At 38.8% G+C, this 72,089-nt stretch overlaps 1 protein-coding gene and 1 non-coding gene across 3 annotated transcripts; both read left to right on the forward strand.

Moving 5' to 3' along the window:
- Nucleotides 1–796: 796 nt before the first annotated feature.
- On the forward strand, nucleotides 797–878 carry TRNAS-CGA (transfer RNA serine (anticodon CGA)). Its single transcript has one exon. It is a non-coding gene; the product is annotated as a tRNA-Ser (tRNA).
- Nucleotides 879–8,853: 7,975 nt separating this feature from the next.
- On the forward strand, nucleotides 8,854–50,184 carry WDR36 (WD repeat domain 36). Of its 2 annotated transcripts, XM_008262002.3 has the most exons (23): nucleotides 8,857–9,148; nucleotides 11,455–11,482; nucleotides 12,838–12,938; nucleotides 14,789–14,906; nucleotides 16,593–16,725; nucleotides 18,600–18,654; nucleotides 19,990–20,122; nucleotides 20,378–20,553; nucleotides 20,889–21,009; nucleotides 21,434–21,499; nucleotides 22,469–22,555; nucleotides 23,686–23,831; nucleotides 28,940–29,054; nucleotides 29,835–30,000; nucleotides 30,210–30,318; nucleotides 33,329–33,408; nucleotides 40,239–40,346; nucleotides 41,162–41,259; nucleotides 41,950–42,095; nucleotides 44,829–44,948; nucleotides 45,102–45,183; nucleotides 48,329–48,516; nucleotides 50,005–50,184. In XM_008262002.3, the coding sequence occupies exons 1-23, from the start codon at nucleotides 8,987–8,989 to the stop codon at nucleotides 50,152–50,154; spliced, it is 2,688 nt and encodes an 895-aa protein (XP_008260224.2). In that variant the 5' UTR covers nucleotides 8,857–8,986; the 3' UTR covers nucleotides 50,155–50,184. The 2 variants fall into 2 exon arrangements, with proteins under 2 accessions (XP_069912631.1, XP_008260224.2); XM_070056530.1 differs by lacking the exon at nucleotides 11,455–11,482 and having other exon boundaries at nucleotides 8,854–9,152; nucleotides 12,810–12,938.
- Nucleotides 50,185–72,089: the final 21,905 nt, after the last annotated feature.

Here is a 72,089-nt window from a genome sequence, read left to right on the forward strand (position 1 = left end):
GATAATGATTAAGTCATGAGCACTCCAACTTGATGAATAGATTAGCCCCATAAAGACTGTTCTTCCTCTCTTCTGCCTTGTGAGAACATAGTGTCCACCCCCTTTTGACCTTTCATCCCCTCAATGGCATCATTTATGAGGAAAGGGGCTGCTCTGAACACTGAATATGCCAGATCCTTAACTTGGACTTTCCAGCCTCTCTGACTATGAGCGATAAATCTGTTTGTAAATTACTCAATCTCGGGTATTTTCTTATGGCAGGATATTTTCTTTCTTTCTTTTTTTAATATTCCTATTTATTTCTTTTTACTTATTTGAGTTACAGAGAGAAAGGGAGAGAGAGAGAAAGAGAGATCTTACACCCACTAGCTGACTTTCCAAATGGTTGAAACAGCCAGGATGGGCCAGGTGGAATCCAGGAACTTGTTTCGAGTCTCCCCCATGGGTGCAGGAGTCTAAGCACTTGTGCCATCTTCTGCTGCTTTTCCCGGACCAGTAGCAAGGAGCTGGATGGGAAGTAAACCAGTCGGGACTTGAACCGGCACCCCTTTTGGATGCCGGCATTACAGGTGGCAATGTTACCTGCTAGGCCACAATACCAGCTCAAGCAGCATATTGCCTTAAAGTATGCACAATCTATTAATGACTCTCACATCAGTAAATTATTGTCTTGGCAATTTGGACTGAGACACTACTTTTCAAAAAAAAAAATTAAAAAAAAAACCTTTCTCTCTGTTTCTCTTTCTCACTATCCACTCTGCCTGTCAAAAAAAAAAAAAATTAAAAAAAGAAAGCAGCTGTGATGGCCGAGTGGTTAAGGCGTTGGACTCGAAATCCAATGGGGTCTCCCCGCGCAGGTTCGAATCCTGCTCACAGCGGTGGTAGATTGGCCGGCGCCACGGCTTACTAGGCTAATCCTCCACCTTGTAGCGCCGGCACACCGGGTTCTAGTCCCGGTCGGGGCGCCGGATTCTGTCCCAGTTGTCCCTCTTCCAGGCCAGCTCTCTGCTGTGGCCAGGGAGTGCAGTGGAGGATGGCCCAAGTGCTTGGGCCCTGCACCCCATGGGAGAACAGGATAAACACCTGGCTCCTGCCTTCAGATCAGCGCGGTGCGCCGGCTGCAGTGCGCCAGCCGTGGCGGCCATTGGAGGGTGAACCAACGGCAAAGGAAGACCTTTCTTTCTCTCTGTCTCTCTCTCTCACTATCCACTCTGCCTGTCAAAAAAAAAAAAAAAAAATCAAGAATGTGCTTATGGGGGCTACTGCTATGGCATAGTGGGCTAAGCCTCCACTTGTGATGCCTGCACCACAGCTGCTCCTGTTCTGTCCAGCTCTCTCTCTGTTATGGCCTGGGAAAGCAGAAGCTGGCCCAAGTGCCATTGGCTAGCAACAGTAGTCCCTTCTCATTTTACGAATTTAGCGAGATGACAAATAACCAACCTCACAACTATAAGTCAGCTCCAGGCTTTTCCCAATACCTTTTTATTCCAAGGCTAGGTGTTTTGTTTTATTTTGTTTTTATAGGATTTATTTATTTATTTGAGAGGCAGAGTTACAAAGAGAGAGGGAGAAAGAGAGAGATAGAGAGAAAGGTTTTCCATCCACTGGTTTATTCCCCAAATGTCGGAACTGGCCAGAGTTGAGCTGATCTGAAGCCAGGAGCCAGGAACTTCTTCCAGTCTCCCACGTAGGTGCAGGGGCCCAAGTATTTGGGCTATCTTCCACTGCTTCTCAGGCCATCAGCAGAATCTGTATCAGAAGGGGAGCAGCCAGGACATAGGGATGCCGGCACCACAGGTGGAGGCTTAGCCTACTAGATCACAGTGCCAGCCCAAAGACCCAGTCTTAAAAAGGTGCTCCTACCTGAGATCTGCCTTTCTCTATGGGAGAGGAAAAAAGCCAGAGTTGATTGAAATATGCAGTGACTCTTCAAGCTCCTGCTGGACCATGCTGGGCATCATGTTTGCTTATGCCCATCAATCAAGGAAGTAAATGCTTTTCACACAACTCGTCACCAAACATTTGCTAACATAACAAAGGACAAGGATAAACATATTACAAAGGGAGCAGGTATATATTGGGGATGCTAAAGGATAGACTCTTTACTCTGGAAGGGAATATGACAATACAAAAAAACAGAGAACGTCCTACATTTTTAGCATTTTGTTTAAATAAGATTGTCTGTTAGATAAATATTTATTTAGCACCTCTTTTGGGTGTTTGTAATGTATCAATGAACAAAACAGGGGGGAAATGTCTCTGCTAAATGGAGGTTACCCATTAAAATAAAATAAACCTAATAAAAATGTTAATAATGCAGTCAAGATGTTCTATTTGAATTTGAATAAATACATATAATCACATCTTAGTCACTTCCAAGACACACCCCAAACATGTCTGAAAATGCACATAGCTACTGAGATACCCAGAGTCAAAATAAAATACAAGTGCAGGGACCAGCACTGTGGCATAGAAGGTAAGGCCGCTGCCTGCAGTGCTGGCATTCCATGTAGGCACCAGTTCAAGTCCTGACTGCTCCTCTTCTGATCCAGCTCTCTGCTAAGGCCTTGGAAAGCAGTAGAAGATGGCCCAAGTCCTTGGGCCCATGAACCTGCATGTGAGACACAGAAGAAACTCCTGGCTCCTGGTTCCTGGCTTCATATTGGTGCAGCTCCAGCCATTGCATCCAATTGGGGGGTGAACCAGTAGATGGAAGATCTCTCCTCTCTCAGTGTAACTCTGAGTTTCAAATAAATAAATAAATCTTAAAAAATAAAAGTGTAACATGATTAGGAGCTAAATGACAAGCTGTCATTCTGTAAACATCTGCTCTTTAATTCTAGGGACATCATATGAGGTCAAGATTCCATTGGGCCAAGTACTATGAAATAAATCAAGATTTTTTCTTTTCTAATTATGTACAAGCCTTATGTTCAAATTAGCTAAAATTCATTCTCATAATAAAGTAGCATTTTAGAAGGGGAAGCAAGCTAAGAAATTGTTGGTTTAGTCCTTTCTATTCACTAGGAGAAATTGGTAAGGATCTTACTCACTGTAAAGTAAAAACATGATCACAGACATTAGTCACTGGATCCAAACTTTATTAAGATGCTAACTTTTTTTCCACATATGAAAAGCATATGACAACAAAGCAATTTGACAAGATATTATCCCACATGTTTAACTTTAGCCTTGGGTTTTAAGGTCATTGCTTTTTTAGTTCACATACATTTACTCTGAAGTTGTTCCCCAAACCCACTTCTTGTTCAGACAGCTGGTTACTGAATGATGGAGGTTCCAATGCCCACCAAACCATAATCAGTCTTCTGCAGCATTCTCAGACACTTCATAGCTCTAATCACCAGCCCAGAGTCCCCTTTTCTTGATGCTGAGCCTCTCTTTAGAGCCTTTACTATCTACTTTTGACAACAGACCTCAAGGAATACTCAATTCAGAAACATAATAACATTGACGTTTGCATTTTATTTGCAGTAGGCACTCACACCAAGTCAATTTGCCCAACTAGCCAGTTTCCTCCAAGAAATCAATTCTCCTCCCCAGGGAGTCCATAAGTGTTCCCTCTTGTCACATCTAAATGTTGCAATGCAACTTTCACTCAGGGCAATCAAACATACCAGCTTCCCCCAGTACTTTACAGCACACACAGGGATTTCTTTTCATTGTAATGATGAAAGCCTCCTCTGAGGATCTCTGTTGTCTTCTGTTGAGTCAGGTCAAGCAGCGACAAGAAATTCAAATCTATATAAGTTAAAGTGATGTTCTGGATCAGCCCTTAACGCATTCAGATCTGGCTAAAAAGCCCTTTTGAGTTTCTCAGGCATGGAAAGTCAAGACACTGTGGCAAAAAAAAAAAAAAAAAAAAAAAAGACTTAAATGAAGGATATCTGTGATTGAGATCCCAGCAGAAAGAACAGACTATCAAAGAAGGAGGTACCTTTCTCTGAAGGGAGGAGAGAACTTCCACTTTGAATATGGCCTTGTATAAATAAGGTCGGAGTTTGTGAACTCAAGAGGCTTCCATAGTCTTGGCAGCTCATGACAAGAGCCTCGGGTGATTACTGATGTCATAAATAAGAATGCCAATTGTTAAATCAACACCGGGAGTCACTGTGCACTTACTCCCCATGTAGGATCCCTGTCAATGTGTTGTACTATGAGAATTAATGGTAAAAACTAGTATTCAAACAGTATTTTATACTTTGTGTGTCCGTGTGAAGAATTTGATGGGAGAGGGAGTAGGAGATGGGATGATTTGTGGGTGGGAGGGTGGTTATGGGGGGAAAACTGCTATAATATAAAAGTTGTACTTTTAAAATTTATATTTATTAAATAAAAGTTTTCTAAAAAAAAAAAGAAAAACAAAGACATGGAAAAAAAAGTGATGTTCTGGGTCAAATGATGCGTAACAGACAATACTTAGTTCAGTGGTCTCTGTGATACAGCACGCTGTGTTCCAGATGCCCAACTTATAAACATCTGTGTTTCTGAAGATTTTCCATATGATTTGAGATGAGGCAAAGCCCATCCATACAGTTGTCCCTGGATGGTCTCGTGAAGAATCATCACTGTTATTAACACCTATGGCACACACTTGGGCTCCACTGATTTGCTGGCATAGCATTTCATGCAGATACAGTCTGCTTTGCTGCCCACTACCAATTTACTTATTTTAGACTAAGGCTGGCAGGTTGCCTGCCAGGAAAAGCCTTCTGTCTCACTCTCAGCCCTTTGAGAAGTCTAGGACCTAATGTGAAGAGCTTTACTCAACCCCTCTTTCATAAAAAGCACAACATGATGTAGTTGTTTACTTTCTTTCCTATTTATTTTTGTCTATTTGAAAGGTAGAAAGGAGAGAGAGAGAGAGAGAGAGAATCTTCCATGCTGATTTACTCTGTAAATGCCCACAACAGCTGGGACTGGGCCAAGCAGAAATTGGGAGATTAGAACATATTCCATGTCTCCCACTTGGATGACAGGGACTCAACTATTTAAGTACTCACCAGTTGTCTTCCAGGGTGCACATTGACAGAAATTTGGACCAGAGGCACAGCTGAGACTCAAACCCAGGCACTCTGATATGCAATGCAGGTGTCCCAAGCAGCATCTTAACTGCTATGCCAAATGCCCACTACTTTCTTATTAATAGGGATATGTGCAAATGCAAGCATAATATAGATTATTTGTACCACCCACATACTATTTCCTATTGAATATGACTAAAGTTTGCTTTTAAGTTAAAAGTTTTAACTTTTAGGTTTGCTTCTAGTCGTTTCCTACATCCACATACTGTGCCACTCAGAAAACTGGAACCATCAATTATACATTCTAGACCAAATAGAAACATATTTGAGTGATTCTGGATACCACATCAACCATTTTCATAGTTCAGAAACAAACTTTAAAATCAAGGCTATTAAATTTTTATATAGTGAAGTAGAACAGAAAGTCTATGGTAATTTGGTGTCTTTCAAGTACACATATTATTGAATAAAAATAATTTTTAAAAGTAAGACTTATAAGCACATTTGTAAATGAAAGAGAAGTGGAAATTGACAGACTAGAATGAAGTTGACTCATAAATTTTTAATATATTTTAAACAATATACAGAAATACATCGATTTTGCTTCTAGATGAGTGTTCTGAAATAGCCAAGCATTCCATGACTCAGAGTTATTTTGTTGCAACATTGTTTTGGGTGATTTTCCCTTCTATTGTCCTTGAGACACTGTTTAAGGTCAGGAAATGTATTTCTAAGCAGGATCAAAAACTTAATGCCCAAAAGAGCAATAAAGATTTATTATGTAGCACAGTTTGAACTCAGGAATTCAGGAGTTTCTCTTTCTTTTTTTTTAATTTGACAGAGTTAGGCAGTGAGAGAAAGAGAGAGAGAAAGGTCTTCCTTTCCTTGGTTCACCCCCCAAATGGCCGCTACGGCAGGCGCTACGCTGATCCGAAGCCAGGAGCCAGGTGCTTCCTCCTGGTCTCCCATGTGGGTACAGGTGCCTAAGTACTTGGGCCATCCTCCACTGCCTTCCTGGGCCACAGCAGAGAGCTGGACTGGAAGAGAAGCAACTATAACCTGGCACCCATATGGGATGCTGGCGCCGCAGGTGGAGGATTAACCTAGCGAGCCACAGCGAAGGCAGGAATTCAGGAGTTTCTCAGTAGTGCGGTTCTGGCTCAGATTTTTTTCATGAAGCTGAAGTCTAGACATCAGCCAAGGCTGCCGTCATAGTAAGTCTTTACTAGAGTTGGAGGATTGGCTTCTAAGGTGGTTTAGTCACATGCTTGGCAATATAGTGCTGATGGTTGGCAGGAAACCCTCCATTCCTTGCTAAGTGAACCACTCCGTAAGACTGCTTGAGCATCCTCACAACAAGGCAGTTGAATTCCCTCATAGCAAACATTCAGAAAGGGAGAGAAAATCAGAAGCTTGAAGCCTTTTGTGACCCATTTTAGTCATATAGGATCAACCCTATTCAATGTGAAAAGGGACTACACAAAGGTGTGAATACCAGGAGGCAAAAATCCACAGGACACTCATGAAGGCTGGCTATGTGAAGTCAGAAACAGTCATATGTAATCAAAATGACAAAATGACAAAGCTATGCTTTTATCTGAATTTTGTGCAACCCCAATTCATTGAATTCAGTTGAAAATGAGAATCCCAGTCCCTAGTACCTCCCTTTTAAAATTCTAATTTGATTAGTGATGTCCTTGCAGGGTATCTGTAGGTGAAAATAGTAACAACTAACTTCTTTCTTCTCACAATACACTCACACACTTTATTGTCAGCTGAATAGTGAGTAACTCAGGGAATTGCTAAAAAGAGGAAGCTTACAGCTTGCTCCAAACTCTCTCCCTTCCAAATATCCTACCTAGCACAACAGCTAACATGCATATTTACTGCTTCCATATGACTACAATTTCTGGTGATTATTCTATTTTTCAACTAATATTTCACTGTTATATATATATTGTTATATATATAATATATATTTATAAAACAAAAGAATGTAGATAACAAAATATATAACCAAAGAATGCACATCTAATTGTCAGACAGATATAAATTCAAATGGTTACACTACATTATTTAAGTGACCCTGGGCAAGTTAGGAACTTCTGGGAACCTCTGGTCCCCTATCTAATGTGAACTCATAGCCATCATATAGCCTGATATTTTGTTAATTGCAGAATGGATATTTCTCACATTCTCTGGCTGTTTTTTTTTTTTTTTTAAGTGACTTCTGCTTTTTCTCTTCCCTTTTGTGATTCTTACGCTGATCAAGGTTTTCACAAGAAATAATTTTGGAACATTGGAAAAAATCACTTGACCTTCACGAACCACTTTTATAATTAATAAAACAGTAACATAACCTTTGCTTTGCATAATTTACAGCCTTATTTTGAAGATTATTTCATGATAATGGGTGTCCCACATGGGAGACCAGGAAGAAGCACCTGGTTCCTGGCTTTGGACCGGCGCAGCCATTTGGGGAGTGAGCCAACGGAAGGAAGACCTTTCTCTTTGTCTCTCTCTCACACTAACTCTATCTGTCAAATAATAATAATAATAAAAAAGATAATGGGTGTCAATGGCTTTGTGGAGTTCTGGCTTGGAAGCTTTATTGATTTTCCCTCCAAACTGTCAATATACTCCAAAGTATTTGTTTCAGATTATAAAAGTTACTTTTGCATTATTTATAATTTAGAAAACTTTTTAAAATATTAACCTCTAGTAATCAGAATCGTTTGTACCTATTTCTGTGATTCAGAAGTAAAAACTGATTAATAATACACTAATATTCCAAACATAGTGTTATAAGCAAACTCAGCAAAAAACGTTTTATTATGAAAGTTTTATGTTATACTAAAGCACAATATACTCTGAATTCTCATACCAATTCCCTAGCTTCAACAATTATCAACCTTGTTCCACCTAAACCTCTACCTTACTTCCAATTAAAAAAATTCTTTATTTGAAAGGTAGAGAGAGAGAGAGAGAGAGAGAGATCGATCTTCCATCTGTTGCTTTATACACCAAATGCCAACAAAAGCCAGGGCTGTGGCAGGCCAAAGCCATTGCCAGAAACTCCATCTGGATCTCCCAGGTGGGTGGCAAGGGCCCAGGTATTTGAGCCCAGCACTCAGAATACATATTAGTAGGAACTTGGATCCAATGGGGAGGAGCCAGACTCCAATCACATTCCACATAGGATGCTGGTGTCCCAAGCAGTGGCTTAATGCCTATCCCATCCTCAACTTTTTTAAGCAAATCTGAAAATACATCATTTTATCTATGTCAGTATTTATTTCCAAAATATATGGCTCATTTAAAATCAACAATAACTTTGGAATAGCATCAAGTGTCTAGTTAGTGTTAAGATAATCTCGTGTTTTTACACATTTTGTAGTCCCACGTCTGACCCATTTTTTTTTTTTTTTCTTTAAGATTTATTTATTTGAAAGGCAGAGTTAGAAACTTCCAACTGCTGGTTCACTCCTCAAACTCATTAGCAAAGCGCTGGATAGGAATCGGAGCAGCCCCAACTGGAACCGGGGCCAAAAGGCACGCTGGCATTGCAAGGGGTCGGCTTTACCGCCCGCACCACAGCACGGGTCCCACCCATTTCATTTTTTTATGTGTGAGGCCCCTCCAGCCTCCAGAGTCGCGGCCCGCCCTCAGGATTCTGCCAGAAACTCGATTCGCCTCTAGCGAATTCTCCAACGCGCGGAGCATGTAGCCCGCGGAACCGAAGTTGCGCCTTCCATGAGCGCTCTGGCGGGAGTACTTTTTCTGTAGCACTGTGGGAAGTCTTCGCGGGAGCGATTAGGGGCTGATACCGGAAGTGCCCTTGAGTCTCTGGTTCCGACCGTGGAGTGTTCCGTGGAGACTGCGGGAGAGGTGGAGCGCAGTTTCCGACCGTAGTGGAGCTGAGAGCAGCCGGGGCCGCTGTGGCGATGGAACGTGGCACGGAGGGCCGCACGGCCAGCGCGCTGTTCGCGGGGTTTCGGGCCCTGGGGCTTTTCAGCAGCGACATTCCGCACGTGGTGCGGTTCAACTCTCTGAAGCGTCGGTTCTATGTGACGACCTGCGTGGGCAAGAGTTTCCACACCTACGACGTGAGTGTCGGCTTCCCTCGCCCCTTCCCGGGAACTTCCCTCCTCCCGGCTCCGGACTGCGCCCTGTAGAAGCCTGGCTGTCCCCTCCCACGCACGGAAGGCTTCCCCTTCTGCCCCTGTCTTTTCACCACGCTAGCTTGTCCCGTTTCGCCATCCCCATCTCATCCACGTGCTCCTTGAGCCCTGCAGGACATCTGCGGGCGAGTTTCGGAGGCATCCTGGCTGAGGGGAAAGTATTGGAGAATTTCACTTACACAACAGTGTATTTGTTCACTAGGTCTTTATTGCACTTCTTTTGGAAGTCAGTATATGTGATGAAGGCGGCTGTTATTCCACATTTTTAATGAGAGAGCCGTGCAATTGATAATTATGCAGTTCTTGAGACAATTTGAGTTAGAAATTTAGACTAAAAATACACTGGTGAAGTGGAGGAGGTGAGATTATGATTTAGGGGATTCTCCACTTTCGATAGTAATCCAATTTTCCTAATCCCTCAAGCACCCGTTTTCTGCCAGAATTGAGTTTTTAGCACAGGGCCACTTTAAGTCTTGCTTTCCAAGGTAGGTGTCATCATTCCATAGCACCCTGTATAAACTAGGAAAGTAAATCTCAGGAAAATTAGTGGCTTGGCCATGCCCTGCTTCTATGTTAGTGATAGCTTTTCTCCTTTACTAGCTCATCAGTGTATTTTTGAAGTCATCTTTTGTTGTCGTTTATTTGTTTCACTTGTCTTCTACAAAAGATTGTAAGCTGTCTGAGAACAGCAAGCTTGCTGATGAGGATGATAGTAACTAGTGTTAGTGAAGCACTTCTTTTCTGGGAAATGTACTATGAGCTTGGCTTCCTCGAAGGATTGTGAAAATGAAACACATTATCAGCAAGAACAGCTGGAAGTTGGGAGCTAATTGACTTAATGGAAGAGGAAAGGGAGGGTCAGTTGCTGTAGAGAGAAATTGGGTTATCTACAAGACTGGGTTGATAATCAAGAAATGATGAGTTAGAATGACGTATTTAATCATGTGGGAGTATTTACTGTTAACCATTCTCCACTCTTGTTCCTAGCTTGCTAACTTAAAGTTTGACTGTTTAAAATTTCTGGCCTAAAATGTAATTTTCTGAATTTCTGAATTAAAGAGCTCTTGCAACCTTATGCTTGAAACCTTATGACACTGTATGTTGGGCACACATACATATACACATATTGTTTCCTGGTTGTACTTGTTAGGAAACCTATGTTTAGTAGAGTAATGCATTTGCACATTTTATAAAAATGTAACATTTTCTTACGTGAATTGAAATTTAGTCATTGTAAAGATTTTTTAAGTCCTCTAATTTGAAAACTGGTATTGAATTTTTAAAATCATACCATCATAGTATATAAATACTTTTTATTCCCAGGATTATGTACACTCCTGAAACCAACTAATGCATTGTGCTGTGACTTCTGAAATTGACACTAATTTGGCATTAAAAACAAAAGGACACTGGTGCACCCTGGTCACTAATTTGGTCTGCAAATGTTCCTGTCTAGAACCATGGCTGTCCTACTGTAACACAGTTAGACTTTCTATAGATTTGCTTTTTCTATGGGAGAATCTAGACAGGGTGTGGTTAGGTTGGTGATGATAACAGCTAACATTCATTGAACATTTACCTTATGGCTGGCCCTGTTTTAACTGTTTGACACATATTTGCCCATTGAATTGTTGTAAACAGTCTCAAAGTAAGCACTTTCAGTTCCTTTTCACAGATGACGAATTGGTGGCATAAGATTAAATAACTTTCTCTATCCAATATGGTTACTGGATTAGTAACCATAGATTGAAGTTAGAAAATTCTGGTGTGTAAGCTAATCCAAGTAACTGTTTTGTATGACCAGGAGTTGTGGATGGTTTTGACATTTTAAATTGTTGGAAAAAATTCCAAAGTATCTGAAAGCTATATGAAAGTCAAATTTTAATATCCATAGATGAAAGGTTATTGGAAATACAGTTGTGCAAATTTGTTTATGTTATGTGGCTGTTTCCACACCATAATGGCAGAGCCAAATACTTGGAGCAGAGACCATGTTGCCCACAAAGCCTAAAATATTTACTCTTTGGCCCATTACTGGAGCTGTTTGACTATCCCTTACATCATCAGTTCTGGTAAAGTAGTTGAAATTATAAACTTTTCTAATAATGAAGGTTAGAATCAGTGAGTATTTTGTAGGATGGACAGCCTGACAAATTTATTTGTGTTCAGGTGTTAGCTTATTGTAACTTTTTGTTAATGAAACTTTATTAATTTGTTCTTTTTGTCAACAGGTTCAAAAACTTAGTCTGGTTGCAGTGAGTAAGTATGGACTTCATTCTGAGTTCATGCATCTTTTTTTTTGTTGACATAAATTCAAGGCTTGCAAAACATAGTAAGTGCAGTGTGAACTACATAGCAACAACACTGCAGCCCAGCACAGGGTCATGTTTTGTTTTCAGTTGTCATAGCTGTCTTCTTTATCTGAAATTTTTCTTCAGGCTTTCTTTACATTCCACAACATCAACCTTGTTGAGGAATACAGAATAGTTCCTTTCTAAAATCTCCTTCAATTTGAATATTTATGTTGTTTCCTTGTGATTAGGTTTATAGCGTGTACTTTTAGGAATAGCAAAGTACAAATTCTCAGTGAATTCTAGCAAAGGCATATTGATCATTTGATTAAGGTGACATCTGTCAGGAGGCTGTATCACAGTTATGTGACCCTTTATAATTCATAAACATCTTGTGATAAGATGCATTGAGACTATGTAAATATCTTATTAGTCTTCAAAGTTTTACCCTCTGCTTTCAGTGTTAACACTTGTCTAAATCAATTAAAAATATGATATTACCAAATAGTGATTTTCTTTTTTCATCATTCCTTGTACTATAAGAAAAACACCTTTTTTTATAGTTCGGCATTTTTTCCCAATGGAATGTGGATGTGTTTGTGTGCTGTTAAAAATATAACCAACTGCGGCCAGCACCGCGGATCAATAGGCTAATCCTCTGCCTTGCGGTGCCGGCACACGGGTTCTAGTCCCGGTCGGGGCGCCGGATTCTGTCCCGGTTGCCCCTCTTCCAGGCCAGCTCTCTGCTGTGGCCAGGGAGTGCAGTGGAGGATGGCCCAAGTGCTTGGGCCCTGCACCCCATGGGAGACCAGGAGAAGCACCTGGCTCCTGCCTTTGGATCAGCGCGGTGCGCTGGCTGCAGGGCGCCGGCCGCGGTGGCCATTGGCCATTGGAGGGTGAACCAACGGCAAAAGGAAGACCTTTCTCTCTGTCTCTCTCTCTCACTGTCCACTCTGCCTGTCAAAAAAAAAAAAAAATATATATATATATATATATATAACCAACTGCAGGCTGAAATAACCCTCACCCCCCAAAAAAAGTGTTGAGCATGTACACACTTTCTTAGTGCAATATACCGTTTATTTACATGGTATTAGGTATTATCAGTAACCTAGTGATGATTTGTTTATACAGGGAGATGTGCATAGGTTGTATGCAAGTCCTACATCATTTTATATAAGAGACTTAAGCATCCTTAATTTTAATAGACTGAGGGAGTAGGGTTCTGGAACTAGTCTGCCACGAATTCTGAGGAATGACTGTAATGGAGGGTTCTGTTTGTTCCAAGATCTTAGAAATCCTTATTTTTCATGCTTTTTCCAGGTAACTCTGTCCCACAGGAAATCTGCTGTATGGCAGCTGATGAGAGGCTAGTTTTTGCGGCCTATGGGAATGTTTTTTCTGCATTTGCGCGTAATAAAGAGGTTTGTACTGTTGAACTATTTTAACTTGTTCTCTGCAGTCAGTGGTTGATTATTAGGATAGTGGAGAGATCTTCAGTATTACCCATCTTTATCTGAGGCACTCTGGTAATGAACAGCAATTTTTTCTTCTACTATTTATTTGGTTTTCTGGAGGAAAAGAAAATGGATTTTTATCAAATTCTCAAAAGATTTGTTTAAAACTGATGCATTACTTTAGTTTTCTTTAACAGGTATGAATGTCAGAATTACATAGGCAGCTTCTTCCAAATTTTTATGTCCTGTCAGATTTCATCTCTGGAACTTTATGCCTTATAGATTTAGTAGGGATTGAACTCTGTATGTTTTGAAAATGTTTTCCCAAAACATTGATGCTCATACCACTATTTGATCTAGATTGACTTCATTATGAATAGCCCAGCCCATAACTTCTTTTCCAAGAACCAGGTGCTTGTTCCCTACATAGAAAAAGCTAGATTCTTTGTTTCCGCTGCTGCTAAGGAATGATTTTTTTTTTTTTTTTCTGGTTGAAATCCACTAGTCATTTATACGTTTGCTTTGGGACCACTAATTTGAGAGGTGATCTTGCTCTAGTGGTCTAGAATGAAAAGGAAAGTGGGAATGGGAGTGCCTAGATAGTCAAATGGTGGCCATCACTGTTTCGCTTGGAGTAAAGGTTGTTCCTACAGTGTTCAGTTATTGCCCGTGGTGGAAGAGAAACCTATTGAACTTGTTCATAAAAGTCTGGATTTTTAGAGGCAGGAAAAATGTTTTCTGATTGTTGTATTGTGGTTTGTAGTTTTGTAGTTTTCCTTAGAAGGTCTATATATGTGTATGTGGGGTAGGGTTGGGGGTGGGGAGTGGTTCAGAAGACACTTTCATGAAGGAACTGTATAGATAAGTGTGGTCAGGGTGAGAGAACAAAGCTAGGGTGAGGAGGCTTCAAACTATCAACTGTGGGGAGCTGCTCCCACCACAAGGACCAAAGAGCCATGGAGAATAAATAGTGTTCCTGGAACCTGGTGAGAACTAAAAACGTGGAAGAGTCTGTAGTCATGAAAGGCTCAGCTTCTGGAGATTATCTTTGTCAAAGCAGAAAGTTATAAGGAAAAATATCCCTCATTCCCCTACCCCATCTCATCTGAAAGCCAGCTAGCGATAGAGTGTGTAGAGATCTGCTTTGTAGAACATACCACTTTTCAAGGATATATGGAGTTGTGGTGGGTGAACTGGATGAGAGGCATGTGTGTGAATGCCTGTTCTGCCTCATTTGTGAGGCAGAAGTCCAGAGAGCTTATTTCTGTCTACATTTTGCTTAGTGAACTGGTTGAGGGAGCAGATGAACCTGTGTGCTTCTTTGCTGTTCATCTCACTTAGATAAAGAAAAGTTGGGGCCAGTGCCGCAGCTCACTAGGCTAATCCTCCACCTTGTGGCGCCGGCACACCGGGTTCTAGTCCCGGTCAGGGCGCCGGATTCTGTCCCAGTTGCCCCTCTTCCAGGCCAGCTCTCTGCTGTGGCCTGGGAGTGCAGTGGAGGATGGCCCAAGTGCTTGGGCTCTGCACCCCATGGGAGACCAGGAAAAGCACCTGGCTCCTGCCATCGGATCAGTGCGGTGCGCTGGCCGCAGCGCGCCGGCCGCGGTGGCCATTGGAGGGTGAACCAACGGCAAAAGGAAGACCTTTTTCTCTGTCTGTCTCTCACTGTCCACTCTGCCTGTCAAAAAAAAAAAAAAAAAGAAAAAAGTTGGACTGCCTTTCCTGTCAGGAGCATCTTCAGGTTTAGAAGGATCTTAGGATGTTGTGAATATGCTACATGATAAATGAGTAATAAGAAATTCTTCTGTACATTGTAGATTGTACACACCTTTAAGGGTCATAAGGCAGAAATCCATCTTTTGCAACCCTTTGGAGATCACATTATCTCTGTTGATGTTGACAGCATTCTTATTATTTGGCACATATATTCAGAAGGTAAGAATTAATTTATTTGCTTTATATTGAGATAATATTATGTAGTTAAAATGAAAAACCTATGTAAACACAACTTTCATATCAGAGATTTTATATGTAAAAATGCCATTTTTATATGTAAAAATGAATCTTTAATACTTACAGAGGATCTCAGAAAGTTGATTGAAATTGTGTACTATGAGTGCATGGATTTCAAAATTTTTTTGCACCAAATAAACTTAGCTTTTAATTCAATTTCTCCATGAACTTTTTGAGGTTCCTTGCATAAGAAAAGTTTTAAGTAAGAAACACAAGCAATTTTAGTCAGCTAAACAAACTTATAGTTTGTTTAATGTACTTATAATGTACTCAACTAATACTTTTCCTTTTAAGCTTTCCAAATTTAGTGATTTGTTATTTTTCTCTGGGGAGTTAATTTTGATATATGTTCAACACAAAGTAATATTTTAATAAGATTATAATATATAGTGGCACTAAGTTATGTTTATGAGACTGTTTCTTTAATCATGAAGAATTTATTACCAAATCATCTCCATTTCCCTCAATAATAGACTGGGTCCACTGTGAATTAAATCTTTTAAGTTCTTTATTTATATATTTAGCTTATATTGCCTCTTAATTGTCTTATTGATGTAGTATGTTTATTTTTACTAGGAAACCTAGCAATTGCTCTCTTGGGACTTTTTCCATATTGTTCAAATTAGTAAGCCTCTTCTTTATTTTGAGTTTGCCCACAGAGAAGGAACAGAATTTCAGAAATATTCCCCATGTACATGTTAAAGACATTTTATAAATTACAGGATCTGATTAGCAGCTTTCCATAAATGGTGATGCCCAAGTTGTTTTTGTTGCTATTAAAGCAGCACAGTGAAGAAAGGTCTTCAGGAAGCTGATTATTGTGAATTTCAGTAAAATGCTTACAATTAGAGGCATGTGCTTTCTAAATTGGGCTGCACACATCTTTGGGAGTATACATCAGTGTGTCAGGTAGTATGTGCAAGTAAAATGCAAACCTTCTATGATATTCAGATTTATTGGAAAATTTAGTGAAAAAGTATTTTAATCTTGTATGAACTGTGAAGTAAAAAAATTCCATCATAGTAATTTTAAGGTTTCAAAGAATGCTTAGATTTTCTGGCTAAACCACCTCCTACACAAGAGCTCTACATTTTTTTTTCCCCTTTCTTCTATTAGAAGTTCTTCTCTGGAAATGTGTGAGAAGCACTGTTCTTGCTTTTGCTGAGGTTTGCCTCTTTACATTTTTTTGGCTGACCCACCAAGCTTTGTGGATATTGGTTCTTTATTCTCTGGAAGAGATCCACTTGGAACATTGATTCCTGTCTCTTGATTAAATTATAAAATGTAAATGATGATCCTTAAGACTTTTTTTAAAAATCTTCATTTTTCTTTTCCGTAAACCAATTCATCAATAAGTAAACTTTTACTAGTATCTATATTAGAACATGTAGAAAAGTTTTGCTGGTCTAAATAACAGGCTGCCCCTCAGCACAGTTGTTCTTCAAGGAATGTTTATATATTATTGTATAAATCTTTGATTTATATTAGCACAATAATCTTTGATAGACTTATTTCAAGATAAATGGTATTGATAAATGGTATATGAAACATTTTAAACTATTTTATAAGGAAAAATTTAATGTTATTTATAACTTTTCACTTTTATAGAAGAATACCTGCAACTGACTTTCGATAAATCGGTATTTAAAATTTCTACTATTTTGCACCCAAGTACTTACTTGAATAAAATACTTCTGGGCAGTGAACAAGGAAGCCTGCAGTTGTGGAATGTAAAATCCAAGTAAGCACTTTATTTAGAAAATAGCTTGGCTATTTTTCACCTTATCCTTATCTACTACTTGCTAATGCGTACCTCTTAAGTCTCTTGTCCTCCCTACTTTGATGCTTACTTGCATAGTTAATAAGTATGAGTGTTTTTGAAGTTGTTGCTATGGCATCACATCTGTAAAAGTTGACATGTAGTCCTGGCGCATGGTAGGCAGCCTCATAAATGCTTATTGAAAAGTATATAGGGCCGGTGCTGTGGCTCAATAGGCTAATCCTCTGCCTGTGGGGCCAGCATACTGGGTTCTAGTCCTGGTTGGGGCACCAGATTCTGTCCTGGTTGCCCCTCTTCCAGTCCAGCTCTCTGCTGTGGCCTGGGAGTGCAGTGGAGGATGGCCCAAGTCCCTGGGCCCTGCACCTGCATGGGAGACCAGGAGAAGCACCTGGCTCCTGGCTTCGGATTAGCACGGTGCGCTGGCCGCAGCGGCCGTTGGAGGGTGAACCAGTGGTAAAGGAAGACCTTTCTCTCTGTCTCTCTCTCTCTCTCACTGTCTAACTCTGCCTGTCAAAAAAAAAAAAAGAAAAAAGAAAAAAGAAAAGTATATAAAATTGAACCTGTAATTGTAAAGAATTTGTATAGCTTTAGAGAAGGCTCCAATGAAGTAATACTGAGATTGTCGTTAGGAAGCAACTATTTTCTATAAACTTTAGAGAGTTAAGAGAAGGTAAAGCAAATCAGTGTTAATTTAGTGCTAGCATGTAGAAATAATTTTCCTGGTAAAAGCACTTTCATCATCAACCATGAAGGTGAATATCTAGTCTAATATTATTTTTATAGCTGGAGAGCTTGATGAATAATTTTGTGAACTTGTATATATTGATCCAGAGAGGTAGCAACTTGGACTTCTGTGTAGCATTAAAAAAAAAAAAAAGCAAAAAGCATATTTTGCAATCCAAATCTTCCTTTTCAAAGCTCTCATAAATTTGAAAGGGAATATAAGAATATTAAAGGTTTAACGTTTATCCTAGTTCTTAGTTTTAAATTGGTGTTTCAGTTCAACAAACACCATTGGCTGCTTACTGGGTGCTAGGTTCAAGGATAATGATGCTTCCTGCTAAAGTGCATCCTAGGAGGCCGTAAGTGATAGATCCTTGCTACCTGTATGAGAGACCCCAGTTGAGATCCAGGTTTCTGGCTTTTGTGTGGCCCAGTCCTGGCTGTTGTGGGTATAGGAAATGAACCAACAAATGGAAAATTTCTGCCTCTCTCTCTCTCTACCTTTCAAAAATAAATAAATAAGCTAATTTTATGATTTAATACTTTATATTATTTTTATAATATCAGATATCTCTGCTGCATAGACATTCATCATTCATGCTTCAGTCTGAAATTGAGAGTAGCATACTGTTATCTTACAGCAGTCAAATAATATGCTACAAGAACTGTGTGTTAAAATCTAGTGTACTCCCTTTAGTAATGATGTTTCTAGAAACATTGCAGAGAAAAATGAGATCTGCTGATAGTCTAAGTTTTGTTTTTAATTGTAATCTAGTATAAAATAGTTGTTATTCATGTATTTTTTTCTACTTAGCTGTTTAATTTCTTACAGAGGTGGCTTGGAATCTAGAGTTTGTCTGGATTCTATTACTTGCTAAACATGTAACTGTAACTTAATTATTTAACATAGTTTTCTCAGGTTTTTTAAACTGGAAAATAATTTCCTGATGGGACTATTTTGATATTAAGTAAGTTAATATATATCCATAGAATAGTGTGTGGCAGACTTAGAAGTGAATAAATATAACTTGTTATTTCACTTTTTAAAATAAACTTGATTTTGTTTTCCTCAAAAAAAAGTAAAATAGCTTTCAACTTTTTTTTTCTTGTAGTAAACTTCTGTATACCTTTCCGGGGTGGAAAGTTGGAGTGACAGCTCTTCAGCAGGTTAGTATTTTTTCTGTTTTTTTTCAAAGAAGAAACAAAAATACTTCAGTTTCGGGGATCAACTATTTTTATTCTAGAATATGTAGCCTAGTTTAGCTCTTGCCTATTACCCTGAGGAAATAATATTTGGAAATATGATTGAAAACAAGTGATACCAGCTTTGTGTATACCTGGAGTTCTGCTCTAAAACTGTGGTTGCTGTGGAACCTTGTTAACTAATCATCCTTGCAGCATGTAGTCCAGTGCCTTATGCAGAATAAAAGTGAACTGTTCGTTGATGCAAAGGAAATTATAGTCCATATAGAGAAATTTGTCAGGATATTGAAATTTGCAGTTTGAGATAATTGGAGCCACATTTCCAGTATTTAATTCAGCAATGACTGCTACAGAATTAGATACTTTTTATGAGTCAGCAAAGCAGTATGAATGAATGAATGTACTTCTGCAGAGAATCTGGTATGGCTGTTGGTTACTTTAATAGCCAGTGACTATTTCTGAATATCCATGGCCTATAGCTGCGCCTTCTGTCATCCTCTTATACTACCATCGGCTTTGCCTTGCTTTTCCTGTCTCTTGAGGATAAGAGAACCTATTTGTTTTACTGTCTTCAGTTTCTACACAGTACCTTATGATGGCGTACTCATGAAATGTTTAGTCTGATTCCATTCTGTAATGATAATGAATGTTGATCTGTTTTAAAATGTAGAAACTCAGAGCCTGTATGTAAAACCATTTATATTATAGACCATTTTAATTATAAGAGAATTATAATCTTAGACTATTAGAGCCAGAACAATTTGTAAAACTTTGTTCTTTTAGCCTATTGTACTATTTTTGTTGTTGTTTTACTATTTTTCTTTGAATAAATTAATTAATAAATTAATTATTCGTTTCCTTTATACTTGACCTCTTACGTTGTCAGGCGTATGTCAAGCCTTTGTATGTGTTATAGTAGTTGTCTCTTCTTTTCTTTTTCCATGCAGTCAGTGATTTGTAGTGATTTGTAGTGATTTCCCACATAAGCTTCCTTTTATGTTTGGCTTTTTTATCAAGTCAGCAATGTTTCAGGAGTTAGGTGATGCTGACTGACAGAAGTGAAGCTGTGAAGTACTTTGGAAAAAACAGTTGTAAATATTTTAGTTCTCAATAGCATTTCAGGTATGCCAGAATGGTAATGCCTGCCTTTTTTGTTTTATTTATTTATTTTACTTTTTTTGCGACCTTTAGTAAAACATTGTTATGTCTTTTGCCAATTACTAAGTAATAATACATATCATCAGGATTATTGAAGTTATTTGTTGAAAAAAATTACAAGTAGGGTAATTTTATTTTCAGGCACCAGCTGTGGATGTTATTGCTGTTGGTCTTATGTCGGGTCAGGTTATCATTCACAACATTAAGTTTGATGAAACGTTAATGAAATTTTGTCAAGACTGGGGACCCATCACTTCAGTTTCATTTCGCACAGGTAATTTTTAATTTACTTACTGTTGAAAGCTAAGAATACTTAAAAAGTATTACTTTGAAGGTGGTGGAAATTTTCTTAAATGGTTTTTGTAGAATGATAGAAACAAAATGAGATGCTAGCACAGAAGAAGGCTGAAGAACATGGATGGCTTATAGTATAGTAATTCATAATTTTATATTTATGAATTAAAAGATTAGAATAATTGTTTAGTTCTAAAATGTGTGCTTTTCTTAATATGTCTCATTTTAATAACAGATGGTCATCCAGTTATGGCAGCTGGAAGTCCATGTGGCCATATTGGACTGTGGGATCTAGAAGACAAAAAATTAATCAATCAAATGAGAAATGCACATTCTACAGCAATTGCTGGACTGACGTTTCTCCATAGAGAACCACTACTGGTCACAAATGGTGCTGACAATGCTCTCAGGGTATTGTGATTATTATTCTTGTCATCTTCCTGCATCTTCTGACCCATGCTTTGAGTTATTACAGGCTTACTTTAATATGTCAACCCTGAACCTAGAAAATGAAAGGGATGTGAGATGAGGTATTGGGATCTTGAAAAAAAAGTACAGCAAGTGACAGCATTGCAATGAAGTGAGAAAAAACTGTAATTTATTTTTTGCCCAACCCCCACTCCCATCTTCAAGAGCTCCAATGTCAGTTAATTTCAGTCACTATCCATTGCCAGGTGCTCTGACTGCTTTTAGATTAGGTAGCAAAACACATTGCAGAAGAACTTTACCTTTATGTTTCTTGGCAGATATGGATATTTGATGGTCCCACAGGTGAGGGCCGACTTTTGAAATTCAGAATGGGACACAGTGCTCCTCTTACCAAGATCAGATATTATGGACAGAATGGACAACAAATTCTAAGTGCAAGTGAGTTTGTTTATTTCATCAAGTATTGCGAGCTGGGTGCTCAGTATTTATTAGTTTTCATTTTTACACATAAATTTGAATGTGTCTTTGAATGACTTGGAATTTTGTTTAACACTAAGATGGTTCTTTTTGGCTACTTTAGGAAGCACTGTAGGTGCTATTTTCACTTGGTATGTCCAGTTTACTAATGTTTAGAGACAGAATGATCAAATTCTGAAAATGTAGCATTATTTATTCTGTTTCTCTACAGAAGAGTATTAATACTTCATCTGCATTTGGCCTTTGTTCTTATTATATGGCATTCTGTGTACAGTGTCCCAAATTATAACTTCAGCCTTTTTATAGAATATGGTTTTGTAGGGTCTGTGATTCACATAGTCCATTGTTTTGTAGCCTGATTAGAATTTTCTACATATACCAACAGGTCAAGATGGAACTCTTCAGTCATTTTCCACGGTACATGAAAAATTTAACAAGAGCTTGGGACATGGTAGGTTATTTACAAGATAGAAAATTAGCTGCTGGTCACAAAAGAAACATTTCAAAATTCTGTGAGACAGTTACAAGAAATATCATTAATATGTATCAATATTTTTGTATGAATAAAAAATGTATTGGGAGGAGGTACCATTGGGATTCCTAAGTCAAAAGAAAGTTGCTATAGATATTGAGGTGCTGCTACAAGGTTATTTTTGAAGTAACATTCTGCCATGCAAAAGGTGCTGGCTAGCTTGAGACATCTATAGAATGCAGAGTTTTAAAGATGGCAGCTAACTTAGAGAAAATGCAGAATACCATCTTTTTGCTATGAGAAATGTTCCTGAGTGAAGTTTTTAAAGTTTTCCTTCTATTCTTTCTTTCTTTTTTTTTTTTTTGACAAGCAGAGTGGATGGTGAGAGAGAGAGACAGAGAGAAAGGTCTTCCTTTGCCGTTGGTTCACCCTCCAATGGCCGTCGCGGCCAGCGCACCGCGCTGATCCGATGGCAGGAGCCAGGTACTTCTCCTGGTCTCCCATGGGGTACAGGGCCCAAGTACTTGGGCCATCCTCCACTGCACTCCCTGGCCACAGCAGAGAGCTGGCCTGGAAGAGAGGCAACCGGGCAACCGGGACAGAATCCGGCTCCCCGACCGGGACTAGAACCTGGTGTGCCGGCGCCGCAAGGTGGAGGATTAGCCTAGTGAGCCGCGGCGCTGGCCTCCTTCTATTCTTATACATATATAAGATTATATTCAGTGACATTTTATATATTTTTTTTGATTAATTATACCTCATGTCTATTATCTAGTTACATAGGCTAAGAACTTTAGAAAGAAATAATAGTGGTCATACCATCTTTATTTTCTTCCTGTCTTAAATGGGAGTATCTTAAACTTTAAGGTTATGTGTCAATGAATAGTGTTTCTTTTATTTACATTTTTCATTGAGAAGGATATTGTGTTTCCTTGTCACCAACCCCAGGATTAATAAATAAGAAGAGGGTCAAACGTAAAGGACTTCAGAATACCATGTCAGTGAGACTTCCACCCATCACAAAGTTTGCTGCTGGTAAAGAACTTCTCTTTTGTCATTCTGTACATTTTTATTTCCTCCATTTAAAGAAATGTGTTTGCAGATACTAATGTTCAGAAAGTAACCTTAAATACATGCCTATCTTTTGTAAAGATCATACAAGAGAGAATGTCTGTTAGTTTCAGGCTTTGCTCTTCTGTGTAACAGCTAGTAATAAATAATATGATCTCATAGCCTTTGTTTTTATTCTGTTTGTGCTTGGTGTATTGAAGGTTAAGTAATGTAAAAAATAAGCACTGAGCCAGCATCAGATGGGGACATTAGAGCTTTGATTAGTCAAGATCTAAGTACACTGAGGTCTGAGTCCACTGTGTCACTGGAGCAGTACTTCATTCAAAGAAGTGAGCTTAAGAAAAGTGTGCGTATGATGAGACTATTGAGTGAGCTATCATAGGCAATAATTGTGTGAGCACCATTTCTTTTTCAGGGTTGGTTTTTATAACAACTTAATCATTGTGTTTTGATTATTAACTACCTCCCTGTCTGTTTTCATATAGCCTGAGTGATCTTTCTGAAAAATCCAGGTTTATCTGAATCATCTCATTCATCTGCTTTTTGCGATTCCTTGTTAGAGTGGAAACTTGTCTCCTTAATGTGGCTTTTCAAACCCTTTCTAACTCTCCCAAGAAAACACTTGAAGTACTCAATTATGTTCACATACTCTTGGGCTTACTATGTCAGGTTCCTTGCTAATTGTACTTGTTTTTACCACTCTTCCCAGGAAATCATTTATTATTAGTCTCCCAAAATCTTTTAGTAAAACTGTTCCTAAGTGTTCTAATAAGACATTATCATACCGTCATACTTTATTATAACTTCTAATCTGAATCTCCTATTAGATGTGTTACTTAGCTTGATTTGGCCATTCCACAGTGTATACATATATGAAAACATTATGCCAGTGACCATAAATATATATAAGTATATGTATTTTAATTGTAAATTAAAAAAAAATCTCAGGAATTCACTGATACCAAGGATTACCTGTATATTTTACCATTTATATCTGGTGCTTGATGACATTAAGGAATATTTGAAGGTCAATAAATAATAGATGAATGAGAGGATAGAAAGCAATTTTATTTGTTATTTTAATTATATTTTAGAGGAAGCCCGTGAAAGTGACTGGGATGGTATCATTGCTTGCCATCAAGGAAAGCTATCTTGCTCAACTTGGAATTATCAAAGATCTACAATAGGTGCTTACTTTCTCAAGCCCAAAGAGTTGAAGACAGATGACATAACTGCAACAGTAAGTAATCCTGTTATAAGGATATTTTCCCTTTTAAAACTGTTCTATGATAATCTTGTTACACCCAAGTTTACTAATGGTAATACTGATTGAGAGAGCATGCTTTTTGAAGTTACTCTGTAATAGAGGTAAGTTATTTACCTTGTAGAGATTTAACTCTTTGAGGTTGAGTATGAAGTAGTATTTCAATCTGATTTTGAATTGCATCAGCTCAGTGACTTAGGATATTGGACATCTTTTCATGTGGTTATGGGCCATTTGTAAATCTACTTTGAAGAAATATCTGTTCACTTCCTTGGGCCACTTGTAATGAAATTACTTTTTTTTTTTGTTGAGTTGTAGAAGTGTTCTCTATATTTTAGATCCATGTCCCTTATGAGATGTATGATTTATGACTTTTCTTATTGATATCATTTTTTTTTTTTTTTAATTTGAGAGGCAGAGTTAGAGGCAGAGAGAGAGGTCTTTGATCCTCTGGTTCACTCTTCAAGTGGCCTCAATGGCCAGATCTGGGCTGATCCAAAGCCAGGAGCCAGGAGCTTCTTCCGGGTCTCCCATGTGTGTACAGGGACCCATGCACTTAGGCCCTTTTCCACTGCTTTCCCAGGTGCATTAACAGGGAACTGGATCAGAAGCAGAGTAGCATGGACTCTTAACTGGCACACATACGGGATACTGGCACACATATGGGATACTGGCACCACAGGCGGAGGCTTAACCAACTGATGCCACTGCACTGGCCCCGTTTTTTTATTTTCATGAAATCTTTTATTTTCATGAAATCTAAATTATCCATTTTCCTCTTAATATTACCTGTGCTTGCTTTGTTTAAGATTAATTTATAAAACAGAGAGAGTGAGACACAGAGACAGATGTGCCATCACCTTGTTCACTCACCAAATGACTACAACAGCCAGTTCTGGACCAGAATGAAGCCAGGAGCCAAGATTTCCGTCCTGGTTTCCCACATAGCCGGCAGGGGCCCAAGTGCTCTTTGTTGTCTTCCTAAGACATCTAGCAGGAAAGTGAATGGGAAGCTGAGTAGTCAGGACTGGATTGGGATGCTGGCATTGCAAGCAGTGGCTTACCCTGCTATACCACGATACCAGCCCCTGCTTGTGCTGCTTGCTTTGAAACCACTGCATGACCAAAAGCCATGAAGACTTAACTGTTGTGATTTCTTCTAGGAGTTGTCTTAGCACCATTTGCTCAAAGACTATTCTTTTTCTCTTAAATGGTTTGCTACTTTTAGCAAAAATCACTGGACCATGACTATAAAGATTTGTTTCTGGACTCTTCAGTTCCCTTGCCATTGTACTATCTATATGTCTGCCCTCAAAACAGTACTATACTACCTTGTAAATTTGTCTTAAGTTTTGAAATCAGGAAATGTGATGTCTTTAAGTTTGTTGCTTTTTTAGTATTGTTGTGGCTCTGGTCCCTTGTATTTCCATATAAATTTTAGGATCAACTTGTCAATTTCTGCAAAAAGGCAGCTAGGATTTTGATGTGAATCCCTTTGATTCTATAGATCAATTTGATTCTTTGCATCTCTGATCCATAGACATGAAATGTTTATTTAGAACTACTACTTTTTTTTTGGAAAGATTTATTTATTTATTTGAAAGAGAGAGATCTTTGATCCACCGGCCATAACAGTCAGGGCTGGTCCAGGGCAAAGCCAGTAGCAGTGGCCCAAGTACTTAGGTTAGTGTCTGCTGCTTCCCCAGGCGCACTAGCAGGAAGCTGGATTGAAGCAGAACAGCTGGGACTCAACCTGGCACTCTAATATGGGATGCTGGCATTGCATGAGTCAGCTAAACCCACTATACCACAGTGCTAGTCCCATTTTAGAACTTCTTAATTTAACATTGTTTTTGTAGCTGTCAATGTCATACTTTGGTTAAATTTTTTCTAATATTTTATTCTTTTAAATGCGACTGTAAGTGGAATTTTCATAGTTTTGTCTTAGAATCTTTATTGCTAGTGTAATTGACTTACATTTTGAATGTATCTCTTGGCAATTTCACTGAATTTGTTCATTAACTGATAGTTTGTTAGTGGATGCCTGTATTTTGAAAATGATTATTGAAAGTAAATCTCAAATATTTAACCCTCTTTGTACAAATTACTTGGTATGTATGACCTATGCTTTGTAGCAAAAACATCCAATGTTAAACACTTACATATTTTCTAAACCATATAGATTCTATCTTAAAGCTTCCTTAGGAAGTTAACCTGGATGATTTTGAGGAGCAGCTGTAGTAAGACTGTTAAGAATAATTACACTGAACATTTTTTATGTGCTTTGCTGTAGGCTCTCTGCCTGCCATGTATTATTTTATATTGTTCTTACAGTCATAAGATAAGGTCTGTTTTCACCTCTGTTTTTAGAGAATCAAACAAGCTTACTGTCATTAGTAACAAAAAGCTAGGCAGGAGCAGAGCTAGTATTTGGATCTAAGAAAACTGATTCTGGAACCTACAATTCTTAACTCACAGCCTATAGTAATTGTTCATAGAACATTTAGTGTAGGCTATTTATAGCAGTACTCGTGCCAAGTCATTTGTCTGATGACCTTGCTACCTGGACCAAATCCAGTAACTAATAAATAATAAATAAAGTAATTTTAGAGAGGTGTACCCTCTAAAGTACAAATTGTTACTGAAAGATGACCTTCACAGCTTACTTATTTTCTTAGATAATATATTCGGATTAATAAATTAGAAGACAACATTGCAAGAAGCAGGTGCATTAATAGTAAGAATCCTAATAAACTTTAGTTATTAAAAATATAGGAGGACCGTCAGAGTCCTTTATAACTTGTAGAGAATAGCCATTAGTTCCCGAGGATAAAATTATACAACATAGCATGAGTATTTTTGAGTCATTCAAATTAGATATTTTTATGTTTCATTTAGGAAGATAAAATGCTGGGTTTTTTTTTTTTGTTTTGTTTTGTTTTTTAAGATGATTTATCTATCTATTTGAAAAGTGGAGTGACAGAGTGAGAGAAAGAACTTTGAGCTGCTGGTTCACTGACCAAATGGCTGCAGTGGTCTGGGCCAGGCCAAAGCCAAGAGCTAGGAACTCCCTCCTAGTCTCCCACATCAGAGACCCACTACCTTCCCAAGCACATTAAAAACTGGATCAAACATGGGAAGTGAGATACTCAGCAGACTCATAGAATGGCGGATGTCCTAAATAGCACTCTGGCCTCAGAATCAGCCCTAAAGGCACTCGGATCTGGCTGAAAAGCCCATGAGAGTATTTCAGGCATGGAAAGCCAAGACACTCTGGAAAAAGATCTCTGTGAGTGAGATCCCAGTGGAAAGAACAGGTCTTCAAAGAGGGAGGTGCCTTTCTCTGAAGGGAGTAGAGAACCTCCACTTTGACTATGACCGTGTCTAAACAAGATAAGAGTCGGAGAACTCAAGGGGCTTCCATAGCCTTGGAAACTCATGACTGGTGCATAGGGAGATTACTGATGCCATAAACAGGAGTGTCAATTTGTAAAGTCAACAACAGGAGTCACTGTGCACTTACTCCTCATGTAGGATCTCGGTCCTTAATGTGCTGTACACTGAGGCTTAATGCTATAACGAGTACTCAAACAGTATATTTCACTTTGTGTTTCTATGGGGGTGCAAACGACTGAAATCTTTACTTAATGTACACTAAACTGATCTTCTGTAAAAAAAAAAAAAAAAAAAAAAGAAATTATCAATTCCCAACTTGACTCTCACTGGGATTAAACATGACAATAGGTCTGATCTGATTTCATCATCATTTAAAAAAAATCATCTATTATTTTTCACTTTATGTTTCTGTGTGGGAGCAAACTGTTGAAATCCTTACTTAAGGTATACTAAGCTGATCTTCTGTATATTAAGATAATCGAAAATGAATCTTGATGTGAATGGAAGGGGAGAGGGAGTGGGAAAGGGGAGGGTTGTGGGTGGGAGGGACGGTATGGGGGGGGAAGCCATTGTAACCCATGAGTCGTACTTTGGAAATTTATATTCATTAAATAAAAGATAAAAAAAAAAAACTGGATCAGAAAGCAGGGTAGCTGGGACTTGAACTGGGATTCTTCTAGAGGATACTGGCATTGTAAGTACTATCATAACCTGCTATGCCACAACACTGGCCCCCCAAAAATTCTTTTAAATATAGGACATAAATTCTTACCAAAATTTTTATTAAAGGAATAAGCTTTAGTTATTGAAGAAAATGTATTCATATGAAATATACTTTTGTAATGCTACGTGAATATTTCTTGACTTGATAATGATGTCACAACTTTGTTACTTTGCACAATTGAGTACACCTCAATTAAATATTTTCTATTTAGGTCTCAGAAGTCATCCATTTATTTAGAAACAAGTTCAGCAGTCTTATGAGTTGTCTCTTTTGTGGGTAGCATCTGACTGACCCAAGGTGGTGGTTAACCATTTCTCTGGCCATGATCTAATGTTATATAACCGGTCTCATGTTTTAACATAGGAAATAGAAAGACATCTTTTTGTTACAGCATTGATATTTTAAGTATTAAAAATGATTTGTTGGGGCCAGCGCTGTGGTGTAGCAGGTAAACCTGCTACCTGCAGTGCCGGCATCCCATATGGGCGCAGGTTCAAGTCCTGGCTGCTCCACTTCTGATCTACCTCTCTGCTATGGCCTGGGAAAGCAGTAGAAGATGGCCCTTGTCCCTGGTCCCCTGCACCCGCATGAGAGACCTGGAAGAAGCTCCTGGCTCCTGGGTTCGAATTGGCGCAGCTCTGGCCATTGTGGCCAATTAGGGAGTGAACCAGTGGGTGGAAGACCTCTCTCTCTCTGACTCTCCTTCTTTCTCTGTGTAACTCTGACTTTCAAATAAATAAATAAATCTTTAAAAAAAACTGAATTTATTATACAGAAACTGCTTGTAAATCAGGTGTTTTCTGTGCAACGTCTTGTCTTATTCTTAATTTGTCACTTTCTCTGTCTCTCTGCCTTTCAAATAAAATGAAAATAAATTTTAAAATTAAAAAACTTTGGAAAGTTAAAAAATACAATAATATATTATTTTCTGTATGATCTGTGTTTAATTTTTTTCCTCCTAAAGGCAGTGGATATAACTTCTTGTGGAAACTTTGCTGTGATTGGTCTATCATCAGGAACTGTAGATGTATATAACATGCAGTCTGGTATACATCGAGGAAGTTTTGGCAAGGATCAAGGTACTGCAATTTTATTTTTATTTATTTATTTTATTTTTTTGTAAGATTTGTTTTATTTTCAAGCCAGAGTGGCAGAGCGAGAGAGAGAGAGAGACTGAGGGAGCGAGAGAGATCATTCATCTGCTGATCCATTCCCCAAATGACTATGATAGCCAGGGTTGGACCATGCAAAGCCAGGAGCCTGGAACTCCATCCGGGTGTTGCACATGGGTGGCAGGGGCCAAAGTATTTGGGCCATATTCCACTGCTTTGCCAGGTGCATTAGGGAACTGGATTGGAAGCAGAGCAGCTGGTACTTAAACTTGCACTCCGATACCAAGATACTGACGTTGTGGGCAGTGGCCTAATCCACTGCTCTATGACACGGGCCTCTCTTACTCGTTTTTTAAAAATCAATTTTAGGTGAGCTATCATCCCCAAGTGACACAGTTGCCATCATTATATCTCTTATAAACATCATACTGAAAAACTTGGAAGAAAATCATGGATATATTAAGGGAAACTGAATACTACACAAATTAAATTTTTATTTTCCCTGCTTTAAACAGAAAATCCTAACTATTTTCTAAAATTTTGTGCATGACATCACCTTATTTCTTTATTATGCATAAGCAATATAATTAAGAATTCTTACCTCCTGAAATCTTGATAAATTTTAAGATCTTGGGGGTTACAAATAGTAGGAGTTTAGGTATTTGAATGAAGGAATCACTCTGTGTGTATTATTCAGATAGGCACTATCAATTCTGATTTCTTTTTTCTTTCAACATGTATTTAAAGCTCACCAGGGATCTGTCAGAGGTGTTGCAGTAGATGGATTAAACCAGTTGACAGTGACAGCTGGTAGTGAAGGATTACTCAAGTTCTGGAACTTTAAAAATAAAATTTTAATCCATTCTATGAACCTTGATTCATCTCCAAAAATGATGCTGTTACATAGGGACAGGTAAACTTTTTGCTTTATTGATAATGGATTTTCTTTCTGATGTTTTTGATGAAAGTTCTAAAGTCTTAACGAATAGGAAAAAATCCGAATATTTATTTAAATTTTGTTGCATTTGATTTAATTTCTCTAAGAGTGTGTTTGGTTGACAAAGTTAAAATGTTTAGGTGCTTATTATTTGTTTATTAAAATTAGTGCATTTATCTTGCTAGTGGTATTCTGGGACTCGCGTTGGATGACTTCTCCATTAGTGTTCTGGACATAGAAACTAGGAAGATTGTCAGAGAGTTTTCTGGACATCAAGGCCAAATAAATGACATGGTAAAACAAACTTTAGCTTTTTGAACAGAACTTAATTCATTGCTACTACTATTGGGGTTAAGAATGTTCAAACAATTGACTTTATTCTCTGTATTGTTATAGGAAATTTTTCAAAATTAATAATAATTAGGTTAATTTTCAAAAAAAATTATGTAATTTACTTACTTATTTGAAGGATGGGGGAGAGGGAGAGAGATCTTCCATGCACTAGTTCAGTCTTCAAATTTCTGAAATATCTAGAGCAGGGCCACTTGCTGCTATGCTGAAGCCAATAGCCAAAATCTCATTCCAGGTGTGGGTGAGTGTCACAGAATCAAGTTCTTGAGCCATCATCTGCCTTCAAAGTACTCATTATCAGGAAGTTGAATTGCAAACAAAAGAACCCAGACTCCAACCAGCCACTCCAGTGTGAGATGTGGGCATTTAGAGCAGTGTCCTAACCACTGCACCAAACACCAACCCATCAAAGAGATTTTTAAGGAAAATCTAGATTTAAAAGAAGTTTAATATTTCTGGAGAGTTGATTGAAATATAAATCGCAGAATTCATCTTGCTTTTTTATTTTTTTTTTAAATTTATTCATTTGAAAGGCAGAGTTACAGAGAGGCAGAGGCAGGGAGAGAGATCTTCTATCCACTGATTCACTCCCCAAATGGCCACAATGGCCAGATATGGGCCAATCGGGAGCCAGGAGCCAGTAGTTTCTTTAGGATCTCCTGCGTGGGTGCAGGGGTCAAAGGACTTGGGCCATCTTGTGCTTTCCTAGGCCACAGCAGAGAGCTGGATTGGAAGTGGAGCATCCGGTATTCAAACCAGTGCCCATATGGGATGTTGGTATTGCAGGCAGCAGCTCTAACCCCATATGCCACAGCATTATCCCCCATCTTGCTATCTTTAATACTTAATAATTTAAAGTCCAAAATGTGCCTTGGAGAATGAAAGATCCATTGTACATAAGTATATATTTTTATTTGTTTAATATTAAAGCAGGCTGAGAGAACTCATTTCTGTTTTTCTTTGTAGTAAATTAATAGGCAGTCATTTATCTGAAATATCTGGAATCTGGTGAATCTGGTTAGTGTTATTTCAAGAATTTAATTAATAAAAATGCGGTTAAGTTTACCTTTTTTTTTTGACAGGTAGAGTTACAGACAGAGAGAAAAGTCTTCCTTCTGTTGGTTCACCCCCCAAATGGCCACCACAGCCAGCGCTGCACTGATCCGAAGCCAGGAGCCAGGTGCTTCTTCCTGGTCTCCCATGCAGGGGCCCAAGCACTTGGGCCATCCTCCACTGCCCTCCCAGGCCACAGCAGAGAGCTGGACTGGAAGAGGAGCGACGGAGACTATAACCCGGCACCCATATGGGATGCGGGCGCTGCAGGCAGAGGATTAACCAAGTGAGCCACAGCGCTGTCCCTACTATTATATTCTTATAATGAGATATATGATGTGGTAAAAAATCTATTAGCTAAAAAGTATGTTTCATAAAAAGTAGTTTTTTTTGTTTTTTTGACAGGTAGAATTATAGACAGTGAGAGAGAAAGAGAGACAGAAAGGTCTTCCTTCTGATGGTTCACTCCCCAAATGGTTGCCACGGCTGGTGCTGTGCCGATTGAAATAAATCGTCATTTGAGGACTGTATTGAGTGCTGCCATTTTATGTCAATTGCCAATGCTTTGATTTAGCTGAAAACAGAAAAATAAAATATTTACTTAGTGACAAACCCAACAGCTGCATTTACTTAACCAGTTTTCTCTCCAAAAATGCTTACCCGTTTCCTTAAAAATAGAAGAAAAAAATTGGCCAGGAAATTATATTCCACAGATAGGAGGTTGGCAAAATTACCCATCAACGATTTGTTTTGACAGCATATGTAAAAAAGATGGCTGAGAGCAGGGTGATTATGATGAAATGGCATTTTACGAAACATCTGTCAGTGTCAGTTCGCTCTTCCTGTTTTCTTTTTGCAGTTTACTTTCAACATATATGTCTACAGTTTCTTCTGCTTAGTGTTAAGTCTTGTCTAATTAAATCTATCAGCATTTATAATATGATCTTACCTCCAAGAGCCATTTTTCCCCATCCTTGATTGTCTGCAGCACCCTTCTGTAAATTGAGCTACCCGTATGTTCAGGTTTCACTTTCCATGTTATCACCACAGCCTGGTAAATAAACTAGCATTTAGCTCACTCCAATATCATTTGCTAATATGATAGTGAGAAGCCCTATGGTGACTTTAGACTTACTATCACTATAAATCTTAAAATTTTTCCCTTGGGGTCTTCCACAAAATCTGGTTTGATTTAAGCCTCACATTTATATCCTGCAAATAAGGAGAGCTATTGTTTAATCCATTCTTGTAACTTGAAAAGATAATTTATTTTAGGTGATAAAAGTACTTTATTAAGTTTATTTTGAAAGTTTTTCTGATTATTTTAGTTTTTAATTATATTTTGTAAATAAAGCGTCAGTAAGGGAGAAAAGTAGATATTTAAGTAAATCTGCAAGTAAAAATAGAAGGACTAAGGAGTTTGCACTCTGTCTTCAAAATGATAGGAGTTTGGACTAATTCTTAGCTTAATCTGTACTCTGTTCATGGAAATATGTTTTTTGTTGCTTTCACAAATAGTTTTTAATTGAAATAAGGCTAACAAATATTTCTGATTGGTTATTTTAAGTATAGCATATTTGTAGTCATTTGTAATTTGTGAATATTCTATAGATATCTATATTATAGTGGTAAAAATTGAAAATTGAGATAATCTTAATTTTTTTCACTATCTGTACTTCATTTAAAAGCATAATCCTTACCCAAATTCCAAATCAGTGTTATATAGAAAATAGTGTTCTTATTTATAAAATAAGCATTTTATATAAAAATTTTACTCAGCTTTTTCATGTACCCTAAATCTTTTCATTTTTTGTATTTTTTAAAGTGTTAAATTTAGATACACAATACACCCTCATATATATCCAAACATTTATAAAATATATATATTTTTAATTTAAAGGCTTTCAGTCCTGATGGTCGTTGGTTAATAAGTGCTGCAATGGATTGCTCTATTAGGACTTGGGACCTTCCATCTGGGTGGTGAGTATATTTGTAAATCTTGAACCTCAAGCAGAAGATTTCTCTGTCATTGTCTTAATGTGTGACTTTTATATATAATAATAAATTATGTGTTAATTTTAAGGACTATAAGCTTTTATTTTGGATTTGTTTTAGTTTGTGTTAAATGTAATTAAAAGATCCAAAAAAACTAACTACTTTCCTTTTTTTAAATTGTATCTTCTCTCTTATGTTGGATATACTGTGTTATTTTTGAAAGAAAACTTATTTTTACTTTTACATTAAAATATTTTTATGAAAATATATATGTTTAGGGGGTACCATGTATATAATGTGTACTCTAACATTTTCTTTTAGTGAAAACATCCAAAATCCTATCTTCCAGATTTTTTTTTGAATAGAGAAATATGCAGTACATTAACATTAACCTATAGTCACCCTACCGTGCATTAGAACTCCAGAATTTCTTACTCCTGTATACCATAACCTAGTATTCACCAGCCAACCTTTTCCCATTCTTCCAAAAGATATGTTAAATACCTTAAAGTTGTGAAAATAGTGTCTTAGGGTTTGGGTAAAATCCAGAGTGCTCAGAAAGCTGTTACTTGCTGCTAATCATCTGTTTCTCAGGAATTGGATAAGCTCATATATGAAAATAGTTTGACCTTTACAAAGGAAAAACCCTAATGTCCTCATTTCCTTTCAAGTTAGATTATAGGCATGAGGCATACCTACCTATTCATGTTTACCAGATTTGGAATAAGTACAGCTAAAGATTATCACTAATGAGTCCAGCTGCAATAATTAGGGACATTTGTCCACAATGTGCTGCCTCTTTTTCACTTAAAATAGAATAAAACAAAATCTAGCTGGCTGTGTACTCTTTTAGCTTTAAGTTCACCTGAAGTTGGTATATCCTTAATTAAAAACTTTTTTAAGAGACACTATTAGAAATATTGTCAGTCTCTTCTGGGACATTTGTAGTTTTTTAATAATGAACCTTATATAATTAAAACTGCTTAAAAGAAACTTAGAGCTGACAATTCACTTTTCACTTCCCTTTTTGATAGTATTAATTCACATTAGGTAGGAGAGGTTAATATATTCAGTAATACTAAATTGGCAAAATATTTTTTAAGTGGTAGCTGTATTCTTGGAATGGAAAAATTAAGCATATTCAGAGCCAAAGCCTTTGACTCAGCATTAGTCTTTTTGCTGAATTTCAAATTTCAATAAAAAGTCAATCAGATGTAAACCCCTTTCAACTGTTTACCTTGTTTTTAGGTGAACAGAGACCATTTTAGGTAAATGCAAAGGAATGAAGTTAGGTACAATACAAGGGTAAGAAACAAGCCACGACAGGTTGTTAAAACCCTGGGTTCTAGTCCTGGTCAGGGCACCGGTTCTGTCCTGATTGCTCCTCTTCCAGCCCAGCTCTCTGCTGTGGCCCGGGAAGGCAGTGGAGGATGGCCCACGTCCTTGGGCCCTGCACCACATGGGAGACCAGGAGGAAGCACCTGACTCCTGTCTTTGGAGCAGTGCAGTGCGCCAGCTGTAGCGGCCATTTGGGGGGTGAACCAACGGAAGGAAGGAAGACCTTTCTCTCTTGTCTCTCTCTCTCTCTCTCACTCACTCACTTCTAACTCTGCCTGTCAAAAAAAAAGAAAATATAATAAGAGCTATACTGGTTAGACAAATATTTTTACTATAGAAAATATAAGTAATTCTTTGGTTAAAATTTGAAGCAAATGAGGGAGCTTGAAAACCATATCAAACAAATGATCCTACTGTTTAACTGTAACTAAGGTAACATTTACTGTGTGCTACTGAGTCCTGTACTTTTATGTTTTATATTTTGATGGATGTGGATGCTATTAGTGTAATTAGTTCCCTTTTGCAAATGAGGGAATAGAGACTTAGAAAGAAATTGTTTTCTCACAGTAGCTTGGTGTTTAAATGGGAGAGGAAACAGCATGTAAGAGTTTTCTCAACATTTGTGATAATCATTCTTGCTCAGGTTATGTCATATGTTCTAAGAATGGATTGACTTTCTCGCAATAGAAAATAGATACTAAGGAAGTTAGAATAGTTTATACTACAACCCCTGTTGGTTTTTTGTTCTGTTTTTTCCTCTTTTAAACATAAGTAGTAGTATATGGCTGGTGCCGCGGCTCACTAGGCTAATCCTCCACCTGCGGCACCAGTACCCCGGGTTCTAGTCCCAGTTGAGGTGCCGGGTTCTGTCCTGGTTGCTCCTCTTCCAGTCCAGCTCTCTGCTATGGCCCGGGAAGGCAGTGGAAGATGACCCAAGTGCTTGGGCCCTGCACCCACATGGTTGACCAGGAGGAAGCACCTGGCTCCTGGCTGTGGCAGCCATTTAGGGGGTGAACCAATGGAAAGAAGATCTTTCTCTCTTACTGTCTAACTCTGCTTGTCCAAAAAAAAAAAAAACAAAAAAAACCGTAAGTAGTATGGCAACCTTTGTTGTGCCTATTTCTTTCCTCAGTAAGCAGCTTATTATTTATATGGCATATTAAATATTTGAAGAATGAGTACTCATTATATAGCCTGAGAAACGAAGCTATCTGAATAAACCTTTGAGTGCAATAATACTACAAAGGGTATCCATCTGGAATTGTGCTTATCTAAAACAAATTGCATGGGTACTGAACTGTTTTCCTAAAAAGCTTTTTGAAAGTACTAAAAATTTTTTTATGTTTGTAGAATTCTCAGAGAAGCAGGCTTGAAATTTTTTATTTCTGAAATTTTCTGTCCTCCTCCCACCATCACCGCTTTTTATTTTTTAAGATTTATTTATTTATTTGGAAGGCAGAGTTACAGAGAGATATTCCATCCACTGATTCACTCCCCAAGTGGTTACAGTTGTTGGAGCTGGGCCAATTCGAAGCCAGGAGCCAAGAGCTTCCTCTGGGTCTCGTGCAGTGTGGGTTCAGGGGCCTAAGGACTTGGCCCATCTTCTATTGCTTTCCCAGGCAGAGAGCTGGATAGGAAGTGGAGCAGCTGGAACTAGAACTGGCGCCCATATGGGATGCTGGCACTGCAGGCTGCAGCTTTATCCGCTATGCCACACCACCAGCCCCTCTAGTTGTTTTTGATTTATTTGAAAATTCAGATTGAACTCTTTGGGGAATGAAAAATATATAAAATTAAATAATTTTAATAAAATTTTGAATTTTGTTCTGTTGGCATCCCTTGCTTACCCCTACTTTCTGAGGAGCCATTACATGAGAAGCATTGGATTAGAACATTGGTTTGAATTTCTCGCTAAGGCAAAAGTATCACTTTTTCCTTCTCATGAAAGGTTCCTGTGGAAGGTGATTCTGTAACCTAAGAGACAGAGTTTTAGATACTATCTTCATTTATTCAGAATAATAGTCAGAAAGGACTTCCTGTATAGGCAGGGCTCTGATCTTACCCTAGATTAGAATATTACTGATATTCTTCTGAGGGGATAAAAAAATACATGTTTAATATATATGTGTGTGTGTTCTTTTTCATTTTGTGGGATTATTAATAGACTGTATGGTAGTTTTATGTCTGGATTAAGTCCCACTTGGACTTTATGAACTAATGGAGCAGTGTAAAATATGCTGTGTTTGTGGAAACCACCTTCCTCAATTTGGTGTTTTTACATAATTGAAGTCAAGTTTACCCACACACCACAGCTACAGAAATAAAGTTGCACAATGGAATTGACATAATAATTGCAGTTTCAAGGAAAATAGATTTGCTTAAGCCATCTTCTATTTGGACCATCTTCCACTGCTTTTCCTGTTATCAGGAAGCTGGATCAGCAGTGGAGTAGCCGGGAAATGAACTGGGGTCCATGTTACAGGTGGTGGCTTTACCTACCACACCACAACGCTGGCCCTAAATTCTCTTCCTTAACAGATCGATTCTAAACAAGTTAGGAAGTTTCATTCCACATATACTTAAACAATATCCAACAGGACAAAGGAGAAATGGTCAAATCTACCATTGTTGTGTTTTATGTTTCATCTTTATCTGTATGTATTCTGATATCTTCTCTATTTTGTTTGGATTAAATAACATAAGCAATCTCTAGCATGTAATAACTAGTTAGCAAATGATTCCCTTTTCCCATTTCTCTTGATTTACAAGAAAAGGTATTCTTGAGAGCTTCCAAAGTAGATTTAAGAAGAAATCAAACATTTTCTCCATGACTGAGTTTAAGCAGCAATTCTTATGCAGAGCACACTTTAGTGTTTGTTTTCAACGCTCTACTCCTAATTTTGGCCTTTTCTTCCAATCATGTATTCATTACTTAAGATTTACATTTTTAATTGCTTTCTGAGGAGATAGAGATTTTACCATGGTTGTGTCACATAATGTTTCCACTAAAGAGCCTTCATTTATACTTAAACTGATCATAGTGTATTTCATGAATGTATTCACTGATGTTGGACATACCCTGGATATGTATGTTACTGCCCTGTTACACCCCTAGTTTCAGTAGTAGTTTAATTATAGGTGATGGAGGTTAAGTGTGCAGACTGGTTGTATGAAAATCCTGGCATAGTTGATTTCTACCTTGAGCAAGTTGAAACTCTTATTGGGGCCTGTTTTCTGTTCTGTATGGTAGGAATGGATCTGCATTGTAGGGTTGTGAGGATTACATTAGTTAGTAACTCAAGATGCCTCCTAGCACAGAACACTAATAAAAGAAAAAAGATGTTAACTGCTGTTATCTTGTTCTTGAAATAATTTTTACTATTTTATATAGATTTGAATTTCAGTCATTTCACCATACCTTCCCATAGATAGTGCGTTGGCTTCAATAAATTGGTTTTTAAAACAGCTCTAATTAAAATCAATATATTTTTCTTAAATGGATTCCCACCTTCAGCCAGCATGGGAGCCCTCCTGGAAGGGTGCAGATGAGTGCTTGACTTCTCATTTTGCTGCTTCCTAAATCTTCCTCTTTTCGTTTCCTTCATCTGAACTAAGAGTTCAGATTTTTGTTGATTGTTAGATAATTACTACCACAATCTCACTGTTCTTCCATGGAGTTGCTTATGGAAGCTAGTCCCATAGTTTTAAAATGTTGAAAAGGTTTAAAAGTTGAGGAGAAATGGAAGCAATCACATCCAGGAAGGGGTCTCAGAATAGGTTTCACAGAGAATACAATCCTTTGGAACTAGTCTTACAAACTGATTCAGCTTCAGTGGATGCTGAGGATAGAGGGATCACTCCCTGGCTAAGGGAAATGAAAAGGTAAGGTGAGGCCAGAACAGTGTGGTGCACTGAGGAGCACAGCTAGGTGTGCCCATTAGCTGTTTGAACAGGAAATACCTGAATTTGTTTTAGCTTATATAATTGATGGAAAGTCAACTAATAACTTCCAAGCAGATAGCAGTACTATCTTCACTTTCTTTTTTTTCTTTTTTAAGATTTATTTATTTATTTGAAAGGCAGAGAGGCACAGAGGGAGAGAGTACAGAGAGAGTCTTCCACCCACTGGTTCACTCCCCAAATGGCTGCAATGGCCAGAGCTGAGCTGATCCAAAGCAAGGAGCCTGGAGCCAGGAGTTTCTTCCAGGTCTCCCACACGGATGCAGGGGCCCAAGGATTTGGGCTATCTTCCACTACTTTCCCAGGCCATAGCACAGAGCTGGATCAGAAGTGGAGTAGCCGGGACTCGAACCAGTGCCCATGAGATGCCAGCACTGCAGGCAGCAGCTTTACCCGCTATGCCACAGTGCCAGCCCCTATCTTCAGTTTCGTAAGAAAATCTGCCATCAGGATGCAGAACATATCTGAACAGGAAGAACAGTGAGATTGTGGTAGTAATTATCTAACAATCAACAAAAATCTGAACTCTTAGTTCAGATGAAGGAAACGAAAAGAGGAAGATTTAGGAAGCAGCAAAATGAGAAGTCAAGCACTCATCTGCACCCTTCCAGGAGGGCTCCCATGCTGGCTGAAGGTGGGAATCCATTTAAGAAAAATATATTGATTTTAATTAGAGCTGTTTTAAAAACCAATTTATTGAAGCCAACGCACTATCTATGGGAAGGTATGGTGAAATGACTGAAATTCAAATCTATATAAAATAGTAAAAATTATTTCAAGAACAAGATAACAGCAGTTAACATCTTTTTTCTTTTATTAGTGTTCTGTGCTAGGAGGCATCTTGAGTTACTAACTAATGTAATCCTCACAACCCTACAATGCAGATCCATTCCTACCATACAGAACAGAAAACAGGCCCCAATAAGAGTTTCAACTTGCTCAAGGTAGAAATCAACTATGCCAGGATTTTCATACAACCAGTCTGCACACTTAACCTCCATCACCTATAATTGTTTATGAATGGCTTGGTTATCTATTTGGAAAACAGGCAGAATTGCTCTAAAGTTTTTCCTATTACCATTCTTTTATTTACAGCCATTTTGTTCTATTATTTTCTGTTGCCTAAGCCTTTGATTATTTTCACTGTTACAACAAAAATATGGGAGAGTACTGATAATTAAAATTATTTCAGATATACAGTATGTTCAGAATTGACCCCAGGTCAACTTACCGAAATTTGGCATTGTAAAAACACAGAGTAGTTCTTCTGCTATTCTGTTGTAGAAACTCTTTCTTCAGTTAATTGATCTGTTTAGTGTTCTGAGTCTTTGTCATTAAGAGATTATCTTCACATAGTAATTTATTTAACAAAGCTGTTTGTTAGTAATAATTTTGGTGCTGATTTAAAAAAAAATTTTGTATCTCTTATCTCTTGCAAAATTAGCAAAATTTTGTTTTGTGAATTACATCCTTTTTAATGGAGTTCAAATATTACAACATGCTAATTCTTTTTATAGCCTCATAGACTGCTTTTTGTTGGATTCAGCTCCTCTCAATGTTACTATGTCACCTACTGGAGACTTTCTGGCAACTTCCCATGTGGACCATCTTGGAATTTATCTATGGTAAGTTCGTTCTTCCAGTTCTCCTCTTTGAGGATGAGGAAGAAGGAGGAAAAGATATTGTCAGAGTGATGAGACCTCAGCAGCAGGAACATAGGCGTTCTATGTATAGTACTGCAATGAATAGAATTCAGAACCTGAGATTCCCAGTTTCTGTTTTCCATCTGAGATTCATACTAGGTAGAGAAAATCTGTACTGTACTTTGGGACATGTATTTACATTTTTATTAGTCATCCATGGCCAGGGTATAGGAGCAAATAATAGAAAGATGGCCACTTAGAGGGCCATTGTAGATAAGGGAAATCCATGACTGTTCTGCAGCCCCAGGAACATAATTAGCATGTTCACTTTCTGACTTACTCTTGAGTAAGATTTTCCTAAGTGAAGTTTGATTTTTGCCAATATGTTGAGGTTATTTTTACCTGTTAAATCAAGTTGCAAAACAAGTTTGGCAAATAACAAAGGCAGTGATCTTCCTAGATGCAAGAGAGAAATTCCTTTACTCCCAGTGTCTAGTTACAGTTGACCCAATTTGTCGTGCATGAGGTTTTTATTTTCTGAAGACATCTTTTTAGATTTTAATTGAATTTTGTCTAGTTCTCTTTTTACCCAAGAGCACCTTAGGTCAGTGATGCCCTAATCAACAGTCAACTACTTGGGACTGCCTCTGAAACAAAAAGTTGAGTTATTTTCTTATCTAATAAGAGACTGTAATCTTATAGCCAAATTCAAGATTGTAAAGATTATTACTAAATGTTAAAGTTTGAAGAAACTTTTTTACAACTTGTAAAACACTGCTTGTGTTTTTATTTCTCAGGTCCAATATTTCTCTGTATTCAGTTGTTTCATTACGGCCACTTCCTAATGATTATGTCCCTTCAGTAGTGATGCTTCCTGGTACTTGTCAAACCCAAGGTAATCACAGCATAGCAAACATTTTGAGTTGTAATGTTATTAAATAATATAGAGGGATTTTGCTACCAAAAGCAAGTTTACAGTGTTCAATTAAAGTATTTTTTTTTCTTAAAGAGATTTGTTCATTAATTTGACAAAGTTAGAGAGAGAGGGGGAGACAAAGGGAAACCCTCTGTCAGCTGGTTTGCTTGCCAAATAGCCCTAACAGCCAGGGCTGGGCTAGGCAGGAGTCAGTAGCCTTATCCTGGTCTCCCTCAAGGATGGAAGGGTCCAAACACTTAGGCCGTTTAACTCTGTCCCTCTCAGGCCATTAGCAGGGAACTGTATCAGAAGTGGAGCAGCCTGGACTCAAACCAGGCCCATATGGAATGCTGGCATTGCAGATGGTGGCTCTACTCATTATGCCACAACATGGGCCCCCCAATTAAAGTATTTTTTAACTAATATGAAATATTTTGAATTTCTGCAAAAAATAAAACTGATGTGATATGAGTACGATAGCAGATAGTTTATGAGTGAAGAGGTGCCTTGAGTTTGGTTATGAGAGTTGCAGTTAATATGGGGGATAAAGAAATGAAAAAATGGAAAAATTTTGTATGGCTCTGTTATGAAATACAGATAGATTTGGAATTAATTGTTTTCATATGATAAAAAATCTCATTTATTTGTTTTTCCTAAAAATTTTTTAAGATGTGGAAGTATCAGAAGAAACGATAGAACCAAGTGATGAAATGATAGAGTATGATTCACCAGAACAGTTGAATGAGCAATTGGTGACTTTGTCACTTCTCCCTGAATCACGATGGAAAAACCTTCTTAATCTTGATGTTATTAAGGTAATATTATCATACACTTAATACTGAGACCTATGCACATACTCTGAAACCATTTTTTTAACAGATAAGTTCCTTTACTTAGAAGACACTTAGGATTAAAAATGTCCAAAATAGCAAAGATAATTCCATTTAGTTGCATGCTATTTCATCTAATTTTATTATCACAAACATTATCTATAATACATCAACTTTGACAGCATTCAGCAGACATTTAGATGTGGTAGAAATAGTCTGTGACTCCAGAACAATCAGGAATTGCAGTTTTAAGGTCCAACCCACTAAATTACTTCCTAAGCTCCTTCTTTCCTTCTTTCTACCTTCCTTCCTTCCTTTTCCTTTCCCTTTCTTTCTTTTTCTTTCTTCAGAATTGCAGACACAGAGGGGGAGACAGAAAGATCTGTCTGCTGGTTCACTCCCACAATGGCCGGAGTTCTTCTGATCCAGAGCTAGGAGCTTCTTCCAATTCTTCCACATAGGTGGGGTGCCACAGCGCCAGCTCCAGCTTCTTTAGCTTCTAAAAAAAAAAAGAAATGCTGCCATAATGTGTGTGTCTTATTACTGGATGTTTGAGGACCGGCAAAATTTTTATCAGCTTCCTATTTTATTATGCTGCAGTTAACCCATTATCATCTGACATCCTACTATGTCTACTGCAAAAAGATTTTCAGAGCTTGTGTCAGGGCCAGGCATGTAAAATAATGGAGGAGGTACCGGATAATGTGTTGAGATGGTATAGTTCAAAAAAAAAAAAAAAAAAAACTTGGTGTCTTTGTTCTTGAGAAGTTTAAGATTTTACATGAAGAATGTAAAATGGTATAAATTATGGTATAAACTATAGTATAAATTACCAGAGTGTGTTTCATTACCCTCATTTTTGAGGAGCAAAAGCAACGAAAGAAATTAGCATAGAAAATTTCAGGTTATCTTTTGGTGGGAAAAGCAGTTGTTGCTTTTTGAAACTTGATTTGGCTAGATTCCACATGTGTACTATATACTAAATCACAAGGTGGACTGTGATAAAAAAACAAAATGGAAGGAATACTGACGTAGTTAAGTACCATGAGCTCTAATAGTTATTCTTATAACTAATAACACCAGAAAAGATGGTGTGTGTGTCTGTGTGTGTGTGTCTTGGGTAAGAAAGAAAAAGTTTTCACATTTTAAATTTCCTAATCCAAGTTAAGAGCATAGTTATGATATCGATCATGTTCTACTCTGTCACATCTAGAGGGTGCACTTTATGTAATAGCTTTAAAAACAAGGCATTGAAAAGAATTAGAGGATGAGTACAAGGGGAACAGTCAGAAAAATGTCCAACTAGCAACCAAGTTTTTGGGCTCCTCTGCTCCTTACCAGATTAGTTTATTCTTCACAAAAATGTATATGGAAACCTGAATGAATGATGAGAGAAATGTGCTCAAATCTCTAATATTTTTATTTCCTAGTGAGTAAAAGAAATTGGGATATTTATATTTGTCTTTTGGGTAGTTGTTTGCTTTCGCATTTTTGTGTAAGAGTAATTTCTAGAGCTCTATAGAACTTAAAAGCTTTTTGTCAGTGGTCCCCTACTAACTCAAGAACAACATGTTAGGAAGCAACTGTGACTTTCATTGCAGCCTCTGACATCTCAAGTAAGGGCTGTCTTTTTACTGCACTCAGTAGTGCTCAGTCCTGTTTTCTTGGAATCATTGTGTAGCATGACTCCATAAGACCGCAAATATCCCAGGCTTTCTTTTAAATAGACAATCTCCTAAGGGTTACTGAGAATCACGTAAGGTAAAATTGAGACTGTTTTATTAGGCAGAAATGTAGACTGCTTTATCAAATGCTACAGAGATAATGCTATGTAGCAGTGTATTCAACAAACTAAATTCTGTCAGTGGGAATTCCAGGGGAGTTTTTCCTAATAGAATTTTCTTAATATTTGAAATATAAACTAACAATAATGTCTTGCTTTTTAAAAGCATGAAGGAGACAGTATTTGGTGTGGTGGTTAAGAATGCCATTTGAGATGCCTGCATCCCGTTTCAGTGTGACTCTAGTTTGGTTCCTGCTACCAAGTAGGAGAGTTCTTGGCTCTCAGCTTTGAGCTGACCCAGCCCTGGCTATTGCAGGCATGTTGGGAGTGAACCACCTAATGGGATCTGTTTCTCTGGCTTTCAAAATAAATAAGTAAGTAAATAAGATAAAAACATAAAAATGAAAGCAAAGAGTACTGAGGAAACAAAAAGATTCCAACAAAATGGAAAAATTAGGTCCATGTTTCACAAAAAATATCTAACAAATTACTTCTAGCTCCAAATTGCTTCTTCCACATTTCTTTTGGGAAAAAATAACTTGATATTATAAGTGGTTATGTAAATTTTGATTTCTGTGCCATTTTTTGCTTGAGGTTGAATGCAGTACAAAAGAAATTTGAAACTTTATTTTTATCTGAATACTCGTTAGTCCAGAAGATGAACTGTGTTGGTCTTAGGGTTTTTCCTGCACCCTGTTGTTTTCCTTCTGCCTTCAGCAAGGGTGGTAGATGGCTGCATCCATGTTGAAAAGACCTGCTTAAGGATAGCTGAGGTATTGGTCAGATGAGATGTGATTTTAGCATGCTAATCTGAAAAAGTTTCATTCCTTTTTTACTTTTGATATTCGCTTTAAAATTTGATTTGAAATTAAATAGTAGAAACTGTTATTAGAATAACGACTTATTATTCTTTTTTCTTTCCTCCTTTTAATTAGAAAAAGAATAAACCTAAGGAACCTCCTAAAGTACCCACATCAGCACCATTTTTTATTCCAACAGTTCCTGGCCTTGTACCCAAGTATGCTGTTCCTGAACAAAATCACGATCCCCAACAGGTAAAAACCAAATTGGACTAGGGAAGTATATAGGGAAATGGTGGTATGTGTTTTACAGAAATAGGATAAATGAATGATAGGTTTTAATAGTGCACTGTACATTTTTGGTGACCTTGCATTTTTTGAATAAGGTGTATTTGTTTTTTGTTTAAGTCTAAAGTGGTAAATCTTGGAATTTTGGCTCAAAAATCAGATTTCTGCTTGAAGCTTGAAGAAGGACTGGCAAATAATAAATGTAAGTTAAATCTTCCATCTGCTGATTCATTCCCCAAATGACCTCAATGGCTGGGACTGGGTCAGGCTGAAGCCTGCTATCAGGAGCTTCTTCTGGGTCTCCCACATGGGTGCAGGGGCTCAAGGACTTGGGCCATCTTCTGCAGCTTTTCCCAAGTGCATTAGTGGGATGCTGGTTTGGAAATGGAGCAGCTGGGACAGGAAACAGTGCCCATATGGATGCTGCCACTGCAGGTGGAGGCTTAACCTTCTGTACCATAGTGCTTGTCCCTATAAAATATTTCTAATTAGTATCTTCAACCTGTTTTTCTGGAAAAACTAAAAAACCATATTTCTCAGTAGCTAAAAGAAATTAATAAAAAGTGAAAGGATTAAGATTTTGCTTACAGTCTGAAGTAATTTTAACTTTCATATTAAATAGATGTTATTAAATCCAGGTGGTGCTGATATAAAAAAAATCTGAAAACCTTTCACTTTTTTGTGTGAAAATTTCAATTTGGAGATGAATACATTTATCCACAGCATTTATAATTTATAAAATTAAGTATAAACATTTTATCATCTTTTTATTTTTTATTTTATTTTTATGTTTTTAAAAATTTATTTATTTGAAAGAGTTACACAGAGAAGGAGAGTAAGGGGAGAGAGAGAGAGAGAGAGAGGGAGGGAGGGACGGAGGGAGGTCTGTCTGTCTGCCATCCACTGGCTTACTCCCCAATTGGCCGCAACAGCTGGAGCTTCATCGATCTGAAGCCAGGAGCCAGGAGCGGGTGCAGGGGCCCAAGGGCTTGGACCATCTTCCACTGTTTTTCCCAGACCATAGCAGAGAGCTGGATCAGAAGAGGAGCATCCAGGTCTTGAATAGACACCCATATGGGATGCTGGCACTGCAGGCGGTGGCCTTACCCACTGCTCCACAGTGCCAGCCCCATTAGTTGTTTTTTTTTAGCAGATAACTTCAAGCCTTTTATTTTTATTTACAAACCATTTCAATATGGTTTGCAATGCAGCAGAGACATTTGACTTATCCTCTTGTTTTATGACTCAAATACTTTTGTTTTCTTACCCAGTAACACTTGAATCCACATTGATAAAAGTCCAAAAATGGACACTTGTAAATGGCTTGTTATGTTTCCCTTTGAAAATACACTGAAGATAAAATTGATTAGATTTTATTATTTATTTGAGAGGTAAAGTTACAGACAGTGAGAGGGAGAACCAGAGAGAGAGAGAGAGAGAGAGGTCTTCCATTTGCTGGTTCACTCTCCAAGTGGCCTCAATGGCCAGAGCTGGACTGGTCCGAAGCCAGGAACCAGGAGCTTCTTCCAGGTCTCCCACGTGGCTGCAGGGGCCCAAATACTTGGGTCAGCTTCCACTGCTTTCCCAGACCACAGCAGAGTATTGGAAGAGGAGCAGCCGGGACTAGAACCGATGCCAATATGGGATGCTGGCACTGCAGGCGGAGGAGTAACCTACTCCTACTGTACCCCAGCACTGCCCCAGGTTTTTTTGTTTGTTTGTTTGTTTTTTTGGCCAGCAGAGTTAGAGAGACAGAAAGGTCTTTATTCCGCTGGTTCACCCCCCAAATGGCTGCTATGGCCGGCACACTGCACCGATCCGAAGCCAGCAGCCAGGTGCTTCCTCCTGGTCTCCCATGTGGGTGCAGGGCCCAAGCACTTGGGCCATCCTCCACTGCCTTCCCGGGCCACAGCAGAGAGCTGGACTGAAAGAGGAGCAACTGGGACAGAACCAGTGCCCCAACCAGGACTAGAACCCGGAGTGCTGGTGCCACAGGCGGAGGATTAGCCTAGTTGAGTAGTGGTGCCGGCCCAGTTTTTCTTTTTTTAAAGCCGAAAACATAGTCATTGCCATGTGAATATCAAATGAATACCAAAAGGCTCAGAGCCATAGTTCAAGTATATTAAGTATGTTTTTTGTATGCCCAGGACTTACGGTCCAGGACAAGCAGACCCAGATTCCAACAGGTCAGAGAACAACTCGGAGTTGTTTAAGTGGACTTACATTTTCTTTAGTCATAGTAGTGGTGAGAAATGCACAAGGAATAGCCATTTTCCCCCAGCAGCATTGGAGCCACAGGAGGTATCCACCTCTGTGTCATGACAGTCAGACACACAAACACACAAATCCACATGTGGCCACATATAACCACACATCCACAAGAAGCCACAGCTAGCCATGCCCCTCAGTAACTTCTGTGGGTTTACAGACAACGGTGGTCCAAAGCCAAACCATTACATAACAGACTTGTGGGCAGCTAGCCAAGCAGATGGACATCATTTACCATGACAAGAGTCTTCATAGACAGGGATATGGGAGCAAACAGATAAGGGGGCATGGGCAAAAGGTGTGGGAACTTAAACACCATCTTTCTCAAGTTCATCTCCTCAACTCGATTCTTAGCATTCTTGTAGGATGTATATGAAACAATAGTATTTACTTTTAAGGAGAAGTAGATTTGATGTTGATAAGATTAAGGGGTTCAGGGCAAGCATCGTGATATGGTAGGTTGCACCGCCATTTGGGACTTCCACATCCCATATTGGAATGCCTGGTTCAACTCATGGCTGCTCTGTGATTCTAGTCAAGCTTCTTTCTTATGAACCTGAATAGTAGCAGATGATGGTTCAAGTACTTAAGTTCCTGCCACTCATTTGGGGCAGAGATGGAGTCAAGATACCCATCTGAGAAACCCAGATGGAGTTTCTGTGTCCTGGATTTGGCCTGACCCAGCCCTGGGTGTTGCTGGCATTTGGGGGATGATGGAGTTGTTGGAAGATCTTTCCCTTTGTTTATCTCTTTGTGTCATGTCTTTTAAAAAAATCTTGGAGTGTAGTAGTTCACCTCTCATTTTATACATTTCTGTATTTTTTTTCCAACAACAGGAAAAAATTTTAAATTACTAAAAATTAAAAATATTAAGCTTTAGTTATTTTTATTGTATTGCTCTCATATGTACTGGTCTTCACATACATTAGCTCTCTTTTTGTTATTTAACCTGAAAAAAACCCCAGAAAGAATTTTCTGCACCTCTTAAATATATCTTGCTTGGGGTATAAGAGGTAAACTGATTTCCTAAGTGAAGTGATTGTAGGTAATAACTGAGTTCTTTTTAAAACTTAACTCAGATGAAGCTGCCATCAATCTTCTGAAAGAAATGGGCCCATCAGGAATTGAAACAGAGCTGCGAAGCTTGTCTCCAGATTGTGGTGGGTCTGTGGAAGTCATGCAGAGCTTCTTAAAAATGATTGGAGTAATGCTGGACAGAAAGCGTGATTTTGAGGTAGCCCAGGCATATCTTGCATTGTTTCTAAAGGTAAGTCTAATGGAGGAGTCCTTCCAACTTGCCTTCCTCTGTCTATAGCAGTACTATCTAATAAAACTTTGAGCAAAGATAGTATGTTCTAGATCTCTGTAGTCCAGTGTTGTAGCCACTGGTCATCTGTGTCTATTGGATATTTGGATGTTAGTTGATGTAACTAAGAAACTGGATTTTTGATTCTATGAAAATGTATATTTAAATACCTCAGAGTGGCTGATGACTATGATTTTGGACAGCTAGACCAAACTGCTTGGTAGTCAGTCTTTTCTTTAATGCAACAGCACAACAATTTTGACTCTGTCCCCAGTATTCCTGTGCTTTCATTTTATCCAATATACTGATCCATTGACTTCCTTTTTAAAGTAGTTATGTTTTGTGACCATAAAGAGAAACTCAGGTTTTATGGTTATTTTTTCTACTTTTGAAATCAAAATACTTACCTGTATTATAGTTTGAAGGACTTTAAAATGATTTGGTATGCAAGAGCTGCTTTAAAGGTCACTGTATTGGAGAAGTCATATCCTGAGGGTCTACGATAGTGGTACGATGTTTTAAAGGAGGGAGATAATGCTAATTTTTGGTGATAGCAGATATGATTCCTCATATATCGCATTAATGCCTAAAATAAGTTTTCAGCTGATTTAAATATTTGAAAATGATTTAAAAGTTGGATATTTGGGCTGGTGCCGTGGCTCACTTGGCTAATCTTCACCTGCGGCACCGGCACCCCGGGTTCTAGTCCTGGTTGGGGTGCCGGGTACTAGTGCTGGTTGCTCCTCTTCCAGTCCAGCTCTCTGCTGTGGCCCAGGAAGGCAGTGGAGGATGGCCCAAGTGCTTGGGCCCTGCACCCACATGGGAGACCAGGAGGAAGCACCTGGCTCCTGGCTTCAGATCAGCGCAGAGCGCCAGCTGCAGTGTGCTGGCTGTAGTGTCCATTTGGGGGGTGAACCAATGGAAAAGGAAGACCTTTCTCTCTGTTTCTCTCTCTCTCACTGTCTAACTCTGGCTGTCCAAAAAAAAAAAAAAAAAAAAAAAGTTGGATATTTGTTGGGATCATGTAGAATTAAAAAATAGAAAGGCTACAAGTAGTGAATTTATGAAATTTTAGCCTTTGAGTAGAATTTACTTAAATTTATAGAAAATAAAGCAAAGGACCCATCTGCCATTCTATTACCAGTGGTTGGTATTGAAAGGAGATACTTGTAGAAACACAGAAATGTGAATTCAGTGTTATAGCTGGTCATTGGTTCCAGTTCTGCATCAGAACTGTTGTTAGTGAGAAGATTGGTGACCACTTCAGTTCTAAGGGAGTGACAGAAATTTGGTAGAGCAGTGGAAATGGGAGAAAGTAATAAGCCAGCATTTAAGGGAAAAAAAATGTAAATAGTATGCTCTTGTGTTTCTTGATAGAAAAGGAACCCAGAATAGATAAGATTTTAATTTTCCTAAACAATGTGCAAATATCAATATTATTCTTTTCAGTTACACCTTAAAATGCTTCCTTCAGAGCCACTGCTCCTAGAAGAATTGACAAGGTTGTCATCACAGGTGGAAAAAAACTGGATTCATTTACAGTCACTCTTCAATCAGAGCATGTGTGTTCTAAATTATATTAAAAGTGCTTTGTTATAAAAATAAACTTAAATGTATATAAATCAAAAATGTAGTAAATGGTTTCATTTTAACTCATTTCTATTCTCCCAGTTTCGTAGTGAAAAGGAAATGATAGCACTGCTGATTAGTTAGTAATTTTTCACATTCAATGTTAAATATATTCTTGAAGTAAAATTCTACCTCCATTTAGTTGTGAAGACCCAAAGAATCCATTCAGATGATTGGTGATCTGATTCTCCTTACATCAACTATATCTGTAAGAATTTTTTGAGTTGTTATTACCAACTCGTGTTTTTTGTATCTATTCTATATAAAATGTGCTGCATGAGGAGGTTAAGTATTGATGAATTAAACTGAAGATGTCCAATGAGAGTGATATATAAGATAATTGTGCAAAAGCCTTTCTGATATGAAGGAAAAAAAGACTGCTTCCTTTCTTGATGGCTTTGATGAAAACATGCCTCATTGACTATTAAAGCTAGAAGGTATATTGGACATATTCCAGCACAACCCTATTGTTTTGAAGAAGAGCATCCAAGTTCGGGAAGACCTGGTATCTCAGTGGCAAACCCACATGTTCTGGCACTGGCCTAGTGTTTTCTCCTTTGTAGGCTTCCTAAAGGGAGCTGTTCTTAATTGTCAATGTGGGTGTCACTTGCCCAAGGCAAATTGCTATAAAAGATTGAACAGATACCTAGGATAGGAAGGGAAATTCCACATTTCACTGAAGGTTGTCCTTCAAGGGTTTTGCTTCCTTCTGGTGACATTTTTATTTGGGAAGAAACTGCTGACTTTTCCCTTAAAAGCATTGCCAAACCACATAGCTCTGGCAGGTTTTTTATTTTCTCATTATTGTTTTGTTTTTATGGTTCAGTGATTAAGCAATGTATGAAGTAAAAAGTAAGTGCTAAAATATATTTGAACACCAATATTCTCATTCAGTCAGGATAAGAAGTTTATAGAATAACCTCTGCAAGAGCAGGATTTAAAAGGTGTTGTCTAATGATATTAAATTATTAATAATTAAATATTAAAATATTTTTATTTAATGATGTAAGCTAAGGAAACAAGGTTTTGTACTTAATTTTTTCTTTTAAAGTTGGTTAGAGATGTATTAAAACTACACTGACAGAAATGTTAATAGTGATTTGGGTTCTAACTATTTTTCTGTTTCAAATACAGTATTCTAAAGATGTTGCAACAACCCAGTATCTTATCATATGCCTTATGAAGATCCTAAGTAATTTAAAATGATAAGCACCACAAACTGAAGTTGTACTGCTTTTACAAGCCATGAACTGAGTTTTTTGCTTTTTTTCTAATGAGAGTACAAGAGTTGAATATATTGTTTATATTGGCATTATCCTAGATAGTGTTATAGCATTATTTTGGCAGATGGCAGAATTTTTCTTTTGCATTTGCCATCAAGGCAGCGGATGGAGGGAGGAAAGAGAAAGTATAGTTTATGTGTAAATGTTTTTATTTAATATTTGAAGAGGTACATCCAGTTGGTTTCCAAAATGGCTATATCAATTCACAGTTCCCCTCAGCAACAAATGAATGCCTGCTTCTTTGTAAAAGCAAGGATGCTAGATTTTTATAAACAATGGGTGAAATTAATAGTTTTTGTTCAGGAAGTCCTCATAGTAGTGAGGATGGGCATCATTTCATATATTTATTTTAGAGCACTTACATCTCTGTGAGGATTTTTTATGCTCTTCTCATTTTTCTACTGAATTATCTTTTTATCTCATGGAAGGAAGTTTTCATATATTTTAGATATTAATCTTTTATATCTGTTATGAATGTTTCCTCCCAGTTGGCCACTTGTCTTTATTATGGTATCTGTTTTATAGGTGCTTTTTCTAAATAGAAAAATAACATTTCGTGACTTCTACTGAAGATATAAAGCAAATCATTTCATGTATATCGTGTGTATTTTCTTTTGAGATGTGCATCCTTGTGAGTAGTTGTCTAGATGTTCGTCTAGTGATGTTTGTGAAGAGTCTAAGCTATGGAGCTTCTTATTCAAATGTTCAAAATTCACTTATGAAAAAGTCTGTTTTTCTATCTCTGATTTGAAATGTTGCATTTTTATGTTCTAAATTCTTTCATTGAGCTATTTGATACTCCCAATAAATCTGCATTATTTTGATTACAGTTTATACTAAACATTATTTTTAGATTTTGTAGAGTGGAACTTCTGAAGGATTTTCTAAAATTTCTTAAGTGCCAGTGAAAAAAATCTCCTTGAAATTTTGATTTGTATTATGCTATTTGTACCATTGCTTGGAGAAGAAAAGTACAACACCAGATACTTCTCTTCAGGAACCATAGTGTTGAATATGGATCCATCATGACACCACAGAATTCTTTTAAAGTTTGTCAGTATATCCTAAGAAAATCCAAGAGAATCATTCCTCTTCTGCAATTGATGAGACTTTTTTTTGGATACGGTGAGCTTAGGAGCAATTTTTGTATTTTTACTATATGTTCTACTACTGAGGATGATGTATGCATTCTGAGTTTCTGGTAGATACTCTGTTAAATTTTATTTTTGTTACTTATTTGCTGATTTTAAAATAAACTACTTCCCTGTATCAAGTGATATTTTCAGCTTATATTGTTGGATCAAGAACTTTAATGATTTTTAATTAAATATTTCTGATAACTAATTCATTTTAATTCCTTGGCTATAACTGTTTAATGAAACTGGTCCATTTGTTCCATGAAATTATCTATTCTTGATTTTTAAAAAATTGGGGCTGGCACCGTGGCTTACTTGATTAATCCTTCACCTGCGGCGCCAGCATCCCATATTGGCGCCGGGTTCTAGTCCTGGCTGCTCCTCTTTCAATCCAGCTCTCTGCTGTGGCCCAGGAAGGCAGTGGAGGATGGTCCAAGTGCTTGGGTGCCTGTACCCACATGGAAGACCAGGAGGAAGCACCTGGCTCCTGGCTTCGGATTGGCACAGCGCCGGCCGCGGCGGCCATTTGGGGAGTGAACCAATGGAAGGAAGACCTTTCTCTCTGTATGTCTCTCTCACTGTCCATAACTGTCAAATAAAAAATTGTTAAAAGGCTAGTTTTATCCATTTATTTTGTGAATACTTAAATTTTCTATTTCTTCTCAAGTTAATATTGGTAAATTATATTTGCCATACAAATCAGGGCTTAATTAGATTTCAAGTGTACTTGTTTAAGTTATATATAGGCTTTGTGCCTTTTTATTAAGTATTTGGTTACAAGTGACAAGCCAGACTCAAATATAAGAATGCCTTCAAAGTTAAGAATAAAATTGACTTTACCTACTGTTGGATTCACTGATTCCTTGGGAATTGACCATTTTTTCTATTTCCCTTGTTGCTTTCCTCATTATTAGCTAACTTCTCAATCAAGATCTCTCCACATTCACCAATATCAGCTACTTACTGAGAACCCACTATATGACAGAATCTCTTAGTGCTAGAAATATATCATTGGTCAGCAATTGATCAGAAATGTGGCAATTCTGAACTTACATATTCCTCGTAAACTAAGTATAAAGTGTTTCTCTTAAAAGAATCCCAAAGTAGAATTTCAGTGACCAAGGGATTCATTGCTTTGACCAGCAAGGTTTGGGTCACATGCTGAACCCTGAAATAGGGATGGAGACAGCCCTGCAGAAGCTCATGGATTAAGAAAGGTGAGGGATCTACGTAAGAAAATGACTTCAGTGATGGGGTAAAAAGCCAAAAACATCAAATATCTTCCATCTTCCATCCAGAGAATCTTCCATCTCACTTCCATCTTCACTTTCCAAATGGCTGGGGCTAGGTTAGGCCAAAGCCAGGAGCCAGGATCTCCATGGTGGTATCCCACGTGGCAGGGGCCCAAATAGTTGGCCATCTTCTGCTTTGCCAGGCACAATAGCAGGGAGCTGGATCGTCAGAGCAGCTGGGACTTGAACTGGCGCTCATATGGGATTCTAGTGTCACATGGCATACCTTGACTTGCTGTGCCACGATGCTGGTCCCTTCCACGATGTTTTGAAGTCCTCTTGTGAAAGCATAGGATAGGAAAAGAAAGGTTTGTATCAAGCAGCTAACGTCATATCAGAGTGCACATGGAAAGCCAAGGCATTGAAACAAGGTTTACTAATGTGACTGCCAGCAAGGCCAGTGTTAATGCGTTTTTTTTTTTTTTTTTTTTTTTTTGGCTTGTTTGTTTTTAAGATTTATTCCTTTGAAAGTTAGAGTTACTAAGACAGGGAGAGACAGAGATCCATCTGCTGGTTCACTCCCCAGATGGCCCCAATAGCTGGGGCTGGACAAGGCTGAAGACAGGAGCTTCATCCAGGTCTCCCATGAGGGTGCAGAGGCCAAAGTATCTGGGCCATCATCTGCTACCTTCCTCAGGCCATCAGCAGGGAGCTGGATCAGAAGTGGAGCAGCTGGGACACCAAACAACACCCATATGAGATGCCATTGTTGCAGGCAGCGGCTTTACCCACTATGCTGCAATGCAGCCCTTTTAGTTTTTAAATTATCTTTTTAAAGTTTTTTTTTTTTTTTTTTTTTAAGATTTATTTATTTGAGAGGCGGGGGGGGGTGGTCTTCCATTCACTGATTCACTCCCCAAATAGCCACAACAGTTTGGAGCTGAGCCAATCTGAAGCCAGGAACTAGGAGCTTCTTCCAGGTCTCCCACATGGGTGCAGAGGTCCAAGCACTTGGGCATCCTCCACTGCTGTCCCAGGCTCATTAGCAGAGAGCTGGACTGGAAGCGGAGCAGCTGGGACTCAAACCGGCGCCATATGGCTTAATCTATGCCACAGCACCAGCCTCTATCTTTTTAAAAAAAGTTTTGTTATTTATTTGAAGGACAAAGATTTCCCGTCCCCAATACCCAAAACAGGATCCCAGAAACTCAATGTAAGTTCCAGTGACCCAGCTACTTGAGCTATCACCCACTGCCTTGCAGAGTGGAAACCACCAGGAAGCCAGAATCAGGAATGCTGATAATAGGATGCAGGCCGGGACTCAAACTTGGGCCCGGTAATAATAGGATGCAGGTATCTCCAGTGGTGTTAACTGCTAAGCCAGATGCCTGTTCCTATATTTTCTGTTGTGTGTTATTTAGGACTCCTAATTACAAATTATGGAAACCTTTGGTGTTTTTTAACCAGCCTCTGAGAATTTTAAGAATTCAGGGATACTGGATTATCTATAAGGGTTAGGTCAGTTTTCAGGTTTGTTTATAACCAGGGACAGAAACACTGGGAAACACAGGAAGTACTCTTTGAACTCTGCTCTTTGCATAAAATTTCCTCTGTAGCCAGAAACTGGTAATCGGTCACTTGAGGTGCAGCCTCTTCCGGAGTCCAAGATCTGGTTCTGGGGCCTGCGAGCCCTTCTTCCTGGGGATTTAGTCTCCCCTCATCTAACTTTCCTCTGCAGCCCAATGAAGGGGATCCTTTTGTTTTCCTTCTGTCATCTTGCAACCAGGGAAAGAGGGAAGGCTCTTCCTCTGCCACTCCTGTGCTCACCTCTCTCCTTAGCCTGCTATGTTATAGGGGAGGTTACATTTTTAAAGGATAGCTATCTTGTCACTGAAAATAATCCCATTTTTTAGCATCAAAATATGGGTATTAGTGTAGTATGAGTATTTCCACTTAAAACCCTGCAAATAAATAATTACTGGTTTCCTTCCAAGGAGATAGTTGCCTCAAGTTATCTGAGAAAAGGTGGTGCGCTTAGGAAGGAAGGCAAAGCCGAGAGTATTGTCCTTAAGTATGTTGGATTGTTAACCTTGTTTATGCTCTGCAAACTCAAGGTAGGATCATTTTCAAGGGTGATTTCAAAGATTGACGTAGATTTGACACAATTCAAGCATATACTCTGCAGCCCTTTCCGCATTAAGGAAAGCAAGGGGGAGCGGTGATGTCAGTAAGGTCACAAAATAAATCACTAGTTTGTGATCTCAGGATATCCATTAACAGCATCAAGGTAACCTGACTATGTGAAAATCCTTGGGCGCCACTCCAGCTGTACTCAAACATTCATGGATAGAGCCCAGTGCGTTTTAACAAGCTTCGTTGATTTTTATTTTTTTAAGATTTTATTCATCTGAGAGGTACAGTTACAGACAGTGAAAGGGAGAGACAGGTCTTCCTTCCATTGGTTCACTCCCCAAATGGCCACAACAGCCGGAGATGGGCCGATCTGAAGCCAGGAGCCAGGTGTTTCCTCCTGGTCTCCCATGCGGGTGCAGGGGCCCAAGCACTTGGGTTATCTTCCACTGCCTTCCCAGGCCACAGCAGAGAGCTGGATTGGAAGAGGAGCAGCTGGGACTAAAACTGGCACCCATATAGGATGCCGGTGCTGCAGGTGGAGGATTAATCTAGTGTGTGTGCCACGGCACTGGCCCCAGCTTCATTGATTTGAACATACTCATTTGGGTAGCACTGGACAGTAGAAGAAAGTAGACTGTGAAGCATAAGGACTCCGTGGTTCTAGGAACGAAGTGCAGGAGGGAGAAAAAGGAAAAGTGTTGCAGATGAGATTCCTGAGCTGTGGTCCCCATCTTGAACCAAATGCGGGAAAGGAGAGCCACTTGAGAAACCACTGGACACACTGTAAAATCTCAGAGCTTTGGGCTCCCTCCTGCCTCCTTGGTAGGACGCTGCCTCAGGGAGCTTTATCCTGACAGGAAGGGGCCATAGTCAAGGGGCAATCTTACAGAGGGCCTGTGACAGCTCATTTCCCTGGAATTGAGTGGCATGTAGAGGGCTCTAGAAGTTTCCACTTGCTGCCTGAGTTGAATGAGGGCTGGGCCAGATGAAGTGTGCCAGCAGGTCTGCTGAGAGCCCTGGACTCTGCAGCCCCACTTTAGGGTGGTAGCACCGTCCTTGCCCAGGCCCAGTGGGAAGAAACCTGGCCCAGGTGGAAGAAGCTCATAGCTGTGTGCAGAGGGGGGGTATGAAGGATCTGGCAAGGCAAGAGGCTTTCTCTCCACCACACATCTGGGAAAGGAGGACTGAGACTCTGCAGAAAGAAACAGCCGTAATGTGGACTCTGTAAAATGTACACAGTATTTGTCCAAAAGAGCCTAGGCTATTACAAAAGAGGCTGATCATATTTTTAATTGGTAATTATATTTCACCCCAAATCCAGTGGTATGAGAGCACATGATGAAATTTAATCAGTTATGTGAAGAATCCAGAAGGAGTGTTTTCCACTGTCTGTGTACTGTGTTAAATTCCCAGTTCCAGTTATGCTAATTTCCAGTTCCAGCTAAATCCACTAAAGTGTCTCTAAAAAAGAAATAAAATAGTCAACATTTACTTTCCATACTTGTTATTTTTAAGTGGCTTATAGATAACAATGACAATGTTCACTTAAATAAGAATGACATTAATCCTATCAAATTAATTTTAACTGTTATTTATTTGCTACCACATCTCAGAATGAGTATTTCAAACGTGATTTGTTTTTTTTTTTTCTTTCTTTCGTTCTTTTTTGGCTACCATTTTAATTTTTTCTGCTATTTCTACTAAATTCTAGTTTTTACAACTCACTTATTTTGGTTCTTTTCTCCATCGGATCTTTCTGAGTTGCCTGTGTCCCTCCCATAACTCTGGCTCATTTCCTCACTCGTGGCCACACTCTATTCTGAAAAGCAAATATTACGCAAGCACAGTGGGCAGGTGAGTGCTGAGTGAAAGGGGTATGGAAGTATGGACTCACCTGTGGGTTGAATCTCCAAAAAGTATAACATGGAAAGGTGACTCAGCCTTCCCATGCAGCTCACAAGGTGTGGCTCCTTTCCATTCTACTTCCCCGCCCTCCCCCCGTCCATGCCCCCTTTCTTTTGTCCAATCCCTGACACCTACTTTGTCCAGGATGCTGTTCTACGCTCTTGAAATGCTTCAGAAAACAAAATGCACAAAGACCGTGGGCCTTGTGCAGCTTACATTTCAGGTCAGACAGCTTTTACAGTGTTTTGTTTAGCCTTTTGCCTTGCTCTCTTTTAGAGCAAAGACAAAGCAAAGGTTGGTTCTAAGCCTTCACACTCTGAAAAAAAGTGTCTGCTAGGATTTCTCCCTTTGTTTCCTGGTGGGATGTGGGGTGGGTGTGCATAGATTTGAAGTAGTTTCAAAATCCATGTATACCTCCTGAGTAGAAGAAAGGACAACAGCATTTTAAAAATACCTGTTTGACTGCTAATTTTGTTTGAACAAAGGGTTTGATAATTCCTATGAAAAACAAGTAAGGAAAGAAAAATAACCCTGTTTTTTCCCCCATTGGAAGATACCATCTGTCCATTTTCTGATTGGTAAAAGGTAGCTGTTGCAGCCATGTGGACAGTGAGTCGGTGGATGGGAGATCTCTGTCTATCCCTGGTGAACTGCCTTTGAAATAAATCTTAAAAAAAGAGAGCAAGATAGGGGGAAGAAAGAAGGAAGGAAGAAGTCAGGGTGACCAAATGTATGTTACCTCTGGGGAATATGTGAAGGTCTTGAGCTGGGTAAAAGGAGACTTGAACTTTATCTACATAAGCATGCATTTTTATTTGAAATTAAATAAAATAGGATAAGATGTAAACAATTACTGATTTTGAGTGTTGCTTTCCACACATTTTAGTACTGTATGTTTAGTGAGGTTTTTAGTCTCTTTTTTGCTCTTTGGGTTTAGTTTTTCAAGTAAAATATATTTACATATACTTAAACCATTTATCCAGCCATCCAGCCTTCTTATTATATAGATATATTCTGTATGGCTGGCCAGATTTCGTTTCCTCCCAGAAGGTTAACCCTGAAACCACTACTGTGTTTGCTGCCACAGTTGCTGGGTCTTCCCCAAAACTCTAGGCCACCACTTGCCCCAACCACAGTTACCTGGATGCAAGCCGCTGGCGTGGGCTCTTTGAGAAATGTGGACAGTCTCCAAGTCATCCCTGACTCTGTCTCCTCTCTGCACCTGAGTGGCAAGAATCGGGAGGTGGGAGATTCAGGGTGGTGGCCTGAGTCACCTGGTATGTGGTTGAGCTAGGAACTCCTCCAGGAAGTGGTGGGAAGAAAGGCTCTTGGCAGAAGAGATCCTCACTAGGATGGTGTGGTATGTGCTGAGATTTCCTGGGAAGCATGAGAAATACTGGGCGGAAAGTTTCACACTCCTTTGACAATAAACAGAATTCACTGATTCCGCAGGAACTGAACAATGAAGGGAGACACAATCTCACCTTGGCTCTTCTCTTTACCCTTTACCAGCTCTCAGAAAAGGAAGTTGCTACTCTCTGCTGGGAAATGACAGTCACTCAGCAAATGCACCACACCTGTGCCACTTGAAACCAATTTTATCTTTAAAAAATATTGATCTTTAAAAACATTATTTGTTTTTTAAACAAAAGCTCTTTTCTTATGACTTCTTTTGTAGCAAAACTCTTGAAGAAATAGCACTTCCCAGAGGTACTTAGGGTAAAGTGAGATTTCAGGGAATGTGCCTCACTATTTCCCTGGGTTTGGAGTGCCTGCCTGGCCCGTGTCCTCCTCTGCCCAGCAGGAAGTCTCATTCCTATTGCCCTTCCTCTGCCTGTGCTGTTACCCTCAGCAGAGTCTTCAAATTTACTGTAGAGTCTATTCCAATGTTACACACACAACAGGTGTTCAATATATACCTAATTTAGTGGTTTTCAAAGAGTGGACTGATATTCACTGAGGATCCTTGAAACCGTTTGGAGGATCAGCTCAATAAGACTAAGTTGTTTCACTCTTTACTCTCAGTATTTCAAATACAGTAAATACTCAAATACAACCTGTGGAACCAAAATTTGGTAGGGTCCTTAATTTTTAAGAGTGTAAGATAACGAATGTTGAGAAACACTGGTTAAAGAAACAGATGGTCTCACCAAGAGGTGCTAGCATATACAAGTATGAGTATACTTCAGAAAGTTCATGGAATAAATGACTTTTGGTTCAAAATGCCCCAAACTCATAGTCCATTCATTATCCACTGGCGATTGTTTTTATATGAGTTACAGGTTGAGTGTGACTTGTACTAAAGAAACTTGGTATGCACTTAATCAATAATAAAGCATTTTAGAATGAAATGCAATTGCATGGATATAAAGAGATGGAAAATGGTCTAAAATCTATCTTTTGTGGTTTGTGGGCCAGGTTTACCATCTCTGAGCAGCTGTGAGTAACGAACAATGGTTGTAGAATTGGAAGCATTATGGTTCTTAGAAAAGAATCTAGAAGGTGACATTTGCAACAAGTCCTGACTCTGCTCTCCTCTATGAATTTGCTTTTGAATATCAGCCCCACTTCTAGGGTTCCTCTGACTTAGGGCTGATAACCAGGTGTTCTCGCTGCTCTCATCTGCCCACTCTAGGGCTCCCCCTCAGGTTCTAACTCCACCAGTAAGGAGTGTAGTAACCACTTTCTGGATCCCTTTGAAGGTAGGTGATTCTGGGGTCAGAGCTCCCTCTACCGATCTATATTCATTCAGCAAGAGGAATTAGAATCCCTCTGGTTGGGACTTTATTGGTCCAGGAAGTCTGGGCCAAGTACTGATGACTTTTTATTGCCTCACTGTCAGTAGCCACAGTCAATGAAAGTTAAGGATTAAAGGAGGTTTCTATGGAGTGATGGAAAAGAGCTTGCTTCATATTTTTCTTTTTTCTTACCTAAAAATATCAAATGACCTAATAATAGAAAGAAGATGTTTGATATGGTTTTAGAATATTTTTTTTCTTGGATTTATATTGAATTTAGGGTCACTTGAGTATTATCTTTATGAAAATACACTATGTTAATAAAAATTATGCTTTAATATATAAAGACATCAGCAAATGCCATTTACTCTGAAAGAAGCAACAAAAAGGAAAAGGACATTTTAGCAAAACACATCACATCACAGACAACCAGTGCTGCACATTTAAAGGAATTAAATAAGGAAAACAACCTAGGAGTACACAAGCTGTGGAATACTCCATGTTTTTCTTATTAAACTTACTATGGTAGCCTAAAAATATACCTCTTCTTCAAATACAGGAGCCACAAAACTATCTCTTAAAAAAAAAAAAATTTTATTCAGCTCTTTTTCAGTGACCAGAAGGTGGTTTTGTGGAAAAGAGTTGCCAATTTATAGTCGACATTCTATAAGGATGCCCTCCCTGCCACTTTCCAAGTTCCCATATAAAAGGCCTGCTCATCAATCTCATAGAAAATGCCACATCCACAAGTTTCTTCCCACTTGCCCATGTTTACTTGAACATTAGGGTTCTTTTGTGATTAACCCATTATCCCTCCTGATAAGCCCATTATAAGCTGAAAATGTCATAAATCAAAAATGCATTTAATACACCTATGCTACCAAACATAGCTTAGCAACACAGTAGAGCATAGAGTATTTGTTGTTTACCTTTGTGATTGGGTGGCTACCAGGAAGCTGGTTCTCACTGCTGCTGTTCAGCATTGCAACACAGAGTTTTACTGCCTCCTACACTACTAGCCTGGGAAGAAAAGATCCAAGTTCAAAACTGAGTATGATTTTTTTGAATGTTTATCTCTTTCATACATCACAAAGTAAAAAAAAATCATAAGGGCTGGCACTTAGCCACAGAGTGTTAAACTACCATTTGCAGTGCCAACACCCTATTTTGGGGTGCATTTCAATTCCTGGCTACTCCACTTCCTATCCAGTTTCCTGCTGATGCACTTGGGAAAGCAGCAGAGGATAGTCCAAGTACTTGGACCCCTGCCACCCATGTGGGAGACCAGGACAGAGTTCCTGGCTCTTGGTTTCATCTTGGCCCAGACTTCGCTGTTGCAGTCATCTTCGTGGTAAACCAGAAGATGAATGATTCTCTCTCTCTCTCTCCATTTCAAATAAATAAATTAATCATTCTTAAAAATGGGAAGTCATAGTCAAGCTATCATAAATTGGGGACCATTGTGTGTATATGTGTGTGTATCCCTATTTATGTGTAAATATGGACATATATTTTCTAATAGACTTTATTTTTAAAGCAGTTTTAGGTTTAAATTAAAATTAAGAGGAAGGTACAGGGATCTTCCATATGTCTTCTGCCTCAAACAAACACATCCTTTCTTGTTATCCATATCCCACATCACTTATTATAACTTATGAACCTGTGTTGGAAATGATCCAAAGACCACATATTAAGGACTTTGATCTTTACCCTGAGAGCAAGTAGAAATCATCCAAGAGTGTTTATCAGGATGGCATTATTTTCTGACCCACAGTGACTGCAAAATGGAGAATAGGATAGTGGGTAGAATTGAAAGAATGGAAGCAAGGAGACTAATGAGGAACTTAGGAGAGATGATGGTAGCTTAGATCCAGGGGTGGAATAGAGATGGAGGGACCCAGTTACATTCAGCGGATTACTAGGGATCCAACTAGAAGTTTGCAAGAACCCAACACTTCTGTTCTACCAAGAGCACCGTGTGTGTTAGCTGTAATAACTCAAAAGTAAAAAAGATAAGCAATAGTATAATATACATATTTTTAGCCATCAGAATGTTGTGGGTAGAAAGAAGTCTAAAGGAATTCTACTCCAGAGAGAGATGGGGTTTCCTATATGAGTGAACAGCTGGGAAGCTGCTGAGTCAGGCATGGCTTTGGGCTTGTCTCAGGCAGGCAGTTCTGGGCTAAGGTGCAGTCACTGGAATTTTTGCTGTGTGAGGGCTGGCAAGACCAATTAGAATCTGGGGAGTTGCCTGGCCAAGTTTGTTCTCCCTGTCCACTGATTCTTCCCTCAGGAGAAGAATTCTGAATAGATGGCAGCCCAGGAATCTGGAGGCAGATGGTAAGTCAGAGCAGAAGCACCTGCAGCCTTACCTGGCTAAGCTCCTTGAGTCCCATGGAGGGAGGCACCTGCAGAACGTGCAAGGTTGTCTTGCTTGAAGACATCTGGAACTAGAGGTAAACTGACAACATTGGGAAGATGCTGAAGAAAGTGTTAGCGCTGTGGCATAGTGGGTAAAACTGATGTCTGTGGCATCTGTATCCCATATGGGCACTGGTTCAAGACCCGGCTTCTCCACTTCCCATTAGCTCCCTGCTAATGTTCCTGAGAAAGCAGCAGAACACAGCCTAAATGTTTGGGCCCCTGCACCCATAGCAGAGAAGCTCCTGGCTCCTGGCTTCAGAATGGCCCAGCTGTGGCTATTGCAGCCATTTTGGATGTGAACCAGTGGATGGAAGATCTCCCTCTGAATCTCATTCTCTCTATCTCTGTAATTATTCCTTTCAAATAAATAAAATAAATCTTTTTTAAAAAAAGTATTAACAAACTGGTTGAGAACACAGAATTGTAACAAAAAAAGGGAAATTCTTGAAAATGACCAAAATGATATTCCAAAACAGAACAATAACACATCTAAAATTAAAAATTCATTGGATGGGTCTGACAGCAGATACATTATGGAAAATCAGAAAATAACTTGAAGAGTAATAAAAGTATGATATGTCACAATGTGTGGGGGCAGCTAAGAAAATATTTAAAAGAACAGCTCCCAGGTTTCTATTTGTAGCATTTGGATGGGTAATTATGACATTCACCCAAATGAGGACTTGAGAGAGAAAAGGAAAGATGCACACATGCCTGGAGGTAGTTAAGGTCAAAGTACCTTTGAGATATCCAAACAGATGTTCCCATCCCCAGATTGCATTTTTCTCCTTCTGCAGTGGACTGAAATCTACTTATCGGAAAACTCCTATTTCCTCTGTTACAGGAAACCCTTTCTGATCACTACTCCCCCCCCCCCCCCCCAGCTTGGCCTGGGTGTTCCTATTCCTCATTTAACCATGTTATGATGAAACCGTATGTTCATATATCTGTCTTTCTACTATCTGTACATCCTTAGCTAAGCAGGTACACAGTTCCTACTACACAGCAGGTGTAATTACACTGTGTTCAGTAATGTGGAACAGTGAAAGATAAATGGAGGTATTTCTTGACATTTTAAAAAAGGGAATATCATTATATTCTTAGAATTGTATGCACAAATCACATTGAATCTGTTAAAAACTAATTAAAAGTTAAAATTTTAAAATTTTGAAAAAGTTTCTTACTTTCCTGGAACCTAACTTGGTACTGAATAGGAAAGGCAAAGAGTAGAGTTAATACTGAGACAACATCAGCAGGATCTACAGAGTAGACAAAGAATAAAGACATATTAATAAGTTTTATAACAATCTAAATTTCAAATTGTCTACACTTTGAACTTACAGTTGGGCACAAAGAATGACATCAGAAGAGGGCTTTGGAGTCAGCAGCACCTGCTCTCCAAATGAGGGCCATTAGCTTCTTTGTGTCTCAATTGCTCATCTTTAAGGAGTGGATGAAATAATCTGGTCCCATAGGCTTATGATGATACTTTAGGAATGTGTGAAAAACATATTTCATGGAGCCTAAAGCAAAAGGATACACTCATACCCAAAAGCTTTTGTGGGAACATACTTTATTAATTCTGCTAATTATTACATGCTCCCTTAAGTATATGTATACTAAAGAAATAACTACTAACAAGTGAGAGCATCAAAGTCCTTTCAGAAAATTTTTTTTTGTGGGATCAGAGAGACAAGGACAGGTTGGCTTTACTGAAATTATAACCCTGGAGAAGAGGCCTTGAAATTGTAGATCTCTGAGGAAAGCACCCTCCCTAAATGCTGTAAGTGCTTCAGGGATTGGAATTCACAACTCTGGGGACAATGGTTCATTCTGGCTGTTACCTGTGCTGGAGGAACTAGGAGATGGTGCCCCTTGGATAAAGGACCCAGGTATCTGTGGAGGCGCTGCTTCCTCTGAGCAGATGCTGCAAGGCCATGGGGAGCTCATCTGGAAACACTGCAATCAGTGGTTGCTTCTGGAAGGAACTGCTGATTCTGAGTCAAAGAAGTGTTCCTGGGATGGCTGGAGGCTGCTGACAGGAACAGGAGGAAACAAGAACAAGTACCTGTCTTCCCATTCTAGCCTAGCAGTCTGCCTTCAGCAAGTTCTTAGCAATAGAACCTGGCAAGGTATTTCAGAAAATCTGATTTCCAGGGTTTTCCAACCCCAGGAAAATAGCACACAATTACCCCTGGGTATCAAGCAAAATCACCCATACAATAGAATAATTCCTTTCTTTCCTTTTGAATTTGTCCAATCAGTGACACAAGGAGCCCAGAAAGTAAGTGTAGTCTCAACTTCCAAGTCAATGGAAAATTCTCCATTTTTTTTCCATTGGTGGAAACATTCCTCCTTAACAAACTAGACTTTCAAACTAGAAGAGCTCCAAGTGAAAGGCAAGGGAAACAAGAATTATGAGGGTTATTAAATGTGACAGTAAAAGGAGTTTCTCCTACTTCTACCACCTGATTCTCAGATTCATATATCCTGGCTATGAGAGAAACAGCACCATATTTTGATTGCTTAGTCAAAGCATATACTTTCTTCAGTATAATAATTCCCATTCTTTCAGTGTATTGTCTCATCTACCATCATCAATAAGTGTTCACTAAGTTATTCCATCATTCTATCGACCACTTGTTTCTGAAGCATAATGTTTCTGGTTATATCAGTGAATTCCATGGGCATGGACCCACTGACAGACTTCTTTTGTCATGATGTGGCATGCCTTTCTTGATCCAAAATAATATTTCAAGAATAACATAGTGGTCATATTCCATCAGTACATAAATTGGAGAGGTTCAATTTAATCTACTTGCCACCCTTCTTCAGGTGGTCCCCCAGGAAGTGCTGACCTATCAGGTTCAAGATTAGTTTCTGCTATGTGCAGCAAACATGCTCAGCAGTAGCAGTAGCCATGGGGAGAGTCTATGCATCTTTAAAATTTTATTTATCATTTTTTTTTATTTTACTGAGAGGTAGAGATAGAGATGAATAAAGATATCTGCTGGTTCATGTCCCAAATGCCTACAACAGCCAGGGCTGGGTTAGGCCAAAGCTAAGATTTGAGAGCTCAATCTGCATTTCCCACATGGGTGGAAGGACCCAAGTACTTGAGCAATCACATACTGCCTCCTAGGTTGCTCATTAACAGGAAGCTGGAATTGGAAGTAGAGCTGGGACTCAAATCCAAGCGTTCTGATATGGAATGTGGGCTTTGTGAGGAGCCTCTTCACCACTGCACAAAACACCCACCCCAGTCTATGCATTTATAAACACCTAAGCATTCCCACCATCCTCACTGCCATTGAGTGCCTCACAGACTATGCAAGTATGTAGGTAGCTGGGGCAGGAGACCACCTGGCATCTATAATATGTGTCATCTTCTCTACTTGATTGCTGAAAGCTTCTTCTGCAGTAGAGGCCCTTTGGTGGTACTCACACAGGACACAAATATCTTCACTTCTTATCCATTCTGACCGTCATTGCCTTCAAGTTGTGCAACTGATTAAAATCTACAATTAGTGGCCTCTTATAAAGCTCAGCATACAGATTAGCCAAATGGGAGAAACCTAGAGAAGATCTTTTCTAGGTATAGCTGTAGAACTCTTCATGATTTTTTTTGATGGATATCTATTAGAGACCTTAAGCTTTCACATGTGTAAAAGCCCTGACAGAAGTTAGTAGATCATGCACTCTGGCAATCTTCAATTTTAAAGGTACCTCAAATCTGCTAACACGTCCAATTTTCCCTGGCAGCCATCTGTATGAAGATGTGTTTCTTGAAGTAACACTGAGGACCACACTACATCAGCAACCACTACCCACTGGACCCATATCCCAACATTGCTATTCAATCAAGTGCCACATATTTCTAAAGTTAAAGATGAAAGATAATTAAGTAGTGGTTAAAATCACTCAAATGATTGGCTTTCATTTTATTCTTAACAATTACAAAGTTTTTTTTTTTTAAATATTTTCTACAATAGCTATGATACCATGGAAACAAGTAGGCTGGTAGAAAAATGGGATAACGCTATTGAAAAACAATTTTCTTCAGAATAAAAGCATAGATGTTGAGTGTGCAGATCTCCAAGAAGAAGTCGAGAAAGAATCTCATCTCAGGATTCACATTTACTGATTGTACCTCATCCTTCCATTACTTCATAACAGTGGTTTGGCCAAGATCGCTTTCTAGTTAATAGAAGATAGTCTTTCTGTCTCCAAAGCTCATTCTACTGCATGCAACTCGTATAGGATTATTATCGATAAACGAGTGTGTATTTTCTAATATCTCATATATGTGGGAATATCCTGGCTGAAGTACTAGCAAGCCCCTTTTCATCACCTGAGGAAAATGTATGTATGGGGCCAGCACTGTGGTATAACTGGTAAAGCCGCCGCCTTTTGAGCTGGGTTCTCATATGGGCACTGGTTTGAATCCCAGATGCTCCATTTCTGATCCAGCTCTCTGCTATGGTCTGGGAAAGCAGTGGAAGATGACCTAAGTCCTTGGGCCCCTGCACCCACATGGGAGACCTGGAAGAAGCTCCTGGCTCCTGGCTTTGGATCGGTGCAGCTCTGGCTGTTGCGGCCAATTAGGGAATGAACCAGCGGATGAAGACCTCTCTCTCTCTCTCTCTCTCTCTCTCTCTCTCTCTGCCTCTCCTTCTCTCTCTGTGTGACTCTGACTTTCAAATAAATAAAATAAACCTTAAAAAAAGAAAATATATGTACTTCTTCAGGTAAATATAATGACCAATAATGCCAATAATGTGCCAATTAACTGAAGAATATTTTGCTGGTTGGTACATTAAAGGGAGTGGTTGTGGATTTCACATCCAATTACCCTGTTTGTATTGGAAACACATCAGAAAAATAAACCAGCTGATAGAAGGCAGGACTTATTACTAAGTTCCATTACTCCCAACATTGTACATCACCTTCAGGAGCATGAAAATATTTGGAAACTAACTTTCTGGCTCACCCTTTCTCCTTGTGAACCTCACTACTTCCGGTGGAAGAAAACTGCAGCCAGCCAGAGATTGCTGAGCTATCATATCAACTTTTTTTTTTTTTTGACAGGCAGAGTGGACAGTGAGAGAGAGAGAGAAAGGTCTTCCTTTTCTGTTGGTTCACCCCCCAATGGCTGCCGCGGCCAGCGCGCTATGGCCGGCGCACCGTGCTGATCCGAAGCCAGGAGCCAGGTGCTTTTCCTGGTCTCCCATGCGGGTGCAGGGCCAAGCACTTGAGCCATCCTCCACTGCACTCCTGGGCCACAGCAGAGAGCTGGACAGGAAGAGGAGCGACCTGGACAGAATCCGGCACCCCGACCGGGACTGGACCCAGGTTGCTGGCGCCGCAGGCGGAGGATTAGCCTAGTGAGCCATGGCGCTGGCCTATCATATCAACTTTCAAGGGGACAATGGAAACTTCAGGACCCTTGGCTTGTGCCATATGCTGGCAAGGCTAATGGCAATGTCTATTAGAAAGTAGCTATAATTGAGTATCATATTTCCTAAACTTTGTCTGTTTCCTAATTTAACTTTCACTAGGATAAAGAAATGGTGACAGAATATAATTTTCCAAAAAATTGAAAATGTAACTCATGCAAGTGTGTGATGAGTGCATGTGACAAAATTCACATTTAATTCAGTAAGGATGGAGCTATCAGGAAAATTAAGCTGATTCAGAAGACGCAAATGACTAAAGTAAAAAGATAACTGATAAAATCAGTGGCTAAGGTAGTTGTGAACTAATGTTTTGCAACTTGAGATTTCATAATTGATGTTTTTGTGAAAGAAAAAAGCTTGTGTTGTTAATAATTGAATTTTTAAAAAACAAAGAAAATAGCTAATATCATATGGAGCAATATTTTCAAACTTTGGGATATCTTTTCTTCTGAAAAGGAATTAATTGTATATTCACTGACTAAAAATATTTTTGCAAATTATCAATTATTCTATAAGTTAGCACATAACTTCAGAATCATGGCCTTAAAGTAAACAAAGTCACCTTCTCTTACATCATCAGATGACCTTTGTTGGATAATGTGACTCTTTTTTAACATTTATTTTGTTTATTTGAAAGGCAGAGTTAGAGAGAGAGAAAGAGAGAGATAGAAAGAGAAAGAGGTTTTCCATCTGCTAGCTCACTCCTCAAATGGCACAATGCTGGGCCTGGGCCAGGCTAAATCCAGAAGCCAGGAGCTTCTTCCAGATCTCTCATGTGGGTGGCAGGAGCCAAGCATGTGGTCCATATTTCCCTGCTTTTCCAGGTACATTAGCAGGGAGTTGGCTCAGAAATGGAGCAGTGAGGGCTCAAACTGGTGCTCAGATGGATGCTGGCATTGCAGGTGGAGGCTTAACCCACTGTGCCCCAGACAACATAATTTCTTTTACCTTACTCTATTATGTCTGTTAAAAGGCATGTAGTAACATTTTTACTTTATTTTCCATTCTGGATACTTTTTTTAAATAAATTTTCTTTATCAGGGCACTCAGAGTTCTAAGTGACAAGCACTGCTTCCATAAAAAACAGGCAAAAACCACAGTTCTGAACTATGCCAACTGAAGGCAGCTGCCACTAACTGGATACCTTGATCACTATAGGCTCCATTCCTGCAATGATTCCCTCCTCTACTGTGGTGTATAGTGATCCCTTCTGGACAGAAATTGCTTTTGGATAAATAAGTTCCGATAAATAAATTAGTTGACCTATTTAGTGATGTTGTTTACTACTTGTATCCCTACACGTGTCTATGTTAGTGTTAGACTCTGCTTTTATTGCCCATATGAACACTAAAGATTTTATAATATAAACCATAGTTTCATCGAGAAACATTAACATTCAGCCCTTCCAAAATCGACAGGTTAGAAAGTTTCTGTTACCTCTTGAATCCACACCTGGACTGTGAAAATAACTCAATGCCAGAAACAGATCATGTGTCTACCTCTCAGCCACGGCTGCAACCAATGCAGCCAGTACCTCTGGAATACATTTAGGTATTTTGACTAAAGACAAGTGGAACTAGGACACCAAGGTATTTCATGCCATTTTGTAATGGAATTTGCTCAGTCAATTGCCTAATAACTCTAAGAATTACAGTTCTTTTTAGGAAAAATGTTGTGAGGAAGCAGTAGTAGTTTAGTATCTATTTCAAAGATGAATTAACTTGGCTCTCCACGTTTTTTGTAGTGTTAGGAATCAATAGCATAAATCCAAACAGAAATTGAATTAGATTCAAAACAGTGAAAAAAATTTTAAATCTTAATAATTTTTCTAAATTATAAATTTCAAAATATTATTTTGTCTAAGATTTTCATACTGTTTCATGAAACACTCAGTTGAAGCAGTTGTACTACAACATATTGAATATAAAATTAGTATAGATTTATGATAAAATAACTGAAGAAATTCAGTATTGCATTTTTGAAAATGGAAGAATTATTGCATAGTGAAATATGCCTAAGATATCGAAATCAGCTCCATTCTATATGCTATGATATCTTTTGTTTAAATTTTTTATATTATTTTAGTGAGATGCATTAAACTAAATTCAAAACTTAGACATTTTCCCTTCTTGTGGAAGAATGTAGAAAGTAGTACCACTAGAGTAAAACATGACAGGTATCTATTTGAGGATACTGAATTTTGCCACAGAGGGAAAGATCAAAACTGAACAAACATCCCTCGTAAACATAAACATGGAAGTTGATGCTTTAGTTTATTTTGTTTTGCTCTAACAGGACTCCACAGACTGGGTAATTTATAATAAACAAAAGTGCATTGGCTCACAGTTCAGAAGGCCAGATAGCCCAAGATCAAGGCGCCAGCCAACTCAGTTGAAGACTTCTCTTCCTCTTCTTTGAAGGCACCAAAGCTCTCAGATCAGGGCCCCACCCTCATAACTCCATTAACCTTAATTACCTCCTCAAGGCCCTGTGTACAGGTATAGTCACATTGGGAGTTAGAGAGTCAACATATTTTAGGGGGACAGATTTCAGTCTGTAGCACTTTTCTTCCATGTAAAAGTCTGGAGGAAGGGAGTTCAGGGCTGGTGGAGTGGTTCCTGAAATCATCTCTGTCCCAGGATCCAGCTGCTTCCCTCCTCCACTGTCTTTACCACATGGCATCAGCTTTGCTGGCCGCAGGATACCTGTTTCACACAGGCTCACCTTGTGGGCAGGAAGAAGGAAGAGTTGCATGTTTGTCAGGAAGCAAAACATTTTCTCAGAAATTCCTAGCAGATTGGTACTCATTTCCCATTGGTTGTAATTGTATCGTATGGACCTTTAATTGAACAGATGAATACTAGACATTGAGTTTTGTAGCTCAGGATAATTTGGCCTGGAGAAAAACTGGGATTCTGTTAGTTATGAAGCAGGGTCCAATGGGTATTAGAAGACAACTCTGAGTATTATAAGGGTCCTCTAGATAGGATGATAACATCTGAACCTTAATTCAACAATAAATAAGTCATGAGGGGTTTCTGATATTCTCGATCTATAACTCTTTGGCATTTTTAGTTTCACCCATAGAGAGATTTTAATGTTTTCTTCTTGCTTTTGTTATTTATTTATTTTACAGGCAGAGTTAGGCAGTGAGAGAGAGAGAGAGACAGAGAGAAAGGTCTTCCATCCATTGGTTCACCCCCCAAATGGCCGCTACGTCTGGCGCGCTGAGCCGATCCAAAGCCAGGAGCCAGGTACTTCCTCCTGGTCTCCCATGCAGTTGCATCCTCCACTGCCTTCCCAGGCCACAGCAGAGAGCTGGACTGGAAGAGGAGCAACCGGGATAGAATCTGGCACCCCAACCGGGACTAGAACCCAGGGTACCGGCGCCTCAGGCAGAGGATTAGCCAAGTGAGCCACTGTGCTGGCCTTTTTTATTTATTTGACAGGTAGAGTTATAGACAGTGAGAGAGAGAGAGACAGAGAGAGAGAAAGGTCTTCCTTCCATTGGTTCACTCCCCAAATGGCCGCCACGGCCGGCGCTGTGCTGATCCGAAGCCAGGAGCCAGGTGCTTCCTCCTGGTCTCCCACGTGGGTG

Source organism: Oryctolagus cuniculus, chromosome 14 (assembly GCF_964237555.1).
Source record: "Oryctolagus cuniculus chromosome 14, mOryCun1.1, whole genome shotgun sequence".
Lineage (NCBI taxonomy): Eukaryota > Metazoa > Chordata > Mammalia > Lagomorpha > Leporidae > Oryctolagus > Oryctolagus cuniculus.

Coding starts and splice junctions, on each gene's coding strand:
- WDR36 (XM_008262002.3), top strand. CDS start 8,987: ATGGAACGTGGCACGGAGGGCCGCACGGCCAGCGCGCTGTTCGCGGGG. Junction 9,149..11,454: donor AGAGTTTCCACACCTACGAC/GTGAGTGTCGGC, acceptor TTTTGTCAACAG/GTTCAAAAACTTAGTCTGGT. Junction 40,347..41,161: donor CATCTTGGAATTTATCTATG/GTAAGTTCGTTC, acceptor TTTATTTCTCAG/GTCCAATATTTCTCTGTATT.